The 72,089-nt window shown below is 38.8% G+C and overlaps 6 protein-coding genes across 9 annotated transcripts in view; 3 read left to right on the top strand and 3 right to left on the bottom strand.

Annotated features, from left to right (window-relative positions):
- The window catches only part of LOC147859699 (uncharacterized), an 8,504-nt gene extending 1,691 nt beyond the window's left edge, over nt 1–6,813 (bottom strand). The window contains exons 1-3 of the mRNA XM_087325035.1: nt 6,718–6,813; nt 6,115–6,499; nt 1,709–1,905 (exon numbers count right to left, since the gene is read on the bottom strand). Of these exons, the coding sequence (XP_087181161.1) occupies nt 1,709–1,905; nt 6,115–6,499; nt 6,718–6,764 (629 nt within the window). The 5' untranslated portion in view covers nt 6,765–6,813. The remainder of the gene's footprint in view (nt 1–1,708; nt 1,906–6,114; nt 6,500–6,717) is intronic.
- Nucleotides 6,814–27,613: 20,800 nt separating this feature from the next.
- On the bottom strand, nt 27,614–34,110 carry LOC147859698 (xylose isomerase family protein). The gene is made up of 19 exons (XM_087324858.1): nt 33,935–34,110; nt 33,692–33,814; nt 33,227–33,301; nt 32,989–33,118; nt 31,760–31,851; nt 31,228–31,278; nt 31,051–31,130; nt 30,881–30,935; nt 30,017–30,118; nt 29,887–29,938; nt 29,766–29,811; nt 29,402–29,457; nt 29,247–29,298; nt 29,010–29,160; nt 28,578–28,618; nt 28,396–28,495; nt 28,121–28,192; nt 27,961–28,038; nt 27,614–27,797 (listed from the first exon to the last, which is right to left on the bottom strand). The coding sequence occupies exons 1-19, from the start codon at nt 33,998–34,000 to the stop codon at nt 27,762–27,764; spliced, it is 1,458 nt and encodes a 485-aa protein (XP_087180984.1). The 5' UTR covers nt 34,001–34,110; the 3' UTR covers nt 27,614–27,761.
- Nucleotides 34,111–44,297: 10,187 nt separating this feature from the next.
- PYRB (PYRIMIDINE B) lies at nt 44,298–46,501 on the top strand. The gene is made up of 5 exons (XM_087325082.1): nt 44,298–44,772; nt 44,945–45,084; nt 45,175–45,348; nt 45,973–46,209; nt 46,283–46,501. Exons 1-5 carry the CDS (start codon nt 44,589–44,591, stop codon nt 46,388–46,390), a joined length of 843 nt encoding a protein of 280 aa, XP_087181208.1. The 5' UTR covers nt 44,298–44,588; the 3' UTR covers nt 46,391–46,501.
- Nucleotides 46,502–49,480: 2,979 nt separating this feature from the next.
- On the bottom strand, nt 49,481–52,855 carry LOC147859696 (pentatricopeptide repeat-containing protein At2g33680-like). Of its 2 annotated transcripts, XM_087325081.1 has the most exons (2): nt 52,633–52,664; nt 49,481–52,549 (listed from the first exon to the last, which is right to left on the bottom strand). In XM_087325081.1, the coding sequence occupies exon 2, from the start codon at nt 52,525–52,527 to the stop codon at nt 49,879–49,881; it is 2,649 nt and encodes an 882-aa protein (XP_087181207.1). In that variant the 5' UTR covers nt 52,528–52,549; nt 52,633–52,664; the 3' UTR covers nt 49,481–49,878. The 2 variants fall into 2 exon arrangements, with proteins under 2 accessions (XP_087181207.1, XP_087181206.1); XM_087325080.1 differs by having other exon boundaries at nt 49,481–52,855.
- Nucleotides 52,856–53,483: 628 nt separating this feature from the next.
- LOC147859695 (pentatricopeptide repeat-containing protein At4g13650-like) lies at nt 53,484–56,696 on the top strand. The gene has a single exon (XM_087325013.1). The coding sequence runs from the start codon at nt 53,620–53,622 to the stop codon at nt 55,975–55,977; it is 2,358 nt and encodes a 785-aa protein (XP_087181139.1). The 5' UTR covers nt 53,484–53,619; the 3' UTR covers nt 55,978–56,696.
- A 2,580-nt stretch (nt 56,697–59,276) lies between these two features.
- On the top strand, nt 59,277–63,065 carry LOC147859694 (uncharacterized). 3 transcript variants are annotated; one of them, XM_087324937.1, is made up of 11 exons: nt 59,277–59,445; nt 59,605–59,855; nt 60,451–60,518; nt 60,642–60,712; nt 60,816–61,052; nt 61,270–61,436; nt 61,553–61,608; nt 62,026–62,078; nt 62,188–62,383; nt 62,553–62,650; nt 62,799–63,065. In XM_087324937.1, exons 2-11 carry the CDS (start codon nt 59,641–59,643, stop codon nt 62,901–62,903), a joined length of 1,266 nt encoding a protein of 421 aa, XP_087181063.1. In that variant the 5' UTR covers nt 59,277–59,445; nt 59,605–59,640; the 3' UTR covers nt 62,904–63,065. The 3 variants fall into 3 exon arrangements, with proteins under 3 accessions (XP_087181063.1, XP_087181064.1, XP_087181065.1); XM_087324938.1 differs by lacking the exon at nt 59,277–59,445 and having other exon boundaries at nt 59,590–59,855; XM_087324939.1 differs by lacking the exons at nt 59,277–59,445; nt 60,451–60,518 and having other exon boundaries at nt 59,691–59,855.
- Nucleotides 63,066–72,089: the final 9,024 nt, after the last annotated feature.

Here is a 72,089-nt window from a genome sequence, read left to right as displayed (position 1 = left end):
ACATGACGTTTAAATTTTTAGCTGGAGTAGACGCAAAGGTGATTTCCCTCCATACCAAGCTGTCCAATAAAATGGCAGGTATTAGAATAGAATACAGCTCTGCTTGTAGAATTTAAATTCCCCTCCTAAACGTAGAATACATGTGGAATACTTTGGAGTATTCTAAAACATATTCTATACATAAAATGCATGTTTCCTAATAACTATGACCTCTTCAGCCCTCCCTGTTTTTAGGGTATAATTTCCAGTAATTTTCTAACACCTAGGTGGTCTCTTGCTGTTAGACAGTATGGAGCAATTGCTCTACTACTCTCGCCGGTTGTCCACCTTTTCCAGGTTCCAATTCATTATCTTGTGACTAGTTAGGAAACGCATTTCCTACCAAAGGTAATGGCAGGCCAACATTTTCTTCATGTAGGAAAAATGATTTCTATTATTAGGAACTGCCTTTATTTCTATCAAGTCACTAGCTACCATGTTCAGCATTAGATATTTGTGCTTTCAAAAAGAAATAATGTAAATAGTGTTAATTGGACATTCGTATAGTTCACTGAATAGTTCTTCGGTTGAGCTCCCCTTATGGCTCTGCCAATAAATAGACACAAATGCCATGGCTATGACTAACAAAACCCTGTCTTCAGGGAATAAATGTTGTCACGTTCTCCTGGGGTCTCATATTTCATACAAGAGTCATTGCGCACCAGCAACCGCATATTTGAACTTGTGCTAAATTTGCCGGAAGCTTCATCCACTATCATCTCCAAAGGAAAAATGAAACATAAAATGATCACAATAGCAAGCATGGAACCTAGTGCGCTCTGCAGGAAGACTAATAATAACACAGGCATAGAAGCAGGACTATTCGTCCACAATAGCACTACCTGTAAAATTATGACAGAAAAATAGCAGGACTGTAAAATTACGACAGGTTAACGAACATAGGACCTAGTGGGCTCCAATAGAACGCCGGAAGATAATTATCAAAGTTCAAACAATCAACATTCAAAGATGATCCCAAGAACACAATTCAAGCTAACCAACCTGAGAGGGGTTAGAATAGATTTCATGAAGGAAGCATTTTTGGTCATTTCCCACTGGGCTTATCTGTAATGCATATATAGGAATCATATATTTCAAAGCTCAGTATATTGGATCCCAATGCATCAATATGGAGATGTTATCATCTTCTCTGCTCTCAAGTTTCGGCTCAGATTACTATCCTGCAGAAATTTGAAATACTTTAAATATAACTTTGTATGAGGTGAATGATATCCAGCTCTGCTAGAAAGCATAGTCATATGGCTGTGGCCATCTTTATGTATTCGTAAAAGAGTATATATTATATTAATCTCATTAAATGAACCATAGTGCATCAAAATGTGGCTTAATCATCTCTATGGTTTCACCTTGTGAATTAAGGATCGTTTTATAGACAACTTGCAGGCCAGACTATGGGCATACATGTATATGTCATCCTGCTCTGTATTAAAAAGCCACCCACATGTCTTAGCCATTTTTTCTCTTCTCCATATATTGGGCACAACAGCATTTTGTAGTTAATGTAATCCATATACCATCAAAAAGCGAGAATACGTTGTGCAGATCTAACAAACAAAACAAATGCAGATTGTAAGGAAATGGCATACAAACAGAGAGTAAGGCCTTCAGTTCGTGAATATCTTATGATTGGGGACCAATGTTTCCTTACTTCCATATCAACCTCTGGCCACCACCATATGAAGCCCACCATACTGCACTAGTTGGTGCATAAGTCATAACAGACAGCCCGAAACCTCTGTAAAGTCCACGAACTCCATCAGCTTTGAGAATTTTGCGTGCAGCATCTAGTCCACCAGAGTACTTTTTTGCATCAGGTGTACCTTGTACCATAAGTCTTTGACTAATCTGAATATTAAAACAACAACTTTTAACTCAGAATGACAACGATAGAACTGTTAACTATCATGGCATAATCCAACAAAAGAAACTCACACAAATCCCAACCCTTTCAGTTCAAATCCGAGTAAGTGATACATAATGAAATTAAGAAAAATAAGAAAGGGAAAGCCATGATGATGAGTATAAAATATTGGCTCATACACATAAATCTGCTATTACCAACAGTTTTGATCAAGATATTTTACTAAAAAATATTGGCCATTTTTCCACTTTTTTCAACCTTCTTTCAGTTTTTTGTAGCTGGATTTTTTGTGGCATGTGTTTGGAATTTGGGAAGGTCCTGTTGGGGTAAAGGCCCTAAATGACCCCCTTATAGTGTGTACATATATATAGGCCTATTTATTAAGGCCAAAAGTCAGTCATCACCTTTTTGTTATTTTTGGGCCAAGTTCAGTGTGAACTTGGCAAACCTTAAATGGGCCATATAAAACATAAGTTAAAAACTTTTGGATCTCACTTCAAGGTGAGCTCCTCCAACTATTGCTCTCTCTCTCTCCCTCTCTCTCTCTCCCTCTCTCTCCCTCCCTCTCTCTCTCTCCCTCTCTCTCCCTCCCTCTCTCTCCCTCCCTCTCTCTCTCTCTCTCTCTATCTATCTTTTTTACCATAGCTCCATTATTGCATCTAAAGGGTCTATACTAGGGTGAATCCTGAGTATTCCTTAGCCCTATTGACATCAGTCCTAACCCTTACAGGTTCCAGGAATTGTTTAAAATTTTATTCCATTCAATTTCCTTCTCATTTCTGTTGTCTAGTGGCAGCATTTATGTCAGGATTTTATTATTTGGAATGACCTTCAATCCTAATGTCACTTCCCCTTTGATTCTGTTTTAGCATATACCCATATACACATGTATCTGCTTACAGGTCAATTGCCTGAGTGACTAACCACCCTCTATTAGCTAGTATATTAATCTTGTCATGTAAGTGTAATTACAAATCACCTTTCTTGCATGATGCTAACCCAGCTAGCCATCAAAGTATGATGGGTATCAATCTACCCCATTCTCCCCAAGAGGAAGTATTGCCACCCCAAGTGTGGCCCCTATAGTCAGCAGGAATGGACTGCTATGTTCTGCATCTTCCATCACAGCCCATGACAATAATGGAAATGAATTCTGTGCAACATGTTGGTGGATTGGAGTTAAGGCTAGATGGTTGTATGTGCCATAGATGCATGAAGTCCAAGGATAATAGTGGTATAGGCACAAGATACGCTATTTCTATTCTTTACCTCAATACGGTCCTGGAAAATGTCATTCACCATATGCTGAAAAATTAGTGATACATTCATGAGACGAAAAAACATAGCTGCGCATTCAAAATGTCCATATAAAGCAATATTCCATTCATCTCTTGGGCAAATCCACACAAGGTTGAATACACTACAAAGATCTAGCTTTGTAAAGTATTTTCCTCCACTGAGATGCTCTAAAGGCCCTCGGTGAGGTGCAAAACATATCTAATTCAATTGTGACCTTGTTGAGTACTTGATACTCCATGACCAAACAAAGAGAACCATCTCTCTTTCTAACAAAAAAGATGGGTGCACCGACGAGCTTCTACAATGTCGGATAAACCAAACATGGACATCATGCTCTTCTTGAGTCATTGTATTGATCAGGATGTTGTATGTATAAACTATGGTGGATAAATTTAAAATCAAATGTGACTTCCCATCCTTCTCAAGTGAGCTTAAATACAACACAACTAGAGTGGCTTGTTTATTTTCATCGCAATTTACATCTCATTGAGAAAAGGTATTCAACTGACATGCTTTGGGAAAGTTCAGGACATATCGATCATCCCTCTACAAGAGCTAGTGTTATGGGCATAACCATAACTTATCCTGTGGTAGTTTGTACCATAGTTTTCTACACATGAGGATAAGAGTGTGAGGGTTACTCAAGAATGTAAAGGGAGGATTACTTCTAATCCTAGGGATTGAGACAACCCTTAAGGGTCAAGTGTGAACCTGCCTGGGGCCCTTGGGTTTGGCTATAAATATGAGGCCTTGCTATTCTCATTGGGGCATTATTCGACTACGTCGAGTCTGTGATCTCGTGGTGATCAGACTCCTATGGCGAGCGCGCACCAGCACCAGGTACGACTCAAAGCCACGGCCCACAACAATGGTATGGGATGCTCTTCAAGGTTCAGATGCAATGGTATGGGATGTTGTTGAAGGCTCAGGTTCATCTTATTCCCTATGCTCGGGGATGTCGGGTGGATTGGCACCCTTCTTTCTTTCTTTCTTTTCGTAAATGTATGCTTGTTATTAAAACAAGATGATAATACAACCATGCTATCTCCACTACTTCATTAGTAGTGATATGGCAAGGTAAACCCTCTCAAGTGTTGTAATACTAGATGACATAACTCTACCTCATCTTGCAACAACGTCCCCACCCAACATAGTTGCAAAAATTGTCAAATCAACTCCCCTTTCATTCTACACAGTTGTTGTTTTACCCCATGAAGTCCATCAAACAAGAACCCATTTCTCATGTTCCAATTAAACCACATCCCCCAATACCTAATATAGTCAATAAAAACCCACTTAAAAGGTGACAATACTTCCTATTATTATCTTATTTATGTCCTTATTTACATGCTTGCATTAGAATAAACCTCTAACATCTAGATATTAATACCATGCTCTATGATAAATTAATACAATATCTCGTGAAACTCATCCTTTATTATCTTCTCTATTTCCTTATTTACATGCTTATATTAGAATAAATCTCTAACAGGTAGATATTAATATCATGCTCCATGAGAAATTACTGCAACATCTCATCAAAATCATCCTTACTTCTAGACTATGGTGCTGCTTCTCCATCTATATTGCTATTCATGAGGAAAACATTTTCTCAAGGGTCATCCTCTTAATAATTACCTAATAATTACTTCTATTTTTTTTTACTTTTACTTGCATCAAGGAGACAATGCTGAGCATTAAGTTCTCATGTCACTTTAAGTAAACTTGTGCTTCATAGAGTCATTCTAAGTTAGGCTACTTCAAAGTCACTTAAAAATTGTAAGTAACTCTGGGGTTTTATGTGTGTTTGCCCTCCAATTGTAAACTTGTGCATTATAAAGTCACTCTAAGTTAGCCTACTTCAAAGTCGCTTAAAATTTGTAAGTGACTCTGGGTTCTTATAGGTGTTTGGCCCCCCATTTGTAAACTTGTGCATTATAAAGTCACTTAAACGTTATGACTTAGTGGATAAGCAAGAGGGCTAGGATGTTTTCTGAAGGAGTGACACTTACCAACATGAGAAAGACATGTAGTATCCAAACCAGCCTCTCTTTTGATACAGGACTCAAAATTTAGTTTTAGTGGAATGGGGTTGTTGGCAATGTTTCCAGGGTTTGAGTTCTATCTTATTGTATAATGTATTATCTTCCATTTAAGTATCAACAAAAGAAATGCTGAAAAGGGTGCTAATCACTGGTCATGTACTGACCACATATAATTACGCACTTATTTATTTTATGGAATTGATCCATGTTCTTTAAAATGAAATGAAACCAATGAATATTGCTTGTGTCCTTGACCATTTTATGTTTGACCCTATCTAAGTCTATCTTTTAAAACGTGACTATATAAATAATTGGGGATTTTCAATGCTGATCTAAAGTGAATGTCATTGCCTTTGGAATGTTATAACCTTCCAGTTATGGCTCTATCATGAGAATCTTAATAGAATAACGGCCTAACCTTTCAATTGACATTGTTGAGGCCAGATATTAAAACATTTCTAGTATTTATTCTTGTAATATTTTCAATTATAGATCTAGACGAGCTTTAGACATGTACATCATGTGTATACATTAGGACCACTGGTGGTACAATTGGGTTTCATGGCTCATCTCCTTGAAGACCATGATGCATACATTAGAAACAATCATTTCAATGTTGGATTTCATAGCTTAATTTATATGTCCAATGGATATGCTTGTTTTTTTTTCTTTTGGGAGTGTAAAAAAGGTAGGTTTTTTCATCTTGAGATCTTCTTTCATAAATGTCAAGATTCAGACAGCATCATCCTCAACATCTACTATCTTCACTTTATTCATTATCAGTACGAAAAGACTTTCATATAAGTATAGTTTGATTTACATGTATGAGAAGGTAGAATCTATACACACCACATCAATTGGCACAAACACGGATTGGGAGAGCAGAGAGGAGACGAGGCCAGCAATGCCATTGGCCAGAGGGACTCGCACAGCTTCAGACATACCAAGGTTCTTCGTGAAATCTGAGGCTGCTAATTTGGTGGTCTCCAAGCTAGTGAGCATTACAATTCTACTGGGAATGGTGCCAAACAGGACAGTGCCGAACCCTCTGTATAGACCACGAATCCCATCAACTCTCACTATGCTCCTCATAACAGCTCCTGCGCCCGCTGCAACTTCCCCTTTGCCTGAAGCCACCTGCATTCTCGTCTTCACCACCGAGATGGGGAACAGAAGAATGGAAACTCCGGAGAAGAGGCCGGCCCCCACCACATAAAACTTCGTCTTGTCCAATCTGGAATGCCAAGTTAACATTAATCATAGAGATTACAGCCTGTTAAACAAAGAGGGGGAAAAAATAAAGATGGTAATGGAGACATCGCATGGGGACACCATTGCTCGTTCGCTGCTACTTTTTATGTCTAATCTGTCTGTGTTTCTGTTTCTGTTTCTGTTTCTATTTCTGTTTCTGTTTCTGTTTCTGTTTCTGTGTTAGCAGGAGAGTTTGTTTACCTGTCCCATCCGACTTCGGGAAGGGAAGGACGAGCTTGAGTCGCCATCGCCGGCCTTCTTTCTTGTCTGAGTTTTTGGAAGGTTTTTGTATATTTATATCTCCGCGGGTGCCCTTCCCCTTAGGGGCTTCCGTTTCATTTAATCTCAGATATACCCTTCGTATTCTCATAAGAGGAGATGAGACTTCAAGTATGAGACCTACCCCTATACAAGTACCTATAATGAATTCATTCTCATCCTTGACTCTTGAGTCCTTGACCATCTATATGAAATAATCCACCCTGGCTCATCTCCAAAACCTCACACCCTCTTATGAAACACTGCTTAGTTTGGCACCCCCCCACCCCCCAACTGAACACTCAAGGTTGAGTTGTCCTTCATAATGATGCCTACTAAACGGTGCAATTCTTTTGTTTAGCTCTCATCGAATCAGACTCGGCATCACTCTTATGCTTACTTTGACATCACACTCGCACTCGGGCTCTTCGCAGATTGCAATTCTCTGCTTCTCACAAGCTCGCTTTTTACATATATAAGCAACATAGCCGCACCAAGCATTATCAGGCTTGCTTGATGCAAGTCTTTCTCTCTTCGAGAGGATATATGATGTCCTTGATTTAGGATGACACAATGGATTTTCCTATCTGTCCTAGTGGCCTTTGATGCGCTACAATGTTATCATGGTGTCAAGGTTTTAGTCAATATAAACCCAAGATCCATGTCCTACAATGTAAAGTTTTCTTCAATGAAGCTTCTCCTCGCTTAGGAGGGAGATTTCCATTTTGATTGGTCATGATTGATGGCATTTTCTTCTCCTTCTTCTTGTCTTCCTCTTCACTTTGACTCATGAGTTAGCTTTTCAACGAAAGGGCGAGTTTAAGAATAACAGACAAGCAACATAAGAGGCTTTTGTTGATGAATATATGATGTAAATAACTAGAGAATATAGCTCTACAATGTGAAATAGATTAAATAACATACGTGTTGTGTGTGTGTGTGTGTGAGAGAGAGAGAGAGAGAGAGAGAGAATATGAAAGGTAAGAATTTTGTACTAACAAAACGGAAGAAAATTACCTTGATGGTGTTCTTAATCAAATGTTAATAAACTATACAATGAACTATAATAAACAATTCGTACAACAAAAGGGGGGGGGGGTCTCTTGGATTGTATAGGACCACCACAATCTTTCTACTTGTCATGATGGCGGTGGGTATGATATATATCATTTACATCGAGTACAAGAGTATGTCTCTTGCATATGAGAAACGGTGATTATAATCTTACCACAAAGGTAGGTGATCTTTCATGTACACAAGTGGCCCCAGAGCATATATGTTCAAACGCCATGTGAGCAATTGAGTTTGTTATGGCAACCCCACATTCATCCTCATGCACATCAACAACTTAGTAATCATTACAAAAAGAAGCAAGAGGGATAAAAAAAGAACAAGAAAAGGAAAAGGGAGAGAGAGGACGAGGACGAGGCGAGAAAAGGGATAGACATAACCCATCTAACAATCTTTCCATTTCCATTTACATGTTCCTTCCTCCATTGTTCGGTGACTAATCAATCCCCTAGTCTCCCCAATAGGTAGTAGTAAGTACAATTGGCTTAGTGTGGCCCTATAACAAATGGGATTGGACTCATTGTGATCAATGTCACCCGTCCATTATGACCCTTGATAACAATTTCACTACATAGGACCTATATTCTCTAGCACTTTGTGGGCATTATTTTTAGGTATTTCATTTGCTCACCTTGTAATCCTTGAGCTTCTCCTCCCTTGATTGTTTTCGGAGGCAATCACATTACTAGAGGTAGATTTATGTAGACATGTCCCTTGCTATCGAGCCTTTGAGATGCACGATTTGTTAGAGGCTTCCTAAGTTGGTATTTCCCCACAAGCCACACTATGTTGTTCCATAATTTATAATACAAATAAGTTCCAACCGGCTTCAACAAAGTATATGCCTTTTGTTGTTTTATGAGCTAGGGAACGAAGGAGGGTTAGTACATGAGACCGAGATGATTCTTACATTTAGTACCAATAAAGAGGACACTTAATTTTCTATGATTAAGCTTCATGCTCAAAAGCCTGGGTCTCACTCAAGCCTAATGTTCATCATCTAGTGTGTTGAATTTATCAATTGACGTTTTGTTTGTAACGTAACTCTTGTTTTCTTGTATGTAGATAATGTAGCAATTTGTTTAGCATCTTCAAAACCCTCAATGGAACCACGTTGGAATGACTTTTTCCTCATCACTTTGTGTGGAGAACGTTTCCTATGTTTTAGGCTTAATATAGAAGTTTTGATTATTTATTTTTGCAATGTTGAAATAAGATCGGAAATATAGCATTTTGAGTAGGACATTTCATGAAAAACATATGTTTTCAAAAAAATAGAACCCTCTTGTCGTTTTCTACATAATCTTTAAAAGGGAAGTCCAAACATTACCCATAGGTAACGGAAATGTAGTATTCTCTTCTTTACAATTAAAAAGAACCGTCCTCCCGAGTCCCATATACATCAACTTGCTAGTGGCACCATTTCACCGTGATGACTTTGTTATACCTGAAACTCCACTTCACGATGACGACTTTGTTATAACCAAAAGCCACAACTATATTGAGCCATAGGCTTCAGAAGTGTAGTTGTATCTGAACAAGAAGGGTGCATTCAATACATTGATGGTGATAGAATCACATTATCTACAATCTAGTTTAGATTTAATACCTAATTATTTAAGACTTAACACCTGATGATTTAGACTTGATGTACTCCCTTCATTCATGGAAATGTTTCAATATTGTTGGGTATTTAATAGAACCAATGTATGGATCCAATGTGCATACAAAAACTTCGAAATCTTCTTCGGGGTGGATGTGGATTGATGAACAACCAAGCCAATTCCATCGCACATCTTTACAATGATGTACAATGATGGCTTTGTTATATATTGATCCCCTTGTCATGCTATAGATTTATTCATAAGTTTCTTCACACATTGACACTAAGGCAAGAATTCCCAAATCCTCATTGCACATGCACAATTGTCATGTTAGAGCTACCAAACTTCGCACGATTCCCCATTTTTCTTTTTCTTTTTGCTACATTAGGTAGGTGTCGTCCCATTCCTAAACAACTATTTATTTTGGAGTTGCACAAACACTTTTAGGCTCATAATAATGTGCAATACTTTTAGGTTCATAATAAAAGGGCCAAGCATGAAGAATTCCAGTTGCTGCCAACCCAACTAGATTTATCCCATTGATAAAAAGGCTACAATCATTTTGTGCCAACTACACTAAATTGCATTTGATTCATCACTAAAGAAATACTACATTTATGTAATGTTGTTACCCTTTATAAAGGCTAAATTGTCACTTCATTCGTGTCATTGTTAAAAAGGTTACGATCATTTGGTTCCAACTAAACGATAGACTACATTTGATTCATCACTAAAAAAATACTACATTTGAGCAAAAGACAGCATTGTCGCCACTTCTAAGAGATAAGAGAGAGACTATTTATCATCGCCAATAAAAGACAGCATTGTGACAGCCTTAAAAAGAAAATATTATGACTTTAAAGAGGGTGCTAGTTGGCTTGTGGGCCTATTCCCAGAAGGGTGACTCAAACCCCCCATCACATCACATCACACCGCTCCGATGACATGATGAATTGTTGATTCTGACTATTATTATGGAGACATGTGTACTCTCTTTAGTAGTAATGAGAGGTACTTGGTGTCCATAATGAGATTATTAATTAAGTTGGCGATCCGAACATTTTGATACATTGTGTAGTGTCCATAATGAGATTATTAATTAAGTTGGCGATCCGAACGTTTTGATACATTGTGTAGTGTCCATAATGAGATTATTAATTAAGTTGGCGATCCGAACGTTTTGATACATTGTGTAGTGTCCATAATGTGATTATTAATTAAGTTGGCGATCGGAACGTTTTGATACATTGTGTAGTGTCCATAATGAGATTATTAATTAAGTTGGCGATCCAATCGTTTTGATACATTGTGTAGTGTCCATAATGAGATTATTAATTAAGTTGGCGATCCGATCGTTTTGATACATTGTGTAGTGTCCATAATGAGATTATTAATTAAGTTGGCGATCCGATCGTTTTGATACATTGTGTAGTGTCCATAATGAGATTATTAATTAAGTTGGCGATCGGAACGTTTTGATACATTGTGTAGTGTCCATAATGTGATTATTAATTAAGTTGGCGATCCCAACATTTTGATAAATAAGTACATTGTGTAGTGCATAGAAGAAATGATTGGTTTCTTTGTCTGGGTGGGCGTCCGTCCATCACTGTATGGGTCTAGTGACTAGTCCATGCATTGCTTAAGAGAAGGTGCTACTAAGTAAATGAGTAATTATGAGAACCGTATAATGTGCGCGATGAGCCGAGCCGAGCCGAGCCATAGTACCAACATGCTTGTTATTGGCAACACACCTTCATCTCAAAAGCAAAGAGTTTTTTTTGTGTGTGTGTGTGTGTGTGTGTGTGTGTGTGTGTAGTACACATTATAGAGGCAAACTAGTGAAAGACGCAGAATTCCATTGAACATTTTTTTTGGTAAAAAAAAGAGTTCCATTGAACATATAAATGTATGCATAAGAAAGAAGAAGCAGGAGGCAGGGACACAGAATGTGTGTAATCATAATGTAGAAATGTAGAAAGGTTAAAGGAAGAGAAATTTAATTTAAGAAACTATGTAGGTAGGGTAGGTATTTATATATTATAGAATCTAAATTTAGAGGAGGAAGGTGAGGTAGGCTTTGTAGAGGTTGGTGATTTTGGCGGTGGAGGTGGCGGTGGGAGGCGTGAAGTTGAAGCTACTGGCGATGGCGTAGCCGATGACACCGCGGAAGTTTCCGGTGCCGCCGACCACGGCCAGCTCGAAGGGCTGCCCGCTCCCGAAGTTGGCCTCGCCTTGCGTGGAGAAGGTGCCCGAGAGGCCCGACACGGGGTCCGCGATGTCCACCACCGTCTTCACGAAGAAGATGGTGGCATTGGCGGTGTTGGACACCACGACCGATGTCCCGCGGACGAACCCGATGGCCGCCGACGTTGGGCTGCCGCCGGCGGTGATGGTGTAGTCGTACACCACCTCCAGCCCCACTCCCTGCCGGGTGCCGTTCACTGGGGCCACCGCCGCCGCCACCATGCCGAATTCATTCACCCCGAACTGCTGCTGCGTGTAGTACGTTAGGACCACCGTCTTCTTGGCCCAGGCCTGCAGGGTGTAGGAGGTAGAGGCCAACCCTAGCCCTAAGAGCATGAGAGTGAGCAGCAGGACTACTGAGGAGGAGGAGGAGGAGGAGGAGGCCATGGCCATGGCCATGATGGGCTATGCCTACTATGACTCTCTCTCTCTCTCTCTCTCTCTCTCTCTCTCTCTCTCTCTCTCTCTCTCTCTCTGTGTGGATGTCAGAAGTATTCAGAACAAATGCAGGCAGGAGACAGTGTAAGGGAAAAAAGGAAGGAGGCGATGGGTTTATATACATACATATATGTATGTAATAATGTATGTATGTATGTATACGTATACACACACATATATTATATATATTAATAGGCAATAATATGTATATGTACATATAAACAAATTACATTATTTAAAGCTGGTCACAAGCACATGTATGTCATGCATAGCATATGCCATTCATACATAACATACATACATACATAGGCTATAGCATAGCAATGTAACATACATAGTCAAACCTTCTGCATGCATGCACATTACCCCCCCCATTCGTTGTGTCATCATTCATGCTCATGTCAGTACTACTAGTGTTGTTATGGCTGCCCCACCTTGCTTTCCCCACCTCTCCATCCAAAGCTTCGCTCTTCGTACCCCATCCCACCCCCACACTCTGGCTTCGACCGCTTTTCTTCGACTTTTTACCTTGGTATATATAGCACGCACACACAAGCACTTTTACCTTTGCCTTCACTATAGCTCCCTGTGTACGTTTGCCTCGGTGTGCTCGAAACGTTTACTTCTGTGGCAACTTCTATACTTTACCAATCGTTTCTGAATTCAATGTTATCTCGTAAACAACCAGATGCTTTACATTATTAAAGATGCAATAAAGTACGGGGTCTTGCTAACTTGCACATGTTGCATTTGTACCCTTTTTATCCCATCCTTTTTCACTTTGCATGCTACATATGCCTCTTTGAAACTTATGTTGTCTTCATAAATGTTGGACATTGCGTTACACTCGTACCTATGCATGAGTATAGCAATGTTTATGCCAGATCTGTATGTTGGAAATTAATTCTATACACCAAGTCTATACTAGACCTTGTGAGGGCATCCCATTTGAAGGCCAACACGTGGATGTTTTAGGGAGTCTAGTTGTACATACATTACATGTCTTCTTTATCGACATTTGCAACTGCACCGACATTCATGTTGGTATTTTTGTTTTGTGAAATATTTACTTTCTTGCATTCCACTGTGATACTTGAAGCAATCTAACCACGTTGGTCGAGATACCTCGTAGGCTGGATAGATCTTATCACGTTCTTTCTTTCGTGGGTTTTGTCCCAAAAAATATGCCTTTGTCGTAAAGGTTGGAAAAAGGTTTGTTGTATGGGGTGTAAGTTCATTTTTCATGCATTGTAACAAATGAATTTAGATTATATTACATATATCGCACGTGTAGTAATAGTAAATGACTATGTCAGAAAATTTATGGGAAAGACATTAAAATATCCACAAGTTTTTCTTTATTTCTACACATATGCCTATGAATTTTCATTACTTATCCAAATGACTTGTGGTCATCCTCCAAAAAGGGGATGAATTTAACATATCTAAGTGCTCAATTACCACATATGCAATAAGGGAAATTGGATGAAATGACTAGATGATTGCTCATTTAACAAGTATGATTCATGTAGAAGTGGATGATTTGACTAAGTACATAACTGCTCTTTCAAAGGTTGATCAAGATTGTTAGGGGAAGCAATGCAAGCCCATGACCATTTTGCAAAATACTAGAAAAACAAATGGTATATTCCAAAGCTTCTTTCCCAAGAAATACATGTTGATTTGTAACTAGCTCATAAAAAAGTTGGCGGATATATTGGGAATCCGAATTTAACGAGTCTGTATATATAACATAGAAAGGTTTCCATACAAATTCAATCATGACACTATTTCATGAACACTTCATTAGAAGATTGATGAATTGAGACCCCAATAATAGCATTGCGAAGTCAAATACAAATGTCATGCAACCTTCATATTAGCCCAACGATTAGGAAAAGGGATGTTAACCAATAGATTCCATTTCCATTAATGGAAATACAAGGAAATATCATAAATTTCAGATAGTCACATTATAAATTTTCTAAAATGCTTGTTTCCCCCCAAAAGATTCCACTTTTCATTTGAAAAGGGAATAAACCTTGCAGGTTGATGCTTTAAAACCCAAAACCCGTTAGAAAGAACAAAGTAACTTCAACAAACCAATGGTTACAAATGTTTTTCAAAGTATGAGAGTGACTAATAGCCTCTATTTGGGTTCCTTGAAATTTAGTAGTGTATGATCAAACTTTAGTTTGACCGATAAACACGTGTTCTAGAGTTTACAATTCTTAAGGAAACCATTGCAATGGTTCTTCATATCCTACTTAATGACCCCTTGAATAGTATTTCCAATATTGACAATACTTGAGACTCACATTCAGTAATTGATGGAAGAAACAATTACTGTACATCTTTACTCTCTTTCTCTACCTATTATCATATGTCATAGGGGCAAAGATACCAACATTAGCTCTTCCTCCAAGAATTAGGGGCATTGGTCACGATAGTTAAAGTTATACTATGAGAGATGACTTTCATACAAATATTTTTTAGCCTCCATTAGACCACAATTTGCCTTGGCCTACTTTGTTGTTCGACTCATTCAAAGTTCATTGCTTAATATAAGTTTGAGACGGTTAGTCTTAATGCAACCGAAAACACTGGATGAACAGCTGCAACAACCGTTGTTTTGGAACCCTAGGATTAGAAGTGAAGATGGTAAGATGCTTGGACAACAAAAGTACTTGCCTTGGGGAAAGATTCTAGGGTACAAGATTCGTTTGATACACGATTGGGAGGTTTTCAGCATGAAGAGGCGGACGGGTCAGACTGTTAATTGTAGGATTACTGGAAGACTAGCGAAGGTAACCCAATTGATAGATGGGGTTGTTGATGGATTGGATAAGTTACCTGTGGAAGAGACAGTTTGGTCGGGCTGGTTTGTAGGTGAGGGTGACGCACAACTTATTTGTGGTAGGTGCTCAACTAGCGAGGATCGTTTGTGGGGTAACCGAAGTTCTTTGACAGTTGATGGTAGGTGGATGGCAGTGCGGGTGGCAGTGTTGGAGGGTAAGTGGTGGCAATTGAACCCAGACCCTAAGACACTGGATCATGAGTGTAAAATATGGCTTTACGATAATAAGCCCCTATATGATTTGGAGTGGGACCCATTGGAGGTTTGGTGGCAGACACCAGGAACAAAAAACTTGAAAAAGTTTTTTGAATACAATACCAAGCTAGGAAGACGTATCATTGGCTCCAAAACCGTGGATGTTGGAATGATTCACAACAACTGGAAGGATAAAGGCATTTCAGACGACGATTTGAAGTCGTTTTGGAGGAGACTATGGGCATTGGATATGCCAGAAAAAATTAAGGCTTGGTGGTGGCTTCTTAGCCACAAGGCGGTACCTGTAGGCGAGTGGTTGAGCTCCCGTGGTGGTGAGGCTAGCTGTAAGTTATGTGGACAGGCTGTGGAATCAATCTCTCACTGTTTTTGGAATTGTACAGAGGCGATTAGCATTTGGAGTAGAAGCCTTCGAATCATGGCAGTCTTTGGTGTGAAAGGGAACGTTGTGTGGGGCTCAATACAAGGGTTGTCCTTAAAAGGGGAAAGCTAGGGTGAACGGTTAAACCCACAAGGACATGGATTTATAGTGCAGGGCGGTGGCGTGTTCCAATGTGATGGGGTGAGACCAAGCACAAATTCTGAAATTTTTTAGGAGATTTGGCTTATGGTGGCCTGTTTGACGGCCTGGCACATCTGGATCAGGCGTTGTAAGGTTGTTTTTCAGCAGCAAAAGATCTCATGCGGGGAGATGATGTTAAATATCTGGTTTGATCTTGTGGCTTGGTTGCGCAGTCAGTATGATTCGATTCAAGGGGATTCAGAAGAAGCAGAAAGGGCAAGGTCAAAGTTCTTGCTGAAATGGAGTAGCTCTCCCATGCTAGTCAAATCTTCATCCAGGCCTAAGTGGAATTACCAAGCACCTAGGTGGTTGTTTCCACCAATGGCTCCCAATATTGTACATGGGTTGTAATTATGTATGTATAGCTGACACAAACGTGCGTCAGGGAGTTGTAGAGTCGAGGTAAAATAGGGTTTAATTCAATTTTGCTTGAGTTAAGGATCGGTTGAGTTTTTTTGTTGCTATTTTTGGTTGATAGTTTTGGAGTTGTTTCTCCAAGTTGTATATGTTGATCCCATTGTGGATTTGGATAAACTTTGTTGTATTCTATTTGCTAACTAATGCGAAGTAGTGGTTTTTTTGGAAAAAAAAAAAATAAGTTTGAGACTCTTAAGGCTAAACACTAACAGAAGATTGGCTTCCCCAACCACTCATATGGAATGAGAACAATACATTACCTTACCCACTTTCTCTAGCTCTACCCTTATAGTTTCATCATCCACTTCCGATACATGGATATACATCTTATCTCAAACATGGCCTACATGTAGCATAAAAGGTTTAAAGAAATAATGAGTCCATTAAACTTACAAAATATAAATGGTTGGGTGAATGAAACCACGAGAGGGTAGAAAATGGTGCAGACATTTCAATTTGTCATCATATTTATCTTATTTTGGTGATTATTAATTGTAGTTTCTTAATTTAATAAGAATATGGGCAAATTTCAAAACTCTAAAAACAACCAAACCTTTTCCAAATCCTTGAAATTTGTATTGTGTTATAAATATCCCCTAGCCCCCTGATGTTTCCCTATTGATTGCAATCATGATTCACAACATTGGAACAATATATTATAGGGAAAAGTACCAAGATACCCTTGGAAGTTTGTCTATTTACCAGAATGCCCTTGGAAGTTCCAAATTTAGTAAACTACCCCTATGTCCAAAAAAGTACACTTTATAAAGTAATTATACATTCAAATGGAGTTTTTGAGGCACATATCGACAATATTGAAAGGTAGGGCAATCCCACACCCATCCGTAAGAACCTCTTGCCCTACAACTCTAGTAAACTCTTTTACACTAAAAAAGGGTATACATAGGTAAATAAGCACACCTAAAAACATTTGGGAGAGTTGAATGAACTCAAGGTTAGGGATCACTGAAGTTCACATAGGAAAAGAATGAGACACTACCACAAGCAAATAAGAGCCATCATTGGGAAGCAACTGAGTATTGAGTCGAGATTCCTCAAGCACAAACTTATAATCAAGATGAAGGGTCTCATCGAGATGTGAGATGGTCTAGCATGATCAATATTTCCTAATCCTAAAGGTGTTATCTATTGCTTGGCCTCATAGGTCATTTTGGCTTGCTCTCTCTATCATAATTAGCTTACAATGTTGGTAAGTTGTTACACTATAAGCCACTAGGTCTTGGGTTCGAAACCCAAATTTTCTCACCTCTTTATTTTATACTCCATACATATCTCTTAATTCACTAGATGGCGCTCTGGAATGTAAGGGTTGAACCCACGACCACTTAGTCTCCATTAGGCAACCTTACCAACTGAGCTACATCCATCTGGGCTCTCTCTATGTGTCTCTCTCTCTTTTGATAAATGTATGTGTGTGTGTGTGTGTGTGTGTGTGTGTGTGTGTGTGTGTGTGTGTGTGTAGCACACAATTATATTAATTGTACCTAAAATCCACTTGTTACAACACTTCTAGGTAGAGGGATGTCATGTAAAGTCATTAGAAAACTTGAATATGAACTTGAGGAAATGATCCCCACATGCTCTAACATCTAGAATTTCCACATAAGAATACCTTTAAACTTCTTCATCTAGGCTTTCACCCCATGTTTACAATCAAACATGAAAGAATTACGCATATTGCAATTGTGTTGCAATCCCCAATGTTGTAAAAATTGGAACACTATCTCCAACACGTCATTTAGCCTCAAATAACAATGGGTTCAAACTTGCCAAATGTTTGATAAGTACTTCCAAATGATACAAGCAATAAGTCATTTAATGATACACGCAATAAGTCATTTAATGATACATGCAAGATATTTAATAAAATCATGGAATATTCTAGAATGTTCTAGAACACCCTAAATATCTTGTATTAAGTATAACATAATTATTATAATTATGCATCATGTATCTTATGCTAATGGTTAAAGGTCTAACATATAGACCAAGACGTCATAGATTCGAATCCTTGTAAGGCCAAAATGTACGTCTTCATCACACCTATGTGTAGTGTCATCCAACGGAATGGTGCAAAGGAAGCACGTGCAAGACCTAGTCCTCGTCTCTTTAAGGTTGAACCTAATGGGAGACCACCAATCATGACTCTCCATATGAATACATTTGCACGAAATGGCAAAATTAATGAGAATGTCAACCACATTGTAATATTTGCCACCACCTTGCATTCCACACCTTTTCTACTTTAGGAGATAGCCAAGATAATGATGCCATTGCATGATGATACAATATATTTGTAGTGACGTATAACAAGCATGTAGTGTCCTGTAACCGCCAATCCACTCAAGGTGCAACATTTGTTTTCAATGGTAAAGATCTATGCAACAACGGTATATCTTTTAATTTCTCCCAAATAAATCCATAATTTGGGGGAATAAATAACCATCGTTTGGCATCTTTAAATTCTGACAACCTTGGAGATTCATTATCAACGACATCTACCAAATGTAGAAACCCCAATTAAAAAATAAACAATTGAATTAAAATCCCAACTTCTCTTTTCCCTACCAATATAACACTCAAGAAGAAACAAGCAATTCATTTTGTAATGAATTACAAAAGTCTCGATCACTTGATGGTGCCCATTCAACAAAAGATAATGCATTGTGCCAAGACCTCACCAATTGTTGCTTGCATACAGAATGTTGAATCTTTAGAGGAATACATCCATTGAGTAATGGCCACCATGACACTTGAATCTTTGTTTTCCCACTAATCCTTCATGCTCAATAAATATTGAATCATAGAACAGTTGATCGTGTTGCATCATATTGCATAATACATATATCGTAATAATGCAAATCTACGAGTCATCAAATGCATTTCCAAATCCAATATTACTACACCACTTAACCATTTGGGAGTCACCAAATGGTCGCATGAAATGGAATGTAACTCCCATCGTTTCTCCTTTTGCATGTATGGTACGTATGGTTCATACTATGTTCTTAGCTATCTCTAACACATATGATGATATTTGCCTCACATGTAGAAGTTTTCAATCAAAGAATTCGTCCATACTCGATGGACGGTTTCAAAGTTCTCTACGTAGTTGGATGGATTTTGACTCATGGGGGAGAGAAGATAACCTCACATTCAACATTTGACATGGTGTTCATATTTCCTTGTGGTGCAATTGCGTGGACAAGAAAACAACAAACATCAATGGCTCCCTCAACTTGAAGGGAATATGTGGCAACTTATTATTTGCCAAAGAAGGAATGTGGAGAAAAACTACAATAGAAGAGCTTGCATTCTAAAGCTACAGTAGAATGTTTACATAAGGAGGGGAATTGTTGCAACAAATTTGATCCCAGCCTTCTTAAGAAAAAGAAAATACTATGCAAAATATTTGTTTATATTCAATATTTTAATATCCATAAATACCAATAAATAACTTTTCATATGAAGGTATGAAAAGGTTCTTTATATATTGATTAAAACCTTTTTTGAATGTATAAAAGAATGACCCTATCAAAATGAGATAGGGTTTTCCTTCATCTCTTTACATGGCCTTACTTTCTTCCTTTATATATCATATCTTTGTTTCCATTACCTTGATACTCTTTCAATTAATTTACAAAGATTAATTCTCGTATGTTTATATATTAAAACAATTTACCCACTGAAATACTTGAATTTATTGGAAGCATATTAATGGTTACATCTCAATTTGGGCCATCGAAACATTTTGCCTCACACTAAACATTTGATTACACACGTATTAAGAGATTTGAGAGGATTAACCTATCAAACAAACCTTTTTTATTCACACCTTTTGTTTTTTTGTCCTAACTAGGTGTTATAATGTGTAGGTGTAGAATCTAAAACAATTAATACTTTCTTTCATAATCCTATCAAGATAAGACTCCAATACAAACGATATGTGTTGAGCTATGCTTCAAATGTTTGCTCATATGAGTTGAAGAAGTATGCCGGGGTATGTGACGTCTAGGTAAATAACCTTGACATTTTTGCTTATCATCACAACTTGGGAACTAATCTAAATGGAGTCCAAATTCTAAGGGAACTAAATCAAGATATAACACATGTCATGTCTTGATTAGAATCATTCTTTATGATTTAATCAAGGCTCATTCACATGGACAAACACAATTCATTCTATCCTTTGAATGGACTCAGTCTTGTCATGCATATAGCGGTAGCATCCATTTGAGCCATCGAAAGGCATTTCTTATTTGAAGTTTGTTGGCTCCATGAAAAGCATATTGTTTATGAGTTGGAGGGCTTATGGGTCAGAGATCTAATTCGGGATTGATCTTGATTGGTGCATATGGCATTTCTTTATCATTCCAACAAAAATAGGGAATTAAGATAGCACTTGGGAATTCCAATCTTCTCATGTTTTGACAAATGGATGCATATCTCATGTTCTTAGATGTTGAAAACCCTAATTTTACGAAAAAACTTACTTTTTGTAGGGGAGTTGGCAACTTATGGGTTTGACTAAGTTCCACAATAAAATTCTAGCATTGGCATCAAAAGGTGAAGTAGGTTTGAAAGGAAACATAACTATGAACTCAAAGTCTCTCGATAATTACTTAATATTATTAACTTAATTTAGTAGAAAATAGGAAGACCTTTTGACAAATTTGTGTGTGGAAGTTAGACGGATAATGGTTCCCTCTCAACAAATTGGTCAACCTCAAGTTCAAATATACAGATAGTTTATTCATAGTGGATTGTCTTTGTGGGCCATGTTTATCTTTTGGTGAAATGAGCTAGAAAGACACGTTGATGGTTAGATAACAATATATTTCTAATTTTGAAGTATGGATTACTAAACAACATTGACCTTTGGTCATTATAGGATGAATCTCATATTGCGTCCTTGATAGCATCACATTACTGCAAGAAGAAACAATTGTTATATCCTTACTACACGTGTCCCTAAAGTTACAAATTCGCCAAGTTGAATGTTACAAAGGTGTGGATACCATAAGGTGTTAAAATGACTATAACACATACTCATAGAAAATGCAATATTAGTTATTGTTTATATTGGATAATCTAACTCCATGATCCTTCACTTACAAACAATGCCTTTATTATAAAGCATACAATTCGATGCACATGTTGCAAAAGCCAGAGACCAGTTAGGAGACTTAAGGGTAAATGAGAAAATTGTAGTTCTGGCAAAATATCATATTGAAACTTTTTGTATCCATACACATTTAGTTGCTAGGTCATTTTCAATATGCATGCACCTATTGCATATGGCCTTAGCTTCTACAAAATATAACTTATATTTTTCCAACTATTTCTCAAACGAAATTGCACATCTCATGCAAGATTCCCACACATTCCTTAAAGGACGCATAAGATTTCAAGAACTATCGAGGATGACAATATCGGTGACAAGACTAGGCATGTCTTTTTGCTTGTCTAGTCGATCATGGAACAATATTTCATGGAATATCCAAATCTTAAAATTATAATATGGATTTCATTTTATATTCTCAATATTCAATTAGGGTCTACCCTTCTTAAAACCCCACACTCGGATGACTTGGGGATTGATATGTCTTGTGGGTCTTGTTTGTCCCCCTTGTGGATGATAGGATAAACCTCATCATTATCATTATATCTCTCTCTCAATATTAGCTTGGTTGTTTACACAATTGTATCAAAGGTTTCATACACACCCTCGGTTCGTGTCCCCTGCACTTCGTCGTCTTAGATGTTGTAATTCTGTTATAAACTTGAATGAGTATTAGTGTCATAGATACAATGGGCTATGCCCATGTCCCATATGTCGCATACATTGTTTTGGGGCCTCCATCCTAGAAGTTGTATTCAATCCCTTACGGATAACAATCGGCAACAGTTCGGTTTAGGTTTAGGTTTTTTAAAACGGTTTGGTTTGGTTTCAACAGTCAGAAACCATGGTTTAAATGGTTTAACGGTTCTTTATTTTTTATTAATTTTTTATTTATTTAAAATAATGAAATATTGTAAATTTAAAATTTAAAATTTTAGCTAAGTTGAAAACTAAAACCGAACCACGAAACCGCAGCTTTTACGGTTTGAAAAAGTTTTAATGGTTTCGTGGTTTGGTTGAGGTTTCAAAAAATTTTAACGGTTCAGTTCCAAACCGGTTCGGTTTGGACCCTCTCAAACTGAACCGAACTAAATTGAACCATTGCCGATTGTTACTTATGGAGTACAAATAAATCGATACGAAGTGACCTTCCTCTTCATGTATTGATTGGTCACAAGCCACAAATATGTCACACATGCTCCCTCTCATTCTCTCTCAAGAATTCACATCCAATGGGGTCCTCTAAACTTTCATTGTCCTCTAGACTTTTAATGCAAAGGGAGTTTGACTTTTATATTTACGTGTCTGGAACAAGAAGCATAACTTAAAGCTTTTGATAAAGTCTTCGTTAGAGGCAAAACATCCACTATATACAAGTCTAATGCTAATGATAATTAGATACATTGCCTAGACTAATCCCCTATAATTCAGATTATAATTAAGCCAACTCTCCCATATTAAGCTAATCTTCACTCACTTACAATGTCATTAGTAGTTAATATTACAAGCTCTAAGTACATCCATCCCTGCCTTTTGATTTGCTTGCCATATTTTTTATATAGGAAGCTTATCTACATGCATCCTTACTATTGGGGTTAATTACGCAATTGGAGAGGTAATTATATTATGATTAGCATTTATTGGTTATGCTCTGATTGGTTACTGTATTGATGTCTACTCTTTTAACTAATTAAGAATGACCCTGCATACTACATATTGGTGCATCATCTTCTGTGCTCTTAGTCTTTAACATTGCTCATGTTGATTTTTAATCGTTTCTTCGAGGGTTTTGACATGAGGAAAACATTTGAAATCATTGTATATGTTGGTGTTATGCCCTAGAACCTCATTCTCTCCTCCTAGGAGGAGGATCCTTATGTGATCCTTAAGTATTCAAGTAATGACACATTAGAGTTAATCACAATGTTAATCATAAGTTCTCAAGCCACATAATTACCATAAGAATATTATGTTTCTTCGAAATATCAAATTATAAGCTAGCATGATTTCCTCTATCTTGAATAGCATATTGCAAAGAACACACATGTCCCTCTATATCTAACCAAAACTAAAACTCTTCCATATGGAGACACATCCTACCAAAATGTGATAAGCGAACAACATCATCATAGTTGATTCACACTCCTATAGTATCCAAACACTGCTAGAGTGGATTTTACTAATCCTCCATGTAACAACTCACTATGGTAGTGGTACCGTTCTTTTGACTTAGTTCCTTGTTACATGGTTTATAGTTTGCTCTCTTTGGTCACTTACTAATTCTAGTGGATATATGAACTCTACATGTAATTTATTTTGTCTGTGGAGCTTGGAAAGTTCTTTGACATTGGTTATTAGTGATTTGGGGATATTTTTGTCTTGCCAAGGTCCATCCCAATTTATTGTATGTTGACAACATAACCTTAGGAGTATTCTACTAGATACACTAAATCCACATGTTGTAGGTTTCAAGCTTAGTCGTGGTTCTCAAAATTTATCGAGGGATATTGTTGTATGTGTTAGATTTCCCTATGTTGCTTTTAACATAGTGATGGATGTTTTCAATTCATGCATTCTCACCATGTCCATGAAAACTTTTAGTTCCTAGAAAAATGTTGTATTTTCCTAACTATGCAATTTTATGAAAATTTGGTAGTAGTTAGTAATGTCATCAAGAAAATTGTAAGTTTCATGGTTTGCATGCAAAATAATGTCCCTAAATAATGGTTCAATAGGTCAAACATTGTCGTTGTATGAAAATTTGGTAGTAGTTAATAATGTCATCAAGAAAGTTGTATGTTTCATGGTTTGCATGCAAAATAATGTCCCTAAATAATGATTGAAATAGGTCAAACATTTTTGTTGTCTTTAACTAATAATAATAGTTAAGTATGCTAGTGGGATAACTCTTTAAAAATGTGGTATAACTATACCATTTTGAGTCAGTTTATTGTTACATGGTTTATAGTGTGCCTTTTTTGCTAGAGACAAGAATCAAACCTCCAACTTCCAATGCCATAATCAAGTGTCATAGCAAATGCATCTCCACACATGACATGGTTGTGATAAAATGCTTCTACAATAAGATACTTGTATATTTGGAGTTTTGTCATTCTAGAACTCTTTGGAATCTCTCGAAAGTTCTAGAAACTTCCAAAGCATGTGTTCTACAAATATTGGAAATAATCTACAAACTTTAGGAGCATGCATGCACATGTAATAGTTAGAAACATGTATAAATATATAGTTGTTCATCTTGATCATAAGTATGTAATTTCATTCTTTCGCTCTCAATATTTTCTCTTATCGGACTCACATTCCTTGTTTCATTTCCCCTTATCTGTAACAGATTGTTCACCTTCCCCTTCCTAAGCCTCATCATGTCTTACTCCATTGGAAACCACAATAAGATGATGACAACCTTGCAAAAAGTCCAAATTACAACCTTTGAGAATCATTGTGGAAACTTCAAGCAACTTCATCGACAATTTCTTCAACCCCTAATGTTCTGGAGCCTAAGGTTATTCTACCACACAACTTCAATGGCTCAAGGACTTGGTATCATGGATTATCAATACGATCCAACTTACCATTTAACCACAACCCACATGTTATTCTAATGATTTTTGTTGAGTTGTTGTCGTAGTATTCTTCTTTTGGGTCTCGTACAAGTCTCGTTTGTGCCTCTAGTTGAAACATCATCATGTTCTACAAGACTTTCATGCTTTCCTTTAGAGCTTGAATTGTCATTTGGGGATAAGGATCACATTGAATGACCTTTACAAAGCTCTATTCATTACAAATGGCATGTGATGTTCAATGGGACAACCAAAATTCCATCAGAACCTCTGAAGCAAAATGAAGAATCTATAGTTAAGTGTTTTGTAGCCCACATCCTTATCACAACTGATTACTCAAGAAAATTTTTATGACAATCATGAACTTTGACGAGAAGAGCTTGTGACACAAGGGTTTCAATCTTTCCAATGATATGCAACATTGATGTTAGACCCACCTACCTCGTTGCAGTCACTATCTTCCAAGGTAATCGATACCCACGTTTCGATGGAGATCGATTGAGCTCAATTCAAACCTCTTACTGATGCACAAGATCAATATTGATGAGAAAATGCCCTATGCCTCTATTTTGGTTAATCCAAATTATTCACTAGTGCTCAAAGAAGGGTTACTGAAGAAAAATCTACCAAGGAACCACAATTCAAAGCTCCCAGTACTAGGAAAACAACAATGTTTGGTTAAAGTAGGAGTCATGCAACCGGATGCCTCTTGGTATTCACCTTTATTCTACTCCTACCATTTGTCTACATCTCTTGGAGTTTTAATTAAAGGTAAGTATTTGTTCTAGATCTACCCTTGTGATTTTACTAGTTTCACTAGATTTTGGAGCAACTACTTGTACCATTTGTCTACACCTCTTGGAGTTTTCAATTAAAGCTTGCATACTCCTTTCGAGATTTTCTTTTGAGGCTTTTTAAACATAAAAGAATCATCATCCAATACATGTGCTACCAATTGTCCACAAGAAGGAGAATGCAAACCCACAATATCACCATTGATTGCAATATTGGACAACATTATAACAAACGATGTGTAACAACAACAAATTGTAATGGACTTAGTGGACACCCTTGTCACACAGAAGTAAGTAAAACTTTCGAAGTAATTCATTAAGCATCACGAGAGATGTTGCATTTTGCTCTAGCAAATAGATACGTCAACACATAAAAGGACCAAACCCTATATTATACATCATGCCTAAGAGAAAAGACCAATTAACATGATCATATGCTTTTCCCAAATCTAATTGCACCATAATCATTTCTTAATATGTATGTTGATCATAATCAGTAGCCATCTGAACATTCAATACATTATGCAATATATTTCTACCTACATAAAACCATATTGAGACGGTGAATAAATTGAGGTAAGAATTTCGTAAATCATTTTGGAAAATGTCTTTGCTGACACTTTGAACAACCCTCCCATCAATGAAATAATATGTGAATAATAGTACATTGCATCGTGTAATAATATGCGAAGACTTATCAATCAATTGCATACATCTTTTAGCATTAGTCACACCATACATGTGGTGAATGTCATTAGTGTTTTTAATGTTGTACTCCATGCATGCCATTCCTTTGAATTAACATGTTCTGAAAACATGCCGCAAATTTGTTGCATGTAGGCCTCAATAAGGAACAAAAATAATAAAGAAGAATTAAACCTCAAAGGAACCCTGTCAAGCAAAGTTTTGTACATATCTACCGCATGTTTACTAAACTCAAAATATGGGAAAATCATTTGAGGTCTCTCTCTCTCTCGCCCCCCCATGTAGCAATACATAAATTACGAGAGTTGAAATACAATAGATACTGTAATATCCACTCACCATAAAATCATTTAGGGTTCCCATTATATCCCTTATATCTAGATACATCTTTATGAACCTATAAAGTCAAATGTGATAATGCCAAATGCAAATGGGGGACATGCCTCGATAACGTAAAGGCATGTTTGGGCTAAAGTAGAAAAAGAAGAAAGATTGGGATTATCCTATATGTAAGACAAAGGGTACCACATTATTGAAGTTAATCACATATCTAAGTTTAGGCCAAAGGTAACAAGGGAGCTATGGACAAATATTAAGATTCTCATTGTGAACTTAGTTCTTAAAAAACTTGATCATCCAAAGGTATTGTGAGATAAATTAGGCCTTCAATGTAGTAAGTTCAAATACCTTACACAACTAGACTAAACACCAAGGAACTTCCTCTTTCTAAAAGTTATATAGACTAGCTTATTTTATGCATTATATAGTCCATTTCTTAGGTAGAGCTACACCTTCATGGATACATTGTACTCACAAAATTCTAGTGACCATCTTTATTTATGGAACACCTTCCAACATTAAAAATAAAGTACCAACACAAGCTATCTTGATATGTTCATTATAACCATGTAAATTGGCTGATTAACTATTGGTTTGCTCAACTTTGTAAATTTGGATGTCATAGAAGAATACAATATTGGGAAATAATAATTCAATGTACATGAGGCATGTATTCTCTAAGTTCAAACAATATAATAGTAGCACTTATGTTTTTTTTGGTATAATTAAGATGACCGTTCACCTAGATTTGATGTTGACTTATAAGTGGAGGATGCACAAGCCATCATGACACCCCAATATTTCGGTAAAACCCCAACAAATTATAGATCAATAGCTGATAAAGACTGAAAATCATAGATCGCTGAGTATCATTAACTGAAAACCGTAGAATTGAAAAAAAGCTGCTTTACATGAGGTTTTGGCTATTTCTGACATAATTTATTGAAAATAGTGGCATATACATAAAGGAAAAGCTAATGCCTGTTTCTCAGGCTAATGATTGCTATCCAGATACTGATTCATATGAAAGAGTAGAATATCATTTCTGCCAGCTCCTGTCAAGATTTGGGCATGAATTAGAGCAAAAACAGCGTTCACAATTAAATAAAAAATACATTACCTCATGTGAGAATAATGGATTAGATTAAAGAAAGTGGCCTCTCAACAAAGCCATGAGGAAAACACAAACATGATAGAAATGTAATGTATGTTTTGTACCTGCTTTCCAGATGGAAGAGCGGGTTCTTCAGCATTTAATGCCTCTCTCTCAAGTTCTTCAAAGCTTACGTTACCATCCTGAAGTGATGCAAAATAATTCTGAATAAGAATGTCATGACCAAATGTTACATACTCTAAAACCTTCTATTAATAGATCAACCTCTATAGCTCTTCCAAGGGCAGATTTAAAGCTTGCATAGCGATTCTCTACGAGACTTGTTAATGCTCCATCCTGGTACAAGTTTCAATTAGAAATATTTTCACGATCTTCATGAGCCCAATAATATGCCCACAAGACTTATGTAAAGTTATGTTCATGAAACATGAGAGTATAGGAAATTATCATTACTAGAGGGAATTCATTTCTATGCAAATGTCGTTACGAAGTATTATATGAAATGATTCCAAAACAAAAGATGGGTTGGATAATATTGCCTCAATTATCTTCTGCGCATTGCGCAATCCGCGCGCCATTGTATCCATGCCAACTATGTGAGCGATGAATAGATCTTCGACATCTACACTCTCTCTTCTCCTGCATAACCATTTCTCCTACAGACTCAGTATTCAGCATGTAAAACCACAGTTTCAAGCCTAAGCATAGAAAGAAAACTTACAATTTCGCATCGAAGTTAAATCCACCTGGAGCTATTCCACCCTGCATACAACCAAGGATTGCATGAATCTCCAAACATCTTAAAATATCAACAAAAATAAAGGTAGCAAATTAATGAAGTGTAAAAGATGGAATTCAGCGGGACAATGTCACACTTGCATCATAGGAATATCTCAAGGATGTATAAAGATAAGAGTGTATTTCCCTACAGGAATTATTAACAACAAAAATCTACAGTTACATATTGGAGCTTCTATATAATACAAGTAGCAAGAACTGAAGCATCAAGTCTGATTCACATCATTACACACCTGCGTAGCTTTTTCAGAGGCATTGGATACAATAATGCTGATGCAATATAATTTCCCAGAGGCATTGGTCTCACAAGGTAGACGGAAAATTGCTATTAACAGAAAGTTCTGTGAACACATACATTTTTTACGATAGTGAGCATGATAAGTGTTGCCTCAGCAACATCTACAAGGAACTGATCCGTATCCCACCCTGTCTGGGCATCACCAGTATTGGCATCAAAACTCCCAAGCATACCATGGATTCTTGCCATCTCAAGCTCATGAGGACAGCTACAAAACAATTATTATCTTATTTATAATGCTTGTTGAGTAGTTCATATATCTACTCATACTACCAAATAGAAGGCAATATATACCTGTGCCCAGCCAAAGTGGCATGATTACATTCTATGTTCAACTTGAAGTCATCTAAATGATCGATACACAAAATTATGTTACAATTATATGCATATCATGGGTAAAACAATTCTTAGAAATGATTGATGAATGAGTAATACATCCCAAAACCTACTTGATAAGCCATGTCTTTCCAGAAACCCCATTGTCGTTGCCACATCCCAATCATATCTGTTGCATAAAAGTAAAAAAACTGAGCTGCGAGAATTCCAACATGGTTGTTGATGCTGTCACCATGTGACAGGCACTTCCATTTTTACAGAATGGAAAATTCTGAGTCTAGAACTGTTTTAATATATGTCTCTGCATGTGAGAGACTAGTCCAGAATGGTTCTCAGAAAAATCTGATTTATGACAACGTGATCCATGTTCAATGATCTACCAAACAGATAATAATCTATGCTGAGTTTCAGTGGCTAATCGGTGGATGTGCCATGACAATCTGTTAAATAAAAAATACATATATAATCATGATTTACTGGTGTTTTGTAGGTTCTTGAGGCTTGGGCTCCAATAACAAAGTTCCTGCATAGAATATCCTTCTTGTGAGTTCTCAAGGGAATTTGAATGCTGAAAGATAAGGATATAGCCAGCATATACCGTTGAATCCTAGCTTTTTCTTGTACTCAGCAGCAAGTTTCAAAAATGTAGCCTGCCACAATATCCCCGACAGATTGTTTATGAGTACAAACTCTGATAAAAAAGGAAAAAAACAAAAACAAATAGTCACCATGTTATCAAGTTCCTTCTTTAAGTCTGTGTTCAGAAGAGTTTGATAGCCTTCTCTTCCACCCCAAAACACAAAATTCTCTCCTCCCAGTTCATGGGTGATCTGCAAAAAATGGTTGATGAAAACCTATACTTGGAGAATCTCCTTTAGATAGAAATAGTTATACAATATAATAACAGAATAAGCTCATATTCTTCATTCACAAAAGTGGCATGAAATAGTTCAGGTCTGAGATCTTTGATGCTTTCTTGAGGTTATGATGAATTCCATAATATGTATTCAATATGCTAACCAATCAGATTACAAGTTACTTTTCAATTAGTATAATTCACTGACTAAGCACAAATGAAAATATTGGCAATGACACAGGCATCAGCACTGGGAACGTGCAAATAGTATAGCTTGCTGACTGAGCACAAATGAAAATATTAGCAATGACACAGGCCTCAGCACTGGGAACGTGCAAATCTAATTCCACCAAACCATAGATTCAGTTACCTGCTGCATCCAAACAAAATAACAGCACAGGGAAAACAGGGCAATAAAAGCAAAATACGACAAATTTCTGATGTGCAAGTAGTAGTCATTACTGAAACAGCCATTCCTCGGAGTTTGAATGGAAAACACAACCAACCTCGAGTGACCAATGTTTAGCAGTTAAACATATGATCAAGTTTATTGATGTTAAGAATATGATATTTGCGTCACAGTGGAAACCCGTGCGTGAAATAAATAACGTGTTAATTGTCTGATATCTTAACCTAGTCCCAGTTTTCATTAGATTACTTAAATTTTCTATTTCTAGGTCTGGACACACTAGCTTCCAGAATATATCTTAAAATGCTGCAAGAGGACACCTTGTACCTCCATAGCTTTCTTGACTTGTGCTGCAGCATATGCATACGCGTTCACATAAGGGCTGCATTCATGCAATTGTAAGACAAGCAACATAATAAAGATTAAGATTCAACATATAATTGAATGAATTAACGCAATCAGCTAACAATGGCAGAACAGATTGGACCATTTCAGACCTTGTGGCTGCTCCGTGCATGTATCTAGGATGCTTGAACAACTGTGCAGTGCCCCACAAAGGACGAATATTTGTCCCTTCCTGTTGAAAGCGGTAACCCAAGTCAACCAAAAAGGTATCAGGGAAGGCAGTTCATGCAAGCCTATGAAATGTAAATGAATGAATGAATGGCTATTACCTGCAACTTTTTTACAAGATCCGTCACAACATCCAAGTTGGCATTAGACTCCTGTAAACATAAAACGGTTAAATTCGAGCCTATATTGCAGAGCAATTTGTACAGGTTTGTCTTAGTTTATCAATCGAAACATGAATAATCAATACCTATCATTATCATATAAAATACTTGAATGAGTTAGAGCTGTTAGGATTGTGCATATTAGAAAATATTATATATGAAGCATTGAAAATGAAATGCAATGCACCACTTCTGCTACCCATTATTTATTGCAACCTCACTTCCTGTCACAACAGTGAGGTTGCAATAAATAATAGGTGACAAGATCTGAAACTGTGTCTGATTATATTCATGCTTCCATTTTGGTTGCATGAAGTGTAGTGCAGTCTGAAGGCAAAAGGTGTTTGCTAATAATAGATGACAATATCTGAAAATATGGCTGCTTATATTCATTGTTCCATTTTGGTTGCATGAAGTGTCGTGCAGTCTGATTCTAGTAATCTTGCTCAATAATCCGTATATAACAGATCACCTTTAATGTTCTCCCCTCAGGTGCAATGTCCCTGTCATGAAAGCACCAATAGTCTACTCCTAGTTTCTTCAAGAACTCGAAATTGGCTCTCACTGCGCATTAGATAATACATATTGAAAGCAGCATTAAATCTCTAAATGAAATAAAATTACATGGCACTTCCTAACCTAGGAAGTACACACGTTCAAATTTAGTACAGAACATTCTCTTACTCTCCCTCTATTTTTGTGAACAGGATATTGTTTTGAATAAAATACAGCAAGATTACAATACTTATTAAGACAATGTCACAAGACACTATATGTAATACAAAACAGCAAAACCATAGAATCACACAGGATGGTTGCCCAAAAAAGTGCAGCCGCCCCTTATTGCACACAGTCCATTGGGAAGTTAGTTGTAAAAATTCACAGGTATCAAAAAGATCAGTGCAACAAGACATGCGCAAATTGAAGTTAGTAAAGGATAATATTACTCATTTGCCAATGAACTCTTCAAACTCTACACCAGAGGCTCGCTAGGAGGATGTGCCTACCATGCACATCTACTTTCCTCCTCGTGCTAGCTTAGCTTCAGAGATTCATCTTATATTGGCCTTCGAGTCTTGGCCTCTATGATGTCTTAAATCCAGAAAGTTTCAGGTCATCAAACAAGCTCAAGGACTATTCGCTAAAATCATTGCAGGCATAAGTGTGCATGTCATCCACATAAGACAACAATTTCTTTTCCTGCTGTCAAAAGAAACAAACAATGGTAGGTATGCATGATGACAATCATGCACATATAATAAGCCATCCACATGCATTACTTGATCCCTCCATCAAGTTGACAGCACTGATAAACTTTTGACAGCCTTCTAGGGTTCATATAGCCATTTTCAGTGGTCATGGCTATTTGGCCTAAGTTCCTTTTCTTCAAATTCAAAAACATAAACTCTAAGAGTATTAACACTCGCAACACCCACAAAAACAAGGCGAAACAAATCTTACTGGCCTAGATAATATACTTTAAAAGTTGACAAGGCATTCCAAACTTGCCCTGAGATAGAAGTACAACAAAGCTAAGGACCTAATGTCTTCAGGAAAATATCGTCCACCTAATAATGACCCATTCTTAGCTCAGGCCTCACCTTGATGTTCATTGTGATTAATGCATAATTAGCAACTCTACACTTTCCTTCCAGAGTAATTGGCTATATGTGGAATTATATTATGAGTTCAGCATATTACTTCTATTGAAGGCTACAGTAAGCGAGTCTGTGCCGTCATCCCATGGCCATCTTTTTGTAGCAGATCCAAAAATGTCCGTTCCATCCCCGCGAAATGTGTGCCAAAATGCAACGCTAAACCTTAACCAATCCTTTAGAAACAAGAAGACAAAGACAATAAGCAACATTGAGAATTTACTGAATATCAATTTTATCATTGTTTCCAATATCATCAGATTCCATATCACACTTCATGGCACCTTCATTTTCTTGCCCATAATATACTCCTCTGCATTGTACCACTTGAATGAAAGTGGGTTCCGACTTGATGGTCCCTACAAACAATTTAATTTCCAATAAGTAGATGACTTTTAATAATAATAATACCAATTATTGTAATAAACAGCAATACAACCAAACTAGAAAGTATGCAATAACTAAGTACAACCAGAAAGACTGTATGCTTCCAAGTTTTGAGCTTCCTAGGTCAAGAAAAACAAGGACCTAATAGTGGAAATAACTAAGAATCCGAAATCCTCTTAATATATGCAACTTCTATATAGATTGGCATGACTCCAAAACAACAAGTAATATCTTTTTCGATATGAGTGTTTTTTTAGATGACTTGCATACACAGTGGGATGTGCAGAGTTCTTTTCCATTAAAACCCAAGTAAAACTAATTCAGAACCAATATCCTAACTCTTTAGTCACCTTCACACGTACCTCATACTTGATGGGGGGGATGCCGGGAAAGAAATCCCCCGACCATTCATCAACAACAGATTCAAGCTCTGAATTTCCCAGATGATCAGCTCTGCATGTCATGTCTGCACTGAGATGCTCATTCTGGGAGGGAAAAAAAAAAAAAGTTCCACCACCCACAACGTGACTCAGAAGCAGATGATGATGAATTGGGTTCCCCAAGTGAAGGAATCTAAAGAGCTATCCTACATACAGATGGCATACCTCTGCAGATGCACATGTAAGTAGCAGGAAGGAAAGGCATGGAAGCAGGAAACGGGTGATCATCATATTGAAGGTGTTTATGCCACTGACCCTGTGTGTGTGTGTGTGTGTGTGTGTGTGTGTGTGTGTGCGTGTGTGTGTGTGTGTGTGTGTGTGGGTGTGGGTGTGGGTGTGGGTGTGCTTAAGAAAGACAGAATCATACAAATATACTTCGCCTTTTTTAACACTCTGTTCCAAGTTCCAACTCTCTGTTCCAAGAAGACTACTACTACATACCACTCTGTTTTTTCATGCACCTTGCATGCCATGCCATGCCATGCATGTGCCATGGCCCATGCTCCCAATTTACCCCTTCCTTACCATGTGTTTCTATGGTTTCTTGCTTACTATGCATGTATGTGTATAGGATGTGCCATCTTGGATACGAACATTCCCACGATGTGCAGACAAAAGAAACAGCAAACCTCGATTTGGCTTTCCGTTTCCCACCCATGTGAACAAACCCCCTAAGACTCTATACGATAATTTAAGTTTCTCAAACAAAAATAGCCATAGTCAGGCTGCTTTATCGTAACCCTGCCCTTGAACTCCTAGTTACTATCAAATTTCTGAATGGTGTTAGCAAAGCATGGGTTGTGAGCTCCGAGCATTTTCAAACTTTGTATAGGATAATAAGAATTGTGCATGCGCAAAAAGAAATAAAAACGTGATAGTGCCTTCTTTGTTTGTTTCCTTCGAGATCCATGGATGCAAAGACTTGAGTTTTTGAAAAAGATGTGTGATCTCGTTTTGCTTGCAATGGAACATCTAAACTTACAATATCCCTAGACAACGTCAGTTTCCTAATGACAACACTACACAACCAAATATGTGTAATTCACATCAATGTCCTTTAACTATTTATGCATCACAAAACAATTTTTCTTTTTCTTTTTACTAATAATGGTCGCTAGAGTGTATGTTTTAGCATTGCCTACCTACATTATTTTAAGAGGCATATTGTTACATTCATAACCATAACACACATTTTTAACGGTTTTGTGAAGGCAACCTTTAAGGATTTTAAGAGTGGAGTTTTAACATTGCTCTTGTTTGTTTTACAACGTGTATGAACTTCCATTATTTAGGGAAGATTGGCGTTCTTCCCTCTATCTCCTTTCTCACATTTACAATCAATCCCACAATTTTACCTCTCTTTTTGGCTATCTATCATTCAACTCATTGCCATTGGCACTAAGCAACTTAATGTCATTTCTTCCACTATATGCCCTCACATGTTATCAGCATGCTTATAGACCTCATCTTCATTTGGTACACCTATGATAAGGATATTTGCTACTACTGTCTCCACCTTAATTGAGGTTTATTATTGTGTTTGCACTAGTCATCATCCTTGTTTGTCCCTAAATCTCTTCTTGCAACCCTTTTTTTTAGTTTATTTGGGCCACATAGTAGCACATATGTGTTGGCTTTTTTATCTACGTTTGTTCTTGAGTAATGAATAATGTTAGTTATCATCATTTTATGGCCCTCAATAGAGTTGATATTGTTGTTTTGTGTCCAATCTTTCCTACTAGCATCACCTTTGGATCTCACCTATGTTGGCACAATCACTCTTGCTTACTAGAACATAATAGGTGATTTGCAATAAAATTTCATTATCTTGCGCTTAAATTTCAAAATTCGGTTCGATTGGGAAGGGAGATGTTATGACATAGGGTACCTCATTGGCCAACAATAGCTACAACATGGTTGAGTTATAATGTTTATCCTACTCGTACGCCAACATTTTGGAAATGGCCATGGGTTATGCAAATTCCAAAGAAGATTATTCTATTTAGATGGTTGATTGTTCATCATGTGGTTCCTGTTAGGGTTTGGATGCATTGTAAGGACATGGATAAGATGTGTGATTTTTGTGGGTTAGAGATAGAGTCTATTCATCACCTATTCTAGTAATGTATTCATTGTGTGGTTGCTAAATTGGTTTGGAAAAGGATATTACGTCTATTGCACAAGGTATATGACTCTAGAGTATATAAATAGGGAGCAATGATGTGGGTTGCAAATTAAGGGTGAGGTACAAGATTATGAACAAGAGAAGGTTACATTTGCATTAGATACAAGAGGTCGATATGTTGAGGAAGTGCCGAAGTGTATGCCTATTAATTCAGTAGAGAATGGGATGATTTGGGAAACAATTAGTTCCATAACATTATGGGTTTTTATTGTGGACTATTAGATGTCGAAGGATATTTCAACAAATTCAATGGAATGTTGTGGATGTAGTCAAGGAGATTTGGTTGACCTTGGTGCATACACTAAAAGGAGAATATGATGCTATCAAGGACCGTGATTCAAATGTAGTCATTTGAAAGAAAGAGGTTTTTAAGAAGAGATGGGAAAGGATGAATGTTTTCTACATCGTTAATTGTTGTATACGTTGGAGGTATCGGCCACCTCACTAGGTATTTCCTCCATCGATATGAAGCATGTGGCTATGTATAATTGTTCTTGGCACTACCTTGGGAGTTATGTATGCCAATGGCAATCTATGAGCAATTGAAAAGAACGAAAAAACTAAGATTCTGTGCAATCTCAAGGCTTGGGCCAAGAAGAAACCTTCGAGAAGATATCAAGGTCCATGCTCATATTCTACAAAGAGGTTTTCCAACAAAGAATACCCATCTTGGAAGTAGTTTAGCATGGATGTATGCAAAATGTGGTAAGAAGCACAGAAAGGGCTACTAGAGCTTCCTAACCAAGATAGGGCTTCATGGAATATTGTAATTTTAGGATATGTTGACCAGGTAAAGGTTTATGAAGTGTTCAATTGCTTTGCAATAATACAAAAAGAGGGCCTCTCTCCAAATGTGGTAACTTTGATTTACATCTTGAAATCTTGTGGTAGCATAGAAGGTATCGTAGATAGTGAATATGTATGCCAAATGTGGAGAGTTTGTACAGTCTTGGAAAGTGTTTCAAGAGCTTCCTATTTGAGATATAGTTTGTTAGAATGCACTTATTGGTGAGTATGCTAAATAGGGTCGAGGCCATAAAGTGTTGGACAGTTTTAAACAAGAGGTTGAAAAGAAAGAGGTTTTTGATAACCTTAGGCTTTCAAATGCGGTGCTTTGGACCTCACTCATTAGAGGTTATGTAGAGAATGGCCAAGATAAGGAAAGATTGAATTATGTTCAGCTTATGCAAGATCAGGGTTATGTGGAGATTAGGTTTTGTGAAGACATGCTTGTGGGAGCAAAGCAAACATTCTCAAGGGGCAATATCTACATGCAAAGGCCATCGAAGTTGGGTTTGATGGAAATGTGTTTGTGGGAAACTTTTTGATTGATATGTACATCAAATGTGGTTTGATAAAGGGTTTGATGGAAAGATGCTTGTGGGAAACTCTTTGATTGAAAGAGAGAAAAAAAAAAAACACTAAAAACAAATTCACACTAAAATAACATACAAAGGGTTTGAAAATGATGAGGTTTTGGATAGTATGTTATTGTACACGTATGGTAAATGTGCCGCAGTCGTAGAGGCACATGAAGTTTTTGGCAAACTTCAATCTCGGGACATAGTATCATGGACTATTTTGATTTCAGTAGGTGGTTTACATTGTTATAATGATAATGCTCTTGAAATGGTTGATGAAATGATAGTAGACAATGTTCCTCCAAATTCTGTCATATATGCAAGTGTCCTAAAATCTTGCATCACCTTGAAAACCTTGCCAAAAAGCTGAAAATTACACATGGAGATTTCATAAGAGGCACAATATATTTTTGATTCATTTGCCAAATTGAGATCTAGTCTTGTGGAACACATTGCTTTTAGGATATGCCGAGATTGGGACAAATAACAAAGTGCTACGTTGTTTTACACAGATTCAATTAGATGGTTTATTTCCTAATGTTATCACATTGGTATGTATAGTGAGAGCTCGTGACAATTTGAAGTCAATTATTATTGGACAAAATATACATATCCATATCTTATTGGCGGGAATGAGAATGATAGGTTTACTATTATTAGACAAAATATACATATCCAGATCTTATTAGCGGGATATGAGAACGATGGTTGACATGTATGCTAAATGCAAGTATCTTCTAGATGCATGCATGGTTTTTTATAAGTCTAAACATGATGGCATCTCATGGAATGCACTAATTATTGGACTCTTCGTTTGTGGATATAATACACATGTAGGAAACCGTATAGAAAAAATATATTTAGAAAAGATACATGTGGACTGTGGCATATATGTTGCTATCTTAAAAGCATGTAGTAGCATTTATGCTCTCAATGAAGGTAAAAAATACATACTGAAATCTTTCTGAAAGGATATGAAAAAGATCATTTTGTTGGAAGCAGTTTGGTCGACTTGTATGCAAAATGTTGTGCAGCTTGCAAGGGACATTGCATCTTGGAATGCAATGGTAAAAGGGTTTGGAATAAACCATGATGGATATATGGTTGTCCAATGTTAAACCAAACGTATGTTGAAATCAGGTCTAAAACCTGATGCAACCACATTCACATGCAATATTCATTGTAATAGTGGACTCTTTAATACCAATGGAGGATATTTTTATGAAAAAAAATAAAAAGTACAAGATTCTATTAAAACATAAAAGACCAAAAATTTACGCCTAAAACTTTCTTGCCTTCTATGATCTATCATTAAATAAATGTCAATGTTCCTTGCAATATAACACTTTTAATAGATGTTAAAGTTGCATTCACGATTATGATTGTGGGGTTTATGAAACTCTAAAATTGGATTAGATATTCTCCCACATCTAGTATTATGGTGATATTATATGACAAAATAAAATTTCAAATATAAATGGAAACATTATTAATGCAAATAAAACCTTCAATTTGATAGGATAAGTAGAAATCTAGTTAAATTAGGGCTCATGACAAACCTATAAGGACCTAGGACGTATGGGGAACATGTGGCATTCTAAAAGCCTAACGACTTCACCTGTATAGAGAACTAGGTACCCACCAAGTCATTGTCTTGACGAGGTCTCAAATATGTCATACTAAAAGGAACATGTTCTCTCTTTATGTAGCCCGAGTTCTCATGCTCCCAATAAGCCATGTGTTCCCATATATTCAAGTCCTAGTTTAGTTGTCCCAAGTCCATGGAACACTATGCGATGCTCTCGAGAGTACTTCCGAAGCACACTTCTTTCTCGATGAAGTTCTCTCTTCACCATCATTGGATGAGGATGAATCAACATCTATCATATTGTCAATGACACAAATAGGCTTGATTGTTGATCTATTCCTAAAATCATTGCCATTAACACTAATCATTGAGTAAATTTCCACTTATCTATGATTATACTACCTAAGAATAAAAACATGTTAACCTTCTTGCTTATGGTACACATGACAATGATTACATGTACAACCAACGCTTAATAATAATTAGGTTTCCACTTATCCTACCCTTAAATCCATTGAATTTAGCCTTTAGAATTGATTGTTTATCATTGATTTGTCATTGTAAGAGTGCAATGTTTTCAAAACAAGTAGTATGTTAGCAATGATCCAATCCCAAGTGGTGCTTCCATTGGATTTGAGCACAACATAAGTGGGATTTCGGTTACTCTAGACTCGAGACAAAACCATAAGAGTCTAGGTGGTGTGGCAATATAGCAACCTGCTACCCCATCAGAAACAACATCTTAATTGTGCTGTTAAGACTCTATTTATGAATATATCTCACGATAGTTGTTATCTAAGAGCAAAAAGAGGTTAAGGTTAAGGAAAAACACTCAGATTACATTATACTCCATTACAAGAAAGCAATCTTGAGATAAGAATAAACTTTTTTGTTTTATTTTAAAAGAAGGTTCGCCTTGGTATTAATGGAAAGATGCTGAAAGGCTACTACGAATTCATACAATATATTACAACCCTCATATCCACATCAACCAACATGTCAAGTATCAAATGTCCTCATGTAGGGTTGTTCCAAGACGGGGGGTGGAAAAAGCAATATTGGCGGAGCATATATCCACTTTATTCTTTCTCCAAAAGAGGTGAAGACCTCTCTACCTTTTTCCAAATTTGTCAAAACTATTGTTGTTTACAAATCACAACCTCTGGCTCACCAGTTATTGCATCACATTGACCTCTTAAAATATGTAAAAGTATTAACCATATCTCTCTGACTAGCTCAACCACATTCGGTTTAACTTTCTGAAATACACATTTACATCTAGCCTTCCACAATACCCAAACTACTAGAGAATATATGGTAGACAAGACCTTATCCTCTTCCAAACAACAGATTGTTGCAGTATCAAAGACCTCCAATACATGTCTTCCATCGGAGAGGAGAAGAAAATCACCATACTCCTTTTCATAGTTCTGAATTTCTTTTGCCAATCTTCCTCATCTCACAAAACCCCATGTGTACACTTGCTTACCATAAATAGGATACAACATTCTCAACATTCTTTTCCAAACTGCTCTAACAATAGGACATATCCATAAAGCATGATAAACCGATTCAATGGGAGAACCACAACTGTCACATTTTAAATCATGGCAATGTCCCCACATTCAATCAAGAGTCTGTTACATTACCAAATCTCCAAAATTTACAAGCTGTTGGAGTAACACTCACTCCTCTCCTTAGCATTTCTCTACCCATTTTTACTGAATACTGAAAAAATGGGATTTGCTTACCTAACATTCATTGCCTTGAATGATTTGCCATTTCCACTCACCAGGATCCCACAAAAGGCGATCAATGGGCATAAATCAAAGAGATTGTTTACATCATTTGGATGTGGGTTCAATATCCATTTTTTATCTTTCTTCCACAATATACGAATAGGCAACACATTCCCACGAGTTACAATTTCATCTCCCGCAATGAGAGAATGAAGTCGTCTAGAAGGCAAAACATCGAAGTAAAGGCATTCATGAGAGTTTTTATAACCCCTAACCCCCAACAAGACATGTAGGGATGAAAACATACTATACCAAAATAGACTAGTTTGAGAAGACTAAAAGGAAGATATCGTAAAGACTCTATCCATTTATGATAGGGGAGGAGTCAGCCCAATTCAACATAGTTCTCTTCCCTAACATTACCCCCTCTTCTTATGTAAATAGTGGGTTCAATATGAGGGGTTGGCGCAACCATTCCTCCGTACATGATGGTAGAGATTGGACTAAGTTATGTTTCAAATCCCACCATGCCCCTAAAAAACTTATGATGGCGAAAAATATCAATGGAATGGTTAAAATCTCTTAAAAACCACCATCTTATACTATCTTTCCAATTGCCACCTGTAGATAAGAATAAACTTTGTCTTTTATTACCTTTCATAACATAATACAATGCCATGTTTTGTGGTATGGGATGCCAACATGGTTTCATATTCATCTCATCCTTTGCTTGAGGATGACTACTGTGTAAAGCATCCTTAATCCATCGTTACCTTTAAGCTTTTATTTATTTATGCATTGGTAGCATTGAACATACTAGGGAGCTTCCTTCGTAAGCTTATTGTCTTCCATTGGAAGGTTTCAATAAGGAATTGCAATGTTTCAATCAAATTGGTTGAGCAAGTTGGATATTTTACGTGACTATCACGATAGTTGATGGTGCTCCCATTTGTACCTACATACTGAACAAAGGAGGCATAAGCATTAAATGAATATTTTGCATTCTCTTATTCATTAACAATAAAATGTCATAAACTATTAAAATTGATGACACATGGACATACATATTATGTATCTCGAGTTTTGTACTATTGCTATGATGCCACCCAGAAGGATAATATGTCTAATGTCATGATCCATATGGATGCAAACGATTTATTTATGAAGCATTACTCAACAAAGGAGGTCCATACATGCAATGACTTTTGTACTCCATTATTCTCTTGCTATCAAATGGCACACATTACTAGAATTGACAACACCCATGGACATACGTATTACGCATCTCGAAATACCTTGTGCTACTTGCTATCATCATACCACTCTTGAAAGATAAGATGCCCATTGCCTAGTACCTACTTTCATGATCTAGAGAGACATGCTATACTCATTTACAAAGTAACACGTTTTCAATGGAATATGTACTCCTCCCCTATCGTAATTTGTCGAGAGTAATGGATGAATATTGATTCAATACACTACTCTTGCAATCATTCAACGCAATGTAGATCCCTATATTCTCTTTGCCAGTTTCCAGGATGTTTATTACATGGATTCATTCTCACATCTCCCGCATAACCCAACCAATAAATCCATCCTTATATCCTATCCATAAACGCCAAAAATGTGGATATTGAGTATATCCATAGGGTATTTACAACTATTTTATATCAACCTTGTTGATAACTTTATGATTACAATTAAACTTGTGAAGGATTTCTACTTGACAAGGTGATCCCTTTAGCCCTTCAAGTATTTTATTTATTTATTCACAAACCACCAAATAGTCACGTTGAGATACGATTTCCAGGGCACCTTACAATTAATGACACTATATTGTTAAAAGTTGGAACTAGACGGAACAACTCTTGCTCAAATGTAACGGATCTCCCATATTGGAATAATATGACCATTGTTGCAAAAGCACCAATGTAGGTTTCCAACACAAATGTTTTATTGTGGTCTACAATGCAATGGAATAAGTGAACTTTATTATTTCAAATTTGTGTGAATTCAAATCACCCAACACAAAAGAAAGATCATTATTACTTAAATGGTTAGTAATTGTGAACATTGTATTTGCACTCAAAATATATTGAATAGGTTTTTCAACAAATTTTCAAAATACCAACATACTCACATCTTTTGGAAATTTTGCAAATCATCATGCAATTTGGTAGAGAACCATTTTACTTTGCCACGGCCCACGATGTATTATCCTTCATCTTTCTTATGGACCAAAAACTAGCCAATAGACTATAAGATATTTAAATTGTATTGTACCTTTATACTCCAACCCTTGCAATCATTATTTTAAATGGAGGTGTATAAAAAACATGTGGTTATCAACACAAACTAAATTATTAGGGCCCATCAGGGAAGGTTGCGTTAAGAGTTAGGTGAAAACCAAGGCATCCTTCTAGGCTCTAGCCATGAGGATCGCTAACTTGCTTTTCTCAATTGGATACTTTTAATTGTTCCGCATTGCTCATTCAAGTTTGCACTCAATGTATACAACTTGTCACATGTTGGCTCATTGAACTATTTATGAGTCAAAGTTTTTGGATAACTTTGCACACTCTACGAAGCTTGTAGAGGTGACACTATTTGTTGCCTATGCTAAATACAATTCAAAAATTTATTGTTTAATCAAATGCACATAAGCCTTTTATCCTCGTCGAGAATCAAAATCTTCAAAACTCTCAACTTTGGACTTGGTGGGCCATGGCCACACATCAACTATGATGCTTTGTATTGAAAGGTTTCTTTAGTTTTTCTTCATCCCACTAGTGGGAGAGTGTCAAATTCCGTTTTGGATTGATTGTGAATCCCCCCAAGTTGGTTCCACCTCAAACCAACTGAAGTACAACTGAGAATTCCATCCTAGGGGATGGCAGTACATGAGTGGTAAAATGTTTGCAAACAATCAAAGAAAAAAGCAGGGTTCCCACGTTTTTCCTTATATTGTGTTCGGAATCTTTGTGTCACAATTCATGGAGGATATGTAAAATATATGAAGCGTTTCGTGCAAATGTGGTGTAGCATGGCCTCAGGTGCGGGAAATTTCTGATGATTGATCAGAGGACAGGGAGGGGAGGTATGGGTACAACGTTCCGTGTTTGTGTGTCAGTAGTAAGTAAACGAAAGGTCACTCATTCAATTGTATGAAGTAGACAAATTTGGGGTTGTCAACATAACACCTCTTTTCTCCCTATACATACATATCGTAGGTACATACATACATACATAAAACAAAAAGTCACTCACTCACTTGTATGAAGTAGACAAATTTGGGTTTGTCAACACCTCTTTGTCCCTATACATACATATCGTACATACATACACACATACGCACATACATACATACATACATACATACATACATACATACATACATACATACATACATACATACATACATACACACACACACACATACATATACATACATACATACATACATACATACATACATACATACATACATACATACATACATACATACATACATACATACATACATACATACATACACACACACACACACATACATACATACATACATACATACATAAATGATACATACATACATATAGCAGGGGCAGGGCAGGGGCAGGGGCAAATATCAGTAAACAGAGGAGCCATGGCGATGGCGGTGCAGCCGCAGCAGTCCCTCCTAGCCGCTCCTTCCTCCTCCTCCATATACAGCGACAATGGCAACCACAGCAGCGTCTATGGCGTCGCAGCAAGCACCAAGTCCCTCCGCAGGGTGGGTGTCCTTCATGCCCAACAGCAGCCACAGCCCAAAGGAATCTTCTGCTTCTCCTCCTCCTCCTCCTCCTCCATCGCTCCCCCTTCCATCCATCGCTTCCCTCTCGACGATGTCATCGAAGCCCAGCAGTTCGATCGTGAGCTGCTGAGCCGAATCTTCGACGTCGCACGCCTCATGGAGGACACGGAAAGAAGCAGGGATGTCCTGAAAGGCTACCTCATGGCCACGCTCTTCTATGAGCCCTCTACCCGTACTCGCCTCTCTTTTGAGTCTGCCATGAAGAGGCTCGGCGGTGAAGTCCTCACCACTGAAAATGCCCGAGAGTTCTCTTCTGCTGCCAAAGGAGAGACACTCGAAGGTATTTATCTTTTAAGTAGAGTAGTTATTGCTTACACTTTAAGCTTGTTTAAGCTTATAGAAATACTCATGTGCAGGATGCTAAATCTACCAAATTCTCTCTAGAAAAACAATGTCTCTTTGGTTTATGTATGCCGATATCGAGATCTAACTACTGTTGTAGTGTTCTATAGATACCATAAGGACTGTGGAAGGATATTCAGATATCATTGTGTTAAGGCATTTTGAGAATGGAGCTGCGAAGAAGGCTGCTGCTACTGCCACAATACCTGTAATCAATGCTGGCGATGGGCCTGGCCAACATCCCACTCAGGTAAAAGGAACAGAATGTGTATTGAATTGTCTGGGAATGTTTCAATTTCATATTCTTGACTGCTTTACCATCCTACGTTTTGGTGGGCAGGCACTTCTTGATGTTTATACCATCCAACGAGAAATTGGGCGACTGGATAACATAAAAGTAGGTCTCGTTGGTGATCTTGCTAATGGCCGTACTGTCAGGTCATTGGCATACTTGCTAGCAAAGTATGAAAATGTAAAACTATACTTTGTGGCCCCTGATGTGGTCAAGATGAAGGTATATTTCTTTTACTCCCTCTCAATATGTGGCTTGTATATTTGTCCCTATGCATTTGAATGGGATAGATAGCTACACAAAGAAATCTTCACGCTAAAGAAATCCAGCTGCACACGCCACCAATACCTTCAATATAGTCTATTCCACTCCTTGCCCTCACTTTCTGTTAGTCGCTCTAGCATAGTTATGCATGTATTCCTTTCATTTGAGTAGATGAGATTATCATGTACTGTTTTTGTTAGGGTCCCATGGGTAGTATTGCCATTCTCTTGAGAACATGAATTTATCACCTCTTCCTCACTTAATAATAAATTCTTTGATATTCACCTTCTACTATTGCTTTGTTAGATGCTCTACTTTACATTATTATTTTTAGAAGATTTTGATTACATGTATGTAATTTTGATCTGATTTATTTCCATGCATGGATTGGTATCTGCGGAATGCATGAATTGTGTACACTATAACCTTCATGGAATTGTAGCGTAGTTGATGACAACAAGGCATCAAATCCATGATTTATAAATTCATAGAAACTATGCCCCTAATTGAAATTCGGGAATGAAATCACATCATTATAGAGGAGCTTTATGTAATTGAAACTGTGCTGGATTCGGTGTGCAGGATGACATAAAGGAGTATCTCAATTCAAAGAAGATTGAATGGGAAGAGTCACGAGATCTATTAGAAGTTGCATCAAACTGTGATGTTGTCTATCAAACCCGCATTCAGCGTGAACGTTTTGGTGATAGGACTGACCTCTATGAAGCAGCATGTGGAAAGTACATCGTTGATATGAATGTGATGCGTCGACTACAGGCACATGCAGTTGTTCTGCATCCTCTGCCACGCCTCGACGAGGTATAGCATATTGACTGCTATTTTGCCTCATTTTTCTTAAACATGAGAATGAGATTTATAACCTTGTTTCCAGATTACTGTGGAAGTGGATGCTGATCCTCGTGCTGCATACTTCCGCCAAGCCAAGAATGGCCTTTACATTCGAATGGCACTTCTGAAACTTTTGCTTGTAGGATGGTAGTAAGTAGCATGTGGTTTTAACTACACTGTACAACATGCAGTAATTTTGATGGGTGATCATTGTCATAAACCTTTGCCAATTTTACGAATAACAAGATATACATATGAGCAATATTGTCCACATGAATGGGATGTTTGGAAAATTAACTAGCTTTGTTGATGGGAAAGTTGAACCAAGCCATGTGTACCAAAAGGCTGTGCTTAGGTGGAAATTGTGTGCTAAGTTTGTTAAACTGGGCATCCTTTTCGATGTACTTGAGATGGATGCTTGGAATTTATTATGAGAGCGTAGAACTCTTGAGCTGCACCAGGTTAAACTATTTATCGGGGAAAGATAGGGACGAGTATCAACAAGATGACTCTCGGATAATACATAGGCGAGCCAGCGGCATAGGATGAGGATGAGTACTAGCCATTTTTCTTTCTATAAGTGCAGCAGATTCCATTTCTTTGGTGATGAGCACAATAGATTCGGTGTACATTCAAAAGACGAGTGGGTAGAGTAGGATGAGGATGAGACCCACTTGTCTTCCTGGAAGAGAACCTTGAAAGTTGAGACACATTACATCACTTATAATAAAATCAGACCCACTTATTTTCATGGAAGAGAACCTTGAAAGTTGAGACACATTACATCAATCAAGAATAAAAGCCATTTCGGATTCCTATGAATGTCACAAATTCTCTAATTCAGTGGTGAATGCAACAGATTCTATGTGAATGCAATGTGTGGAAGCATGGAGGAATAAAGACGAAGGTAGGTGAAAGTAATGCCAAGCCTAGATGGTGACAATTGGCTCAATAAAGTCTAGTGCTAGTGGGTGCATTATTGAGCTCACATTGAAATATGACATCATCGTAACACACAACACATTGGAATTTGTCAACGACTTTGAGAAACTCAAAGCATTTTCGTTGTTTTCTAGTTAATTCTACCAATTTGTCATTCTTCAATCGTATGGATAATATTCATAAAGAGCCAGTTTGCTTACAAATTTTTATTAGGAGCATGAAAAAAAGAGAGAGATGAAGATCCAAAACAATTGAATTTGTTATGAGTCACATTCATACACGTAAAGTGGTGCTATATTGTGAGTTTCTTTGTGATCCAGCCTCACGCTAGAGATTTCAGAGTCACAGTCACCAAGAAATAAAGAGGATGGGTTGAAATCAAAATCATTGACTATGCTATAATTTTTTCAAATTCTCCTGAAGGTTAATTGTTGGCCAACTAAAACATGTAAATAAGTTAATGTGCTAGGAGATTCTTTGATGCTTGTTGGTAGAATTGGTCTTTATTATACCATGGTCCCTCATAGATGTCATCTCCAATTGAGATTTTGTAGAAGTGCTCATTGTGTTTCAAGATACTGCTCAGGTTTTTTACAAAATAACCGTAGCTTATGAGTTCATAATGCATACAAGGATATTTGGATTTTTGTGAAAAATGCCCATTCCTCCATAAACTCTTGTATTTGAGCTTTATATCTTTGCTAAATGTTTAATTTTTCAATCTTGTTTTTTCTTTTGATTTTAAAATTACATAGAAGATCCTTATGTTATTTGACACCATTTAATCTCATTGTTCTTCCACAAATTGCAAGTCTCATATTGGGCCCTTTTTAAAAGCTATTGTAAGTTCCATATTGGGCTTTAGTAGTGCTTCTATGCAAAAGGACAAATTTGGCACCAATGAGGAATGTTGTAAGGCAATGCCAATGGTTCTAGAGTCAACTTGGATAGATGGGGGAAGCCTCAAACAATTGATTTTGCTAGCCATACCAATTTGGAGAACTTTACTATTCATTAACCACATCATTATATATATACCACTAGGATGGGTGACACCTCAAACATTAATACCCCGACAAATTGCTATGGATCTAATGTCTAGCATAATGACTTCCCACATGTCAATAGTTTTAGACACCTCTTTGGTAACTTTATCAATGTTACATAAACCTATCACTTGAGACCCGTTTTCTATGGCTTCACTTACTCTACATTAATTTATTTCAAACTGCTGGTAACAATGAACTTAGTGAAGCATGTTGAAGTTATTTGTTGTTGGAAATGATGTTCTAAAATTATTTCAATTGTCTTGAACTACATGCTCCAAAAAATTTAAGCTGATTCTTCGATATTGCAATAGCAATTACACTAAACTTAGGCTTGTTTCAAATACCTTTGGATCTAGCTAGTAGAATGCAAGCAGTATCAATGCCTATAATTGCCCGAAGATGAACGATAACACTTTAATGGTACAGAAATAAAATTGAAGTAATGTAGTTACTTTGAATGGATATGGGTACTTACAAATTACAAAATTCTTGAAGTACTTAACGTTCAAGCTGTATTCTGCATGTTATGTTATTGGAAACATTCATTCCAGAGGCAATGAAATTGATTGTTACAAATTAAAATATGGTTTATAGTGTTGGTATGGTTGAGGGGATAGGATAGTAAGCACAGAAAATGGATGAGACTCCAACAAGGAATTACAGTCCAGGTGCTCAAAGAACTGGGCAATGCCTGAAGATAACATACACTACAGGATAGAAAAGCGCAGTAAGAATGATTTATCTAAGCAAAGTTACAAACGAGAAAATCTACAGTAGTTTCTCTACAATCTACACATAAATATCTGATTTGGATTTGCCCAAAACTCAGATTTGTTCTTTTGTACACTAAAGAAACTAGGCATCAAGAAAATCAGCTTCAAATTGTGGTTCTTGGGAGGAGTTTTTGGAACTATTATAGAGATGCAATTGATTGTGGGGATCAATATGACCCATCGTGTGTCTTTGATCGGAAATGAGAACAGCTGCACCTGCATATAAAATGCATGCTTTTTTGGATGTCTAGTGATTAACGGTAATGTATTTGGAAGGTTTCGTTGACCTTGTTAGTATGGAGAGTCTTCACCTTTTGAGGACCTCATCAATAGTAGATAGACCATCATAAACAACATTCTCAAGTGGTCACTGTCCATAGTTTCAACAAACCTATTAGATGTAGAGGAAGAAATGTCTGATGCGTTTTGGTACATTTTAAGAAAAGCTCATAGCTTCTGCTGATCATTGAGTTGAAGTTGATGGAAAATGAATGTATATTACAGTGTGGATATGAATATAAAATTATTTGCAATTTTGTTCTTCCACCTTTGGCATTTGCGACAAATGTGCAAGGTGCATCTTAAGTATGCAATACAACTTTCTTTTGCTTCTTTTGTTCTGTATCGGCATTCCACACACGATCTGCTCTTGGATGCAAATTCTAGTGTTGGTCATATATACTTAGAGTCATTGGTGTGACTTAATTAGAGAAAATACCAAACCCATGTCTCAAGAAGCAAAGAATGTGAAGTTTGGGGCATTAAGGTCATGCAATGCACACGAATGGTAAGAAAGTAAGCATTGATGTAAGGCCTCAACCTATAGACTGTAGAGAGTCCACCGCTAATGTGTCATCGATCTGATATGAATCTCCCTACAATGGATTTGAAGAATATATGTTCGACATTAACACATAGGTTGAAGAGCTTCTGTACTCAAACTTGTGGAGACTATCGAATGCCCTGCTTGCAATCTCTGCTTCTTTATATTTTGCACAAGAGCTAAGCAAGCTTAAAAACACTGCATTGTTGGCTTCACAAGGCAAACTTGATACCAGTTCCTCAGCCTTATCCAAGAGTCCTGCACGACCAAGTAAATCAATCATGCATACAAAATGTCTTATTCTGGGTGAGAATCCACAATCATCCATCATACACTTGAAGTAAATATAGCCTTCCCTTACAAGACCTGCATGACTACAGGCATATAGCACGCATACAAAGGTCACCCTATCTGGCTTAATGCCTTCTAACTGCATGCTCAAAAAGTAATGGTGGGCTAAGTCAAAGCTACCATGATCAGCGAATCCTCCTATTATAGAATTCCATGATACGACATCCTTTGTGGCTGTTGCATCAAATATGACCAGGGCATCCTCTAAACTCCCACATTTGACATACATGTCAACCAGGGTGCTCTCCACAGCTGAGCTCAAGTCTAGTCCTCGTTCCATGATGTCATCATGTACACATTTTGCATGATGCAATGAAGCAACGTTAGAGCATGCTTTCATCACTGATAAACATGTTACATCATTAGGTGGTATATCATGGACCATCATCTCATGATAGAGCTCCAACGCCTCTTCCCCATAACCATTATCGGCATAACCTCCGATCAAAGCCGACCAGCACACTACACAGTGCTGAGGCAACTTGTCGAAGGTGCTTTGTGCGTCGTCCAGGCTGCTGCATTTTGCATACATGTCAATGAGACTACTTCCAACAGAGGATTCAGGCTCTAGCCCTTGCCTTAACATGCCTGCATGCAAAAGGCGCCCTTGTTCTAAAGAACATATGGTAGAACATGCCTTGAATGCACACAAGTATGAAACTTTGTTTGGTTCTATGCCATGACATTGCATTGTTGCAAAAAGCTGGAGGGCTTTTTCACTGTTCCCCTGTTCCACATAGCCTGAAACTAAGGCAGACCATGAAACCACATCTTGAAGCAACATTGTATCAAGTACTCTTTCAGCATCTTGAAAGCTTCCACATTTAATATACATATCAAGCAAAGCATTCCTGACTCCAGTGTCTTGTTCATGTGCTTGCTCTACGACATCGAAGTGAATCAAATTGCCCAGATCATGTGCTGCTTGGAGAGCACAAGTTCTTAGCATGGCCAATGATGTGACCATATTAGGTTCAATGCCCTCATGCCGCATCTTCTGAAAAAGTTGAACAGTTTCTGTAAAATGCCCACAATCTGAATAGCATGTAATCAATGCATTCCACGAAACTGCATTTTTCAGCAACAGTCGATCAAATACATTACGAGCATCTTCCACAGATCCATATTTAGCATACATCACAACTAATGTGCTTCCGATAAATAGATCCAATTCATGGTTTTGTCTCATAATTTCAGTGTGGATTAACTTTCCCTCGGGTAATGCTAACACGGAAATGCAAGCTTTCAGAACAGATAAGAATGTAACTTTGTCTGGATTAACGCATTCAGCTTTCATCCTTTGAAATAAATCCAATGCTTCATCCCCAAGTTCGCACTCAGCATAACCTGCGATCATTGCATTCCAAGATACAGTGTCAGGTTTTTGCAATCCGTAAAAAACTTTCAATGCATCCATTACACTCCCACACTTAGAATACCCGTCTATCAGAGTATTGTCTATAAATTTATCTGGTGCACCATGTTCAAACAGAATGTAAGCATGTATCAACCGTACTTGATCAAGATCTCCAGCAGCACTGAAGGATTTCAGCAGACATAGAATGGTTGGTTTATTTGGTTCAATACCCTCCCGTTGCATCTCATTAAAGAAATGCATGGCTTTGTTGAACTCTTGACGTTGAAAAAATGCTGCAATAATTGCATTCCACGAAATCACATCCTTGGTTGGCAATCGCTCGAACATTTTTAATGCATCTTCCAAAGTTCCACATTTGGAATACATATCGACCAAAACATTCCCGATAATCAAGTTGGCATCAATATTTCGTCTAATCACTTCCGAATGTATTAGCATGCCTTGATCGAGGGTTTTCATAGAAGCACATGACTTGAGGATGGATACAAATGTAACTTCATTTGGCTCCATTCCCTCCTCCTGCATCCTTTCATATAATTGGAGGGCTTCTGCACCATAACCATGTTGAGCATAACCAGCTGCCATGGCTGACCACATCACCACATCTTTTTGAGGCAAACTATCAAAAACACGAAGTGCATCTTCCACGGTCCCACATTTACAATACATGTCGATTAGAGCACTCCCGACAAAGATATCAGACCAAAACTCTTGTTTCACGACATCGGAATGTATCAGTTGTCCCTGATTCAAAGCTGAGATGCTTGCACAAGCTTTGATCACAGCCACGGCTATATGCGGTGTTATCCCTGTTCCCGATACCTGCATTTCTTTGTATAACTCCAGTGCTTTTTGGCAGAGTCCATGATGAGTGAGCACGGAGATTATGGCGGTCCAGGAGTAGGCATTCTTGGAAGGGAGATTGGTGAAGACATGGATAGCTTCCCTCAAGCCCCCGCACGAAGCAAACATTCGGATTAGCTCGCATCCCAACCTGCTGAGATACGGATCTGAATTGATGAGAGAGTGTTGGTCACGAGAATCCGAAGTCAAATTGAACATAGCAGCATGATGCACCTGTCTCCCCAATCTCAGATCCTTGGTGTTGGTGCAACCTCGCAAGATATGAATGAAGACCTCCGATGCCCGACCGACATCTTGGCCCTGGGACATAGCCAGGTGGAGGGCCTCCTGCAGCCGCCCATCATCGCAGAGGCGGTAGCAATCTCTCATCACTGTGATGATGATGATGATGATCACATGCGCACCAAAACAGAGTATATGCACATGGTGGTCTGTGTGTGTGTTCCATTTGTTTATAAATTTGAAGTACATACATGAAGGATGTATGTATATATTGTTTGGTTTGAGACTTCTTAGACTTGGAAAGAGGTTATAAATTTGAAGTATGTACAGTCAATGATGTTATGTGTGTTGTTGGGTGTGGGACTTCTTAGACTCAGAAAGAGGTCACCCATCCTAGTATGTATTGTTCCTTCGTACGGGCGCCTAATTGTGAGACTTCCCCGATGAACCCCAATAATGTACACGCCATTGGAGTCCTCTGGGCTAACAACTTCAAGCAAAACCTCACAACTTGGCACCACCTTACAACCTCCTCCGTTCATGCTAATTCTGCTCTCTTTGAGTAGATGATGGATTAGAGGGTGCGTGCAACTACTACTCATATTGGCTCGCTCTAAAGCAAATATTTAGCCCATCAACCAACGATTGCTCATTCTGGTCTTCATCATCTTGATACTAGGCAAGTTATTGAGAGATCCATCCTAGTATGCTTAATCGCGGGGCTCTCGAGTTCGGAAGGTCCCTAGTTTGATTCACTCCACGACCAACAAAGATTATGCATAATATATGTATACAGTATATGTATGATCATGTTGTATTGATAGTGTGATGGATTGATTTTCCTGACCCATTAGGACGAGTCTATCATGAAACACAGGAGAAACAGAGAAAAGAGGCACAGGAAAACAGAGACTGTGAGATGCAGGACATTCGATTAGGGCAGCAATGTGTATGTAGTTCCTTGAATGACAGCAATGCATGTTGTTGCTGGGCAATAGCCTGAGGCCTACAGGCCGAAGGTTACTGTTCTCTATAGTTCATGCTCATGGCTATGGATCTTCAAGCAGCCGCAGGAATTTCGATAGCAGAATGGGCGAAGAAGGTGTGCCCATTGATTTTGGTCACACTGCTACCGCTCTTGCCTCTCTCTTGCAAAGCTGCTCTGGCCTCCTCCTTTCGCAAGGCCAAGCCCTCCATGGCCTCATCCTCCTGGAAGGCCGAGATACAGACAAGCTTCTCTGCAACCTTGTTATCCGGATGTATGGAAAGTGTGGGTCAATGGAAGATGCCCTCGCCTCTTTCCATGCCATGCGGCATGTTCCTCGCAATGTCTTCACGTGGGCCATCCTCATAGGTATGTATGCTGAGCATGGCCTCGACATGGATGCCCTCTCTGCCTTCCAGCAAATGCTTTCCGAGGGAGTTTTGCCTGACAAGGCTGTCTTTGTCGCCACCCTGTCCGCATGCTCCCATCTCAGGGCTCTTCAAGAAGGCAAGCGTTTGCATTCTTCCATCGTTTCCTGTGGAGTTTTTGGGTCCGACCACATTGTGGCCACTACCCTTCTCAGCATGTATGGTAAATGCAAGTGCTTGGATTTTGCATGTGAGGTGTTTGCTGAGATGCAGACAAGAAATGTGGTGTCATGGAATGCCATGATGTCAGCATACGTGGAGCGCGGGTTGGGCATGGATGTGTGTGGCTTGATGGCTCAAATGCAGGCAGAAGCTATTCTCGCTGATGGGATCACGCTAGTTTTGATCCTTGATCTGTGTGCCGACCATGGATCTCTTCTTCTTGGCCAGTACTTGCACACCCTTTGCCTTCATCAAGGCTTAGTATCTGATGTTGTTGTTGGAACTGCTTTGATCAATATTTATGCCAAATTTGGCAGTGTGGAAGCTGCTCGGATGCTCTTTCAGGGATTGATAGAACAAGATATCGTTTCTAGGTCTGTGATGATGTCTGCTTATGTCCAGCATGGGCATGCAAACGATGCATTGCAGCTTTTTCGCCAAAATTTGCTTGAAGGTGAGGTTCCAAATGTGGTCATGGCCATAATCATTCTCGATTCGTGTTCTAATGCACAGGAAGGTGAGCAAATGCATGCCTTTTTGCTATCTTGTGGGCTTGCAACGCAGGCTCCGGTGAGTAATGCCCTTCTGAAATTATATGGAAAGTGTGGACTTCTGCTATCAGCCAAGAAAGCATTTGACTGTATAGATGTTGGTCGAAATGTTATTTCATGGACAGAAATGATAAAAGTATGTGTGCAGCAAGGCCAAAACAAGGATGCACGCAAGCATTATGTGCAAATGATGATGGAATGTGTGATACCTGATGATATAGCCATCACTGGCTTTTTGGAGGCATGCTCGAGCCAGGAAGCTTTTTTTCATGGAAAATCTGTACATAGCTGCTGCATTGGTAGGTACCTAGATGAAGTTGGATGTCCTCTTACTTCTGCTCTAATAAGCTTTTATGGAAAATGTGGCCATCTTGGAGAGGCCAGTCAAATTTTATTTGAAACCTCCAAGCAGGATGTAGTAAGCTGGTCTGCTTTGATCAAAGCTCATGCAGATCTAAGGCATGGTGAAGATGCTTTTCGACTTTTTGCACAAATGGAGTGTGAAGGCTTGAAGCCAGATAGGGTGTGTTTAATTACTGTTCTTGATGTCTGTACATGCAATTCAGCATTACATGAAGGCAAGCATATACATAACCAGATTGTAGATATTGGAGTGGAGTTAGATGTGGTTGTGAGCACTGGGCTTGTAGCAATGTATGGGAAATGTGGTAGCTTGGAAGATGCACAAAGAACATTCAATGGGATTTCAAATCGCAATATTGTCTCATGGAATGCTATAATTGGTGCATATGCCCAACAGGGAGCTGCTAAGCAATCACTTAACCTCTTCTCCCAGATGCAGATGGGGGGTTGTGTGCCTGATCATGTGACCTTTCAAAATGTGTTATCTGTTTGCAGGCATGGTGGCCTTGTCGAAGAAGGTTGCCAGTTCCTTTCATTAATGTGTGGCGATTATGGGATCATACCAAGTCTAGATAATTTCAACAGTATGGCTGACCTTTTGGTACGTGCAGGCTTGTTGGATAAAGGTGAGGGATTGCTTAAAAGCATGCCATGTAATCCAAACACTTCATCATGGATTACTCTGATGAGCGCTTGCAAGCAACATTTGGATATAACACGGGGAGCAGATGCAGCAGGACATGCCCTCAAATTGGATTCAAAGTCTCTATCACCATACGTGTTACTCTCCAACATCTATTGTCTATGCAGTGGCGTTGAGGTTCCTCACCTGCTAGAAGACGCATAAATTGTAAGTGAAGTATAATTAGTAGCCCATAGGTAATAGACGTTCTTTTTATTGTACAATATGAAAATAAAGGGTCAGGGCTAGAAACAAGCGATATTATGCCATAGAAAACTCCAGAAAGACCCCATTTGTGGTCAAAACTCCCACATTTCTCCCTCTCAACAATTGCAGATCTCAATTGCACGATTCTTGCCTGAGTCATCATGATTAATTTAGAGAGAGGCAATACACTTTGAATGTGTGTGTAATTTCCGTAAGTTATTCTATTCATAGTCTTCCTCCACCACATTATTGTGGGTCTTTGGAAAGATCATTCATTATATTAGCTGAGCATCTTTACTTCATGAGGCTCTATATCATGGTGAACTATAATTTTCCTTTGATCAGATATCTGATGCCAGAATAACTACAAAGGACAGGACATCTAAATACATGAAAAAGATGTTGCAAGAATTTGGAGTTTTTTATACAAACACATCGTCAAAGTACATAAAACGGCATCATCTAGTGCGGCAAATGCCAATACACCATATCTTTTCTCCCTCTTTGATAATCATAACCACTATGAATCAAACATATACATCAGTTTGAACCAAACACAAATAAAGGCCATATAAGGATTAAGCGAATTTGGAGCCAATGTTACTCAAGAATTCCAAATATTCCAAAGTGGTACTCTCAACCGATTGGAAAGAGGCTTCCTTCAGGGATCTTTTGAAGTTGCTAACAGAACTCCAAATTGAGATATTCTATTTTGCTATGGACTCTTGGTAATATATTTCAATTAATAGTACATAACATGATAGGGTTTTAATAACATCTTCTTGAACCTTTAACCATCCTTAATGTAGAAGTATACTCACAATCTGACATTTTTCTGTAAGGCCCTAAATTTGTCCAAGTTTAGCATTATGAATAATCTCCTCGGTTAACCCCAACTTAATACACATGATATCGTGTATATTGAAAAGAAGACCTTCCATGATCTTTATGCTCTACCACTTGCAATGCATCTAATTAATTGTGCAAAAGAATTCTCTAGATATCATCTATGTTTAAGGGATAACAAGATCCGCTTACATCTATGCAATTATTTGTATAGCTTGGGAATGGGACATTTAGTTAGGGTTTGAGAACATTTTCATGGAGTAAGGGTGAAAGATATATCCCAAGAATAACTAGTTATGCTTACAAGAACATTTCACATGAGAGGTTGTTGGTTAGCAAGTAATGCCCTTGTTACTCTTGAATGATTGAGATGTGAATGTTGCTCTTGACAATTGTACATAAGGCTTTATTAAATTTGAGTTTTAATGATTGATAGTGTGAGACTGATTACAATGGGGTACATTTGATAATCCAATGGAACCCATCTCTTTCAATCTTCAATAAGCTTGTGACTCTTGAATGATTGAGTTGTGATTCGCGAATGGTGTTTTTGACAATTGTACATAAGACTTTATTAAATTTAAGTTTTAATGATTGATAGTGTGCGATAGGTTTAGTGCTTGACTCGTTATGAGCCAAGTTTTTCTTGAGACCAACTACAACGGACATCTAAAAATCCAATGGCATTCCTTTCTCTTTTTTGGTCCAACAAATATTTGGCAAGGTGTGGGTTTCCCTCTAACATTGGTCCTTTTCTCTTCCTTCTCCTTGTTTTGTTCTAGTCCATGTTTCCTTTTTTTTATTCACACATTCTGATAATGTTGACTTTATTTTTTGAATTAATATTTGGACGATCAAGCAAATTAACTAATTATTCATTCAATCAATTATGTTGATGAATTAGATCAATTAAATAATTAGCAAACTAACTAGTTGATTAGGAAAATTGATGAAGTCCTTTTCATATGAAGGGCAATGTTCGTTTAATAATGTGTATAGCCCCCTTCTACATTGACTTATTGTATACATAAATCCTACCAAAAAAATTCATTTCCTCTCTGTGACACATGACTGTGAGATTGGTGTCATATGAGTGTTCAACCAAAATTGGGTGCGTGACATCTTTTGTGCATGGATTGCCTTGGTCATTGAGTAATTAAAACATGGAAGACCCCCTCCATTTTAATAACTCACATATGCTCTAAATGTAGTAAAAGAAACAAAAAATCTTGTCTCTTGTCATGGATATCTCTATCTCTCTCTAGCACACACATTAATTTTAGAGGCATAGTGTGCAATATTGATTGCGATTTTCATCAATAGTGAAATTCTTGAACATAGTCATCGATCATCTCCATGCACACTACGTGGAAATGTTTCACTTCAATCGATATTTCGTATTCTACCTTTGAGGACAATCATAAAAATCATCCATCTCTCTCTAAAAAAGTACCCATATCATTGCTTGTATTGATTTGTCACTCCGCCGATGCTTGCGTAGTTATATAAGGGGGATCGGGTGTCTAATTTGGAAAGCATAAAGAAATACGACAAGAGGAACGAATACAAGAGAATAGGAAATATTGAAGGCATCTTGAGATTCTCTAATTAAAGGAACAAATTGCAAGTGAAACGTCATGTATTATTCTAGGAAAGGAGATATTTGTGGCACCTTGTGATTCCCTAATACAAAGGATCAATAGTTTTGAATATTCTTATGCTTGATGGGGTTTGCGTCCTTGACAATAAGTTCTTACTAGACTCATTTGGTCATGTATAGAGAGGTTTTTGAGAGTGGGTAAGTGCACATGGGAACTCTTTTGGTTGTATAAGACAAGAGTATAGATGATCGTTTGAATGCACAATCTCTCTCTCTCTCTCTCTCTCTCTCTTATATACATATATCCTTCCTTCAATTTGTGGGGTCATATTAGCAATGGGCCCGGTTTTGGCTCAAACCAAACCAAACCTATAAAACGTGGCTTAACGGTTTATAGGTTCAAAGATAAATAAATAGTTTGGTTTGGTTTCAAATGGTAGTAATCGGCTGGGTTTTGAATTTCATGGTTTAGCGGTTTATCGATTTCAGTTTACGTGGTTCGGTTCAAAGGTTAAAAAAAAATACTCCTAAATTTTCCTTGTAGGCTCTAACTCCTAAATACTCCTAAGGTCATCTCCCCATTGGCTTCGAGTGCCCACGATCGGTTTTCGCTTATACAAATAAGAAAGCAAAATATGAGGATTGTTGAGAGGTGCTACAAAAGTGTTCGTTTGTTGGTACGGGCCCGGGCCAAGGAGTTAGATTTGACACATTTTCCATGGACACACACACATACACAAAAACACATCAAAGGCAAAAAAGGAAGGTTCCTTCCTCTCTTTGAAAGCTTCTTCCTTTTAATTTTGACAGAGAGAGAGAGAGGTCTCCTGATTTTAAGCTTGGCTTTCAAACCCATTCCATCCATGGCTTCTTCTTCTTCTTCTTCTTCTTTCTTTCTTCTTCTCCTTCTACTCTATAATATATTAGTTCCTCTTGGGTCAAGCTTAATTTCATACCGTTACTACAATCATTATTGGGAGGTATAGTACAGAGTAGCCATGGGGGGTTCTTGCCATGCCTGCTGCTCTCCCCTCATTCCATTCTTATTATTGTAATTGTTAGCCTTATTTTGACCTTGCCCAGATCTTCTCATGTCACAGAGAAGGAGGAAGAGGAGGAGGAGAAGAAGCTCTAATCAGTGATGATCAACTGTATCAGTACGGCTAGTACCGGTCATGGCAGGGGGTGACAAGCATTCGACCTCAAATCTGACATCAACATCATTATCGACCATGGCAACGACAGATGATGATCAGGGTTCATCGCCCACCCTTCTTCCTAACAACGACCCAGTGGATGGAAGCGTGACACAGAACGCAAACGAAGATCCCTCCCACTCTACCTGCACGTACACACACCTTCTAGTTCTTGTACATGGTATCCTATCCAGGTAAGTTTGATGTACACATGTATTTATGTATGTATATGTATATATGTATGTATGTATATGTATATATGTATGTAAGCAGAAATATCAATTTATGAACTTTTACTATGTATTTATCATGTTGGATGTATATATGTATGTATGCAGAAATATCAATTTATGAACTTTTACTATGTATTTATCATGTTGGATGTATATATGTATGTATGCAGAAATATCAATTTATGAACTTTTACTATGTATTTATCATGTTGGAATCACTGCCCCTATGTAGATGATTAAGTGTGTGGATATATATATGTATGTATGTATGTATGTATGAACGTAGAAATATCAATTTATGACCCTTTACTATGTATTTATCATGTTGGAGTCACTGCCCGTATGTAGATGATTAAGTGTATATGTGTGTATGTATGTATAAATATCAATTTATGACCCTTTACTATGCATTGATCATGTTCGAATAATTTACGAACATATATGATTAAGTGTAATGCTACTCTTGTTTTATGCGCTTCGGTTTCTCTCTCTCTCTCTCTCTCTCTCAAACAATAGATTGTTTTTTTCTTTTTCTTCTTTTTGATCATTTTTGCAGTCCGAATGACTGGAAATATGTCACATCTGTATTGAAAAGACAATTGAGCGGATCATTTCTGATTTATGGTGGGTGCTACTACTTCATGTATTATTATGCCATCATATTTCCTATGGCATGTATTATACTTTATGTCTTAATGGGTTAAGCACGTTTTTCCATTTGATAAACTATAACTAAGTATATTGCAGCCAGTCACGCAAATTCATATGCTCAGACATTGTCGGGCATTGATGTTGCAGGGAAGCGGCTTGCGATTGAGGTATAAATTAATTCATAACGAATAATTTCTTTTGTCAATCATTGCATGCATGTGAATATGTAAGAAAGCACTTGTAATTAAGATCAAATTGCCGTGCTCATAGATACAAGGAGTGATTGCAAAATATCCGAAGTTGGAGAAGATTTCATTCCTTGGACATTCCCTTGGCGGCTTGTTCGCTCGATATGCGATAGCAGCCCTGCTGGATCCAATTAATAAAAGTCAAAGCTATAATGAACAACAACATTCTCTTCCTACTGTGAGAAAAATCTGTGGGCTACTGCCAACTAACTTCATCACACTTGCAACTCCACATTTAGGGGTCAGGGGAAGAAAACAGGTGAAACATTCATGACATACATTTCCATGCATGTATATACGTATTTTATGTACATTCATATGTGTACTACATGACTGTTGTATAGCTATACATTAGTAGGGATGAGTAATGAGGTATGCCATACAAGCCCCCCTCACACAACGTATATTAGGCTATGTTTCCTTCTGGTATGAAGCTAATTTTACAGTTTTTCTTTTTTTAATGTTATATGAGGTAGCTTCCATTCTTGTTGGGTGTTCCTTTGCTCGAAAAACTTGCCGCACCATTGGCACCCTTGTTGGCAGGACGCACAGGCCGCCAGCTTTTTCTGATGGATGAGAAGCCCAGCAAGCCTCCATTGCTCCTGTGCATGGCTCGAGACTGTCATGATGATCTCCCATTCTTGTGAGAGGCTTTTACTTCTACTCGAGTACAAATTACCATTGTATTGAATTCTCAATCTACCCAAATGGTTGTGTTGTCATGATATGCTGCTTTGGTTATCTTTACGGATTTTTCAGGTCAGCCCTTGCTTCATTCAAGCTTCGGGCCTGCTATGCTAATGTGAGCTATGATCGTATCCCTTTGATTTGAATGTTGAGAAGATGGTTAATTTGAACAGAGCAAACATATTACAGGGATCAAAACTCTTGAAATACCTGTGATTTTCTTTATTTACCCAAGTGCCCCTAAATGTTTATTGTTACCCTAAATTCTCCAGGTCAATGGTTGAAGGTGAGTAAAGTTTGGTATCATACTCATCTACTTAAACTAGCACATGTATAAGTGAGAAAAAAAGCATATATAAACTTTATCATATAATTGCACAAATAGCACATATATTTGCTTTCTGGAGAGGGGATTATTCAGGGTAATTTAGAAGGAAAACTGAGGGGCATTTGGCGAAATGAAGAAAAACCCAGGGAGACAAAAAATAACTGAGGGAGTTTTCCCTATTATGTGTTATGCCCTTGACTTGCGTGATAAAACTCAGACATGGTAGGCTGGCGAACTTCGTCTATCCGGAGGGAGACAGAATTACCAGTGGTAACTATATCCTCAAAAAATTAAAATGCTCTGTAAATCTAAATTTTCAAAACAGACATTTGTTTTTAACAAATAAACCTGCCATAATAATGCATGAATGTGGATATAGCCGCCAAAGAAGTCGATTAGTGGGTACAACCACGTCGTGGGCGTGATGCATTGTCCGGCCGTGAGTAAGATGGGCAAAGATCATCTAGCCTCATTTGATGGAGGGGAGGCTGAGGTGCTGGTCCCAAAAGCCAAAGAAGCTGCCCAAAAATCTCCAAGCAGCAAAGCTGCCGCAGACTATTATCATGACATGGAAGGTAAATTTGCTTATTTTTTGTTGTTACATTCTAATAGATAGACCTTCTAATATATTCCAATTATTAGAAAGGAAACATTAAAGAAGGTCCTTGCTATATATAGTTACAGTTATGATATCGGTTACCATCTGATCTCTCTTTAACTTTGTGTTGCAATATATGTGTACAGAGGAGATGATAAGAGGATTGCAGCAGGTTTCATGGTGGAAAGTTGATGTGAGCTTTCATGCTGCTTTCTGGCCCTTTTTGGCTCATAACCATATCCATGTACGAGATTCATGATTATTTTAATTCAGTCTGAACATACGTAAATATAAACGAATTTCTGGTTTTCTTATGAAATCTATGTATTTAATGATTTTTAAATAGATACACTTATATATGTAAATGATCCCAGAATCAAAATTGATGGCAGGTAAAATCACAGTGGCTGTATTATGAGGGTGAAGGTGTAGTTTCTCATGTTGCTGACAGCATCAAACAGGAGAAGGAGCCTGTCTTCATCATGGCTAACTTATAATATTCAATAATACTAATAAGGGGCTGCTGCTTATTTTTTATTTATTACTCACTTCTCCACCATGTCATTTTATGATGATGACAAGGTTTGTAAATCAATAAATGTCACTACTACCATGCTGTGGTAAGAAACTTTTCAATGGATGTTTTCATTCTTTTGGAATTTGCATCTCTTATATATATGCATGTATGGACCCAAAATTATGGGCGGTGTTGTTAGTGTGCATATGGGTTCTCAATAATTCCTGTGTAGTTTGGGACTTCGATTTATTTGTTTTCCATGAGATCAGAGTCGTAGAGAAGAATATGTCGGAACAGATTAGAATTTTGGACCCAATATTTTGGCATGGATTGGAGTGTTAGAGACTCCACAGTCTTGTTTTTTTGGCATCTGTCTCTTTTTACCTCGGTTATGGCATTTTCCATGGAAAACCCTCATGCATTCCCAGATACAGCTGGAAGAATTTCTTTCCACATGGAGGACATTGTGCCAATCTTGGATAGAACTATTACAGAATTTTTGTTTTTTGGGGCAGGTGAGGAATAGATGGTGGAGAGTTCTGACCTTCATCCACATCTAGAATACATGTTGACGTTTTCAACCTTGCTGGTCTATAGAAGTTTCTTGCATTGAATAACATGAGCCATGCGAGTACTGGCAATGATTGAGGCAATACTGCACTCTAAATTTTCTTGAATATATAATGACACGAGTGAGTGGACCGGCTTGCTTGTACACCACATACAGGCTTTAAAGGAACTAGTGTTCCACATCTTGGTCTGGTAACATGTGGATGTTAAGAATTTCTAGACTTTCTAAGAGTTTAGAACTCTGGTTGGAGGGTTCCTTGTACCATAGGAAATAAACCAAAGATAAGAAAAGAATGTGATTTAGGACCATATGCATACTCTTATAAATCATACTCATTTTTCTGCTCTACTATTGCTCAGCTCTTTGTAGGAGTTAACGGTGAACATGTTTTGCTCAGCAAAGAGAATACATCTGATCTATGTTTCATTGTTATTGATTATGGAACCTAGGGCAATACAAAAGATCTTGCAAGCTTTCTTAAAATTTCATAAGAACTCTTATTGTGCTTCATCAGTTCTTGTTGTAATTAGCAAAGTATTGAAGGTAAATTTAGTCATGTTTATGTTCATCCCAAGACTATACTGGCATCTAATATGAAAAGATATTGCAAGCTTTCTTAAAATTCCTTCATCAATCATTTGTACAATTAGCAAAGTGTGAAGGTAAGTTAATTCACGTTCATCCGAAGACTAATAATGGCATCTAATATGGATCACCCTTTATAAAATCATGTTCCTCTCTTACACAATCTTTTATGTTATCACCAAGTCAATATGTTAGATCATTAACAAATCATTTGTCAGTAAACTTGTTGATTGGTTAGATACCCTTTTAGCTTCACTTTCGAACATCCAACAATGTAATAACTTCTTATATTAGATTCATCAAATGCATCTTTGATTGGTATTGACCAGGATCAACGAAAACAAGGAAAGAAACAATTGTTGCATGTGAATCATCTTCATTAACATTCTTCAATTCCGTGAAGTTGTTGGTTTGCTTACCTCAATTAGCATCCATGTAAATGTATCAATTGAGGGCCAATAGGTTTGTTCTTCAGATTATATGGAACAACCTTCATTGCATTCTTCATTTTTGGTTCACTTGAATTTCCATGATCCACATAAAGCTTTTAAAAGGAACTATTCATCCAAATAACATTACATCTCATTGTCTTTTTTCTACAATCATTTTCTTGAATGTGGTGTCTTGGATCTATATAATTACGGTTACTTGAACATCTCGTCCATTGGAAGGTGCTTAAGTGCTGATGATGATAATGTTCTGATTGTGACCCAATATTGGAGTAGACCTGTTTGAATATTTTAAGTTGGAAGGAAACTAACTTGTGCATTTGTGTTGAATAAGTATGCTAAGTAATCTACAAGTAATTCTAACTTTTTTTAAAATACTTAGAATATGTATTTTACATAGGTGTAGAATACTTGTAAAATACGTTAAATACTTCTTAAAATTTAAAGTATTTTTTTCAATAAAATAAAATAAAATTTTAAGACTTTTTTGAAATGATAAATACCGGTTAAATAAGTAGAATACATCATATTTTTAGAATACGTGAAATTTTAAAAAATGGCAGTTCTAAAACATAGAATATGGGTAGAATACTTCAGAGTATTGTAAATGTAGAATTCTGCATTCTACAAACTACGGATAGCAATTTAATTTCTAAGAAAAACATCATTCTAGGAAGGAATTTGAATCCGTTGCTTGGCATGTGATCCTTACTCAAAACATGTCAAGTTTTTTATGCTTTAACATTAGAATCATGATCCAACAACATGGTTTAGATGCTCAACATCAACTTCTTGTGAGATAACATGTTTCCAATGTCAATTATCAAATCTAGAAGGAATATAGATACTAGAGGGCAAACTATTATATTTCTTTCTATGAATCTTGATGTACTTAAGGTCAAGCCAGCATTTTGAAACCTTAACATGTGTGAATTTTTAATACATTCATTCTTTGAAGCTAATACTTAATAAATAATTGTGCTTTAAAATCTTTCATATGTTAAGATCACATATTTAACCAATGTTTTTTGCATGCTAAAAAAACCTTAGCTGATGTTTTTTTTCACGTGGTTCCTGGTCTTATTTATTTTTTTGCATATTATATGAGTGCTTTGTTTAAATTTAGTTGTGTGGTATCCAACCATTGAGCTAGTTCCCCCAAAAAAAATTTGACCCTTTTCATGTCCCCAATGTGAAAGGGAAATTATAGTCTTTTTTTTTTTTTTTTTTTCAAAGTAAAGCTACTTTCCCATTAGTTAGGAAGGATTATTACATAGAGTCTATAAGGAGATTTGTACACACATCGGGGAGACTTCCTCCGATCAAGCCAAAGAAGATGAGCCACTTACATTGCCTTGCGGCCTAACTTAATGTAAGAAGCTACCTATATCCAAGGCAATGCCCTTCAATGTGGCCTCGTACGAGTCGGCTCTTGGGGCCTACACCGAAAAGAGGGTGGCAGGTGAATAGGAAACAACCAACGTGGGGGCTGGTAGTTCCACCTCGGGCCACTCCCGCCTTGCATCACCATAGGTGTGCTCTGCCATTTCTGCCAAAAGCGCAAACGGGCAGTGGTCACGTCGTTGGAGTGGTTGCAGATCTCTTCTAGTTGCCCTCGTAGGCAGCTGATAAGCGCGAACCATATGTCCATGATCACTTCCTCCGGGGGGCGTACTGTACCTTGGAAGACCTTGAGGCAGCGCGCTTTCCATATATACCACAAGGTGAAACCTGCGATCAACATCCAGATTTCCGGAAACCTAGGGGATGCGGGCTGCAAGCCTCTTTCAAAACGGATCTTGACGATTTTGCCTCTCGTGCATACATAGCACCAACTATCCGCATTGACGGCGTCCGTCCACCCTTCGACCGAGTGATCAATCCATGCCGCAGCGCTCCACAAGGCTGTTCCTTCAACGTCGCATGCCACAAGGAGGCGAGTCACTCTATCCCATACCTTTTGAGCTTGAGGGCAATCCCACAAACAATGTCTCAGAGACTCATTAGGTAGAGAGCACAGTGGGCAGCCTAACGGGCCGCCCCGTTTATCTAACCATTCGCCAACGGGCACCACATTATGACCGATCTGCCACCAAAAGAGCTTGATCTTTTCAGGCATGTGGAGACGCCAAAGACCCTTCCAAAAGGCAATGAGCGCCTCATCGGGGATGCCCAATGTTCGCCAGCCGTTGCGAAGGGGGCCGCCTCGCTGCAGTTGCAAAGTCCGACCCAATTTAGTGGTGTAATCGAAGAAGTGGTGGAGTCTATCGTCATGTTTCCATCTGAAATCCCCGGGGTCCCAATCCAGATCGACAAGGGGACGGCAACCGTATACCCTTAACCTCCAATGGGGTTCCACCTTAGCAACATCCGGGTCTGTCTTCCAGATGTTATCAATCTGTGCCACCACTCGGATTGGGTGCCAAGAGCCGCTGCTCTGGCTGTCCCCAAAAACTGTATCACTCCCCGATCCGCTCATGCCCTTTAGCGCCTTGACCATTCCAGCCTCGTCAAAGAGACCGAACCATGCATGTTCTCTCGCCACCCCCATCGGAACCCTGTCAACTGCCTCAGCTATCAGTCTCCGCATTTTCGTAGCTCCCTTGAGGGGAGGGAAAAGGACCTCTTGGGCTCTTCCTGAATCAGCCATGCGTCTCCAATCGTCTATAGATAGGAGGCCTGTTTGTGCCAACTTTCCCCATGCTAGGCCCTTAAGTTGCCCTAGCATCGCGTTGTCATTCGTTCGCACATGAGGATTCCAGAATAGTGGCTGTCTAGTCCATTCGGTCAATGTTTCCGGGGTGTGCTTGACCAAATGTTGTCGTATATGGCACCATGCCCGCAAGATGGAGTTCGTGACCCTATCCTCCGGATGGCAAGCCAGCCTGGGTGGGACTCCACTCGTGCAGCACCAATTCAAGGAGTCGGGCCAAGGCCTACCATACTTGGGAGTCCCTACTTGCAGCCTGTTGCGAAGAAGTACCTTCCAACACCCCTTACCGGGCAGGAGGCAGCGAACCACCATTTTAGCCAGCAATGCACGACTCTGCATTAAGGGGTCTATGAGGCCAAGCCCCCCTTTGGCCCGCGGTTGCGTTAACCAACACCATGAGACTCTGGCGGCAGCCCGTGGGTTGTCCTTACCTGACCATATAAACCCCCTAATGGCAGCCTTAATCGCGTGCAAACCTGCAGGGTCCATAATCCAGCATGAGACTGAGTGCCACATGGTAGCGAGCAGCACTTGGTTCGCCACAAGGACCCTACCAGCGAAGGACAATTTTGATCTACTCCACTGGTTCAGCTTCTTACTTATTTTGGCTTGTACGTGGGCCAATTGAGCTCCCTTGGGGATTGACCTCCCCATCGTAAATCCAAGGTACTTGAAAGTCGTCCCACTAGGGACCCACGTAAAATCGGCATGGGGTTGCCATCTTGGTGTCTCCTGTTCGCTGAACCATAGACCTTGGGTTTTATTCCAATTGATCTTGGCACCAGCCGCCTGACAAAAGTCCTCGACAAGATGTTCAGCCCGCTGTAAATTCTCCTCATCACCTTGCAAGAAAAGAACCGTATCGTCGGCATATTCAGATAACAGCAAATCTTCAGTCGCATTGGGGATGGGCAATCCCCGCAACCCGCTAGTTGGTGCTTGTAAGTAGGCGGAGAAAGCCTCGGTTATAAAGAGATAGAGATATGGGGCTAGGGGACAGCCTTGCCTCACTGAGCGTTGTAGTTGGAAGGCGGGTCCCCTAGATCCAGCCATCAGCACGCTACTCGTAGCTGTCCGATAGAGTGCAGAAGTGCAATTCCTCCATTTTTGAGGTAGGCCCAAAGCTCTCATCACATTTTCCAAGAAGGGCCATAACACCCTATCGTAGGCCTTCTCAAAGTCTAGCATCAGAATAGCCGAGCTCGATACGGAGCGACCGGCCAATGCCATAGCTTCCCAAAGAAGCAACACATTATCAAAGATACACCTGTTCTTGACAAACCCAGTTTGATTGTCGTGTATGATGTCCGGTAAGAAGCTTGCTAATCGCTGAGCAAGGACTTTAGCAAGTATCTTGTATGCCGTGTTAAGGATCGTGATTGGACGCCATTGGCGCAACTCTAGGCTTCCCTCTTGGGATTTGGGGATGAGATATATCATCCCCTCAGCCAGACCAATCGGCATCTTTCCTGAGGACCAAATCTCTTGGAACCCGGCTTCCAAGGACGGGAGAACACATTCCCAATGAATCTCGAAGAAATCTCGTGAGAGACCATCGGGACCGGGGCATGCACCCCTTCGCAATCCCCTAAGTGCCTCCGAGAGCTCTAAACGAGAGATGGGACTATCGAGCACAACTTCCATCTCTTGGGTTACCTTGGGGTGAATGCAAGACATCACTCGATCAGCCAGCTCCGAGTTTTGCCGCACATGCGTAGGTGCGAGGAGGTCACGATAGTATTGTGTTGCCATTTCCAGAACCTCAGTCTTGTCCTCCGTTATTGAGCCGTCTGGTTTTCGCAGCCCGTGTATACGTCCACCACCACCCTTGGGTGCCTTGTAGTGAAAGAAATGTCGGTTGACCTTGTCGTCTTTTCTAGCCCACCATGCTGCGTTTCTTCGAAACAACATTCGGTTCTTCTCCAAAGTCCTTTCATGTACCTTCATCTTTGCTTCCTCTAGTTTAGCTCTAGACCATTTGCAACTAGGGTCTACCTGTAACAGCCGTTGCGCTGCCGCAACGGCCTTCCTTAATTTTGTTTCAATGGCTCTAACCTGTTGGAGGGCGCGCTTGGTCTCTTGTTGTAAAAAGGAGGACGAGCGGGCCAATTTTTTCAACAGATCTTCGCTGGCTGATTTACTGCCCATGGTGTCCTGCCATATACTCTGTAAACCGGCCTTCACCTCTTCACTCTTCATGATCTTTATGGGGATCTTTACATTGAGACTGCCCTTGCTATCGTTGGGTGGGTTAAGGTCTAGTCTCACCGGCTGATGATCTGAAAAGGTAAGGCCTGCCAAGATAGCAAAGGAGCCCCCGAGCTCTTCGAGGGATGAGCTGATGTATATGCGGTCTAGCCGTGCAAGACTACCGCCCCTAGCATTCCCGGCGGCTCTAGAAAAGTGCAGCGAATGTGAGCTTCGCCTAAGGGAAGAGCCCCATGTATCCTTCACCCCGATTTTGCCAATTAGGAAAGCCCATGAATCCAGCTCCGCACCATAAATAGGCCTCTGGGTCCCTCCTTTCCTATCTCCCATGTGTTCAGTCATGTTGAAATCACCTGCCATTACCCAAGCCTCGACATTAGGTAATGTTGTCGCGAGCATCCTCCAAAAGATTGCTCTCTCGGGGGCTGAGTTAGGGGCATAAATGTTTAGCACCCCAATCTGTAGGCGATTCCATTTCAGAAGCACGTATAAGGCCCGACCCTCCACCAGCGTGCCAGATGATGTTACTTCGTATCGGGCCTTATCGCTGATCGAGATGCAGACCCCTCCTCTTCGGTGGAGGTCACCCTGCGCAGCCGACCACCATGTGGTCCACCCACCTGACAAGGGGTTTACTAAGCTCTGAGTTCGCTCTTGCGAGAGGTGGTGTTCCTGCAAAAGCAATATGTCAATATGGCCCCCTATATTAAGGGGATTCAACTCCTCCTGAAGTCTTCTACACTCTTGGTGTTGTCGGCCTCCACCAAGGCCCTGTACATTCCACGTTAGGATCCTCATCCGAAAACGGTGACGTTGGCGCCCATGTTCGGGCCGATCTCCATGTCATGGGGCAAACTAACACCTGTTTCGGGGGGTATGGTCTCCACTGCAGGCTGCAAATCCCCTACAAGATTCTCAGCCGATCGTTCTCGACCCGCTTCAAATAGATCCCGCGATACATTTGTGCTCCGAAGCGGTGGCACAACTTGCACCCCTCTATCTAACAGAGTCGTCGCCAAACCAGGTGTTGGTCTTCCTATCTTACCCTTTTCTTTGTCCTTGAGCTTGCCCGTCCGGATCCACGATTTCACTAATCTGAGGCCACTACCACATTCCCGCTCCACCGGGAGGGGGGGCTGTGCCAGCTTCTCTTCCGGGGTGGACGGTACAAGTTGGGGTTGCATCTCCATCGGGGTGGAGAACACGAGTTCGGGCTCCCGCAGGGGAAGGCGTGAGGAGTCGCACGGGGACAGCATTGCTGCTAGCGCTGCTGGGTCGCCATCCCCTAACCCTTGAAGAAGTGTAAATCTGTTGGTAGCTCTCACCTGTAGGTCGGGTGCCTTGGCACTCCTGGAGAGGATCTTTACTCGTTTCAAGGGTTGCTCGTCCACGCTTGCTGGTGACAAGGTGGCAGGACTTCTTTCAAGGGGGTGGTCATGAAAGAGGGCGGGAGAGGAGGCACCTAGGCCTCCAAGTTTCCCCTTCTTCTTAACGGATATCCAAGGAGCTTCTTCACCCTTGGATGTCCCGACTTTGCCCGAGGGTCGTGGTCCCGAGCTTCCCTTTCCAATCTTACGAGGACACTCCTTAGCTAGGTGTCCTGTCTGTTTGCAAATGAAACACTGCCCCGGGAGTCCCTCAAAAACCACTTTTACCACTGTGAGGCCTAACTCCTCAGAGTAGAGTCTAATCCTTGATGGAAGTCCATGGAGGGAAAGCACCAAGATACGCAACTTGGGCACCTCTGCGACTGTGTCTGCCATTGACGCTTTTTGAGGGCATATCATTCCTACTTGTTCGCCAAAAAGAGGGAGCAGATGGTACAAATGTGGAGGGAGGCCAGGAAATGTTGCGGTGATCACCCTAGGGTTGTTGAGTTTCCGTAACTCTTCGATCGGATTGAACCCTGGTGACCATGGTTGGAGCAACACCTTGCCGTACTTCAGTTCGAGTACCTTGAGCTCGACCAATGGCTGCGCCAGCGAGTCATTACCTAATTCAATGTGGAAGAAGTTTTTCCCTAAACCCCTGACACTCTTGATTACCGGCATGTTCTCCAACACAGCCACCTGAAACATGTCCCGAACCATGCCCCGACTTGGTCTACCTGCCAGAAACCTACATACGAAGGAGGTACGCCGTAGGCGTTCGATTTCTTCCGCTAAGACACGGTTAGCCTCGGGGGACAGGGTAATGGCGAGATCTGATCCACCTTCTTCATCGAGCAAATTGGACGCTGGTGGAAGCTTGATTCCTCCCATCATAGCGAGTTATGTGTCTTGCGAGCCTAGGTTGTATGTGTTGTTCTTCCCTTCCCCCTGGACAGCAATTGGCGTTGTGCTCCTCCTCTTACTCTGTTGGACAGCGCGCGTGTTCCTCAGTGTGCACCTACTCCTGCTCCTGCACGCCTTTTCCTGCTGCTCCCACTCCGCGCTCTGCTGCGTTTGCTCCCGCCAACGCTCTGCTGCTTATTACCTGCAGTTCTCCAGTGTGACGGCTTGGACAGCAGTTGGCGCCTCTGGCTCTGTTGGGTAGCGCGTGCGTTCCTCAGCGTGCACCCGCTCCTGCTCCTTCACGCCACTCCTTCACGCCATGCCTGCGCGCCATCGATCTCTATTAAAAGAGAAGGAAATTATATAG

Source organism: Azolla caroliniana, unplaced genomic scaffold (genome assembly GCF_043228905.1).
Source record: "Azolla caroliniana isolate FFs.n. ecotype wild unplaced genomic scaffold, voAzoCaro1.0.p SCAF_9, whole genome shotgun sequence".
Classification (NCBI taxonomy): Eukaryota; Viridiplantae; Streptophyta; class Polypodiopsida; order Salviniales; family Salviniaceae; genus Azolla; species Azolla caroliniana.
Note: the sequence above shows the minus strand (reverse complement) of the source record. Positions and strands in the feature narration are given on the sequence as shown.

What these genes read in the sequence shown, in the direction of transcription:
- LOC147859698 (XM_087324858.1), bottom strand. Translation starts at nt 34,000, where the DNA reads ATGATGATCACCCGTTTCCTGCTTCCATGCCTTTCCTTCCTGCTACTT. An exon ending in TTATGGGCAAGAAAATGAAG is followed by an intron (nt 33,119 to 33,226) that starts GTGCCATGAAGT and finishes TTGTTTCTAAAG; the next exon opens with GATTGGTTAAGGTTTAGCGT. An exon ending in GGAAAGACATGGCTTATCAA is followed by an intron (nt 29,299 to 29,401) that starts GTAGGTTTTGGG and finishes TCGATCATTTAG; the next exon opens with ATGACTTCAAGTTGAACATA.
- LOC147859696 (XM_087325080.1), bottom strand. Translation starts at nt 52,788, where the DNA reads ATGAGAGATTGCTACCGCCTCTGCGATGATGGGCGGCTGCAGGAGGCC.
- LOC147859694 (XM_087324937.1), top strand. Translation starts at nt 59,641, where the DNA reads ATGGCAGGGGGTGACAAGCATTCGACCTCAAATCTGACATCAACATCA. An exon ending in GGAAGCGGCTTGCGATTGAG is followed by an intron (nt 60,713 to 60,815) that starts GTATAAATTAAT and finishes CCGTGCTCATAG; the next exon opens with ATACAAGGAGTGATTGCAAA. An exon ending in TGGCTCATAACCATATCCAT is followed by an intron (nt 62,651 to 62,798) that starts GTACGAGATTCA and finishes AATTGATGGCAG; the next exon opens with GTAAAATCACAGTGGCTGTA.
- PYRB (XM_087325082.1), top strand. Translation starts at nt 44,589, where the DNA reads ATGGAGGACACGGAAAGAAGCAGGGATGTCCTGAAAGGCTACCTCATG. An exon ending in CAAAGGAGAGACACTCGAAG is followed by an intron (nt 44,773 to 44,944) that starts GTATTTATCTTT and finishes AGTGTTCTATAG; the next exon opens with ATACCATAAGGACTGTGGAA. An exon ending in CTGGCCAACATCCCACTCAG is followed by an intron (nt 45,085 to 45,174) that starts GTAAAAGGAACA and finishes TTTGGTGGGCAG; the next exon opens with GCACTTCTTGATGTTTATAC.
- LOC147859695 (XM_087325013.1), top strand. Translation starts at nt 53,620, where the DNA reads ATGTTGTTGCTGGGCAATAGCCTGAGGCCTACAGGCCGAAGGTTACTG.